Source organism: Schistocerca americana, chromosome 7 (assembly GCF_021461395.2).
Source record: "Schistocerca americana isolate TAMUIC-IGC-003095 chromosome 7, iqSchAmer2.1, whole genome shotgun sequence".
Classification (NCBI taxonomy): Eukaryota; Metazoa; Arthropoda; class Insecta; order Orthoptera; family Acrididae; genus Schistocerca; species Schistocerca americana.
Window position 1 is genome coordinate 72,365,164 of NC_060125.1, and position 72,089 is coordinate 72,437,252.

Consider the following 72,089-nt stretch of genomic DNA (forward strand, 5'->3'; position numbering starts at 1 on the left):
CAATCATTTCCCATCCAGTTTTCAACATTGTCACAACTTTCGTTTCCCCACCAGAAAACTCCATGTGTGTTTTACATATATAGATCAGCTTCTTCCTTTCTTCCTCCGCTTCTGTATATTTGGAACCAATTTCCCTCTTCCCCCAAGTTTCGCCAGATCCATCCAGCGTATTTTTCTTATTATTGGTCAATTAAGATTTTATATTGCTTATTACACAACTTCTGGGCACTTACAAAGCTCCTTTATACATTTTTTGTACACGCGCTATGAACCGCATTTAAGTATTTATGAGCTCGTATTTTCTTAATGAATTCACCATTGTACTACTAACTGAGGTTGTACCCTTTTACGACTACAACTATATGCTGCGTACATCTTACTGTTGAGACTAGGAAAAAATGCGAAAATTATAAGTATGCATCATATTTTTATCTTAATATTTCAAAAATTCATCAAACTTTTCGCCCTTACTTTTAATGCTTTATCTAACTTCAGTTTGTTTGGGGTTGTGTTTCCGCGTAAGCCAGCTGAAGAAGGGTACTAAGTGACAAACTGGTTAGGAAATTCCATTTCATTTTTGCATATGGTTGATGATTATTTCGGTACATACAACTATAGTTGCTGAGGATGGATAAAATACTAATACATTAGATTATTTGGTGGATGAGTGTGATAAAATACTAACACACAGGATTTTTCTGTTGGTGGGTATTATTCACATGACTTTGATTCTGATTTTCAAATTCCAACAGCCTTGCTAAACAGGATGATACCGATAATTTATTGTCTCCTGCTACTATAATTCACGTTCAGCGGCCAGTAATAAGAATGTCGTGTGTCATACCCAGATGGTGAAGGAGGTGACATCAAATGTGCACCATGGTTGTCATCAGGCCAAGCCAAGCTGTGGTTCGGCACACGCTGCTGATTTTATGACAGTGTGTTTCTCTAGCAGTTACTGTAATTATTATTAACCCCTACGTCTTCACGTAACCTATCTACAGAGCCAAGTACTGACATAAAATTTTCTAAGGCCTCACCCAACTCATGTACTAATTTGTCGCAAACATCTAAAGGCAGCTTTGCTTTCAGAATTCTTATCACATGTTTACGAGAAGTACGCCCATGCGAACTGCGATTATTAAATAATGTTCAAAATATCTACATTGGCTGTACTGTGTAGCATGGGAGAGCTCAGGATTGAATATCTCTTTCCTCTGTCTTTCCTGATGACATCTTGACCCGTTTTTAGGTAAAAACACTACTGTTAATCGTATGTCTGACAAATTTTGCCGTGTCTGTAGACCATAGGCTGCCATCAACAAGGACATATCCTGTTTTTCAGTGGATCTTTTGTCGACCAATCTGAGACTGAGGTAGCACACAAGTGGAAGCTCTTATGAACACAATGGGGTGTACTACAAATTTATGTGGGAAAAAGATTTGGAATTCTTTGTGTTTAATGAAACATTCTTCTGGCAGTACTGAAGACAATAGTAGGCGTTACGCTGACTTTGTAAGATACCTGGCTTGGTGATAAATTGGAATTCATCGCATTACGGTACGCCACGTAATATGCAATAGGACTGCCATCAGCAGACGGTGGGTTGCCTTTAACTATGCCCATAACTGCAAACAATTTATGTTACACTGTCGTAATTTGTGCAGTCACTTCGTCAAGTCATTCTGGCAAATCTTTGCATAAGTGACTTTTATTTTTGACAGTTCAGACTTTGTCGAATCGCTAGAATTCTCTTGCTCAGACACAGCTGCTGTGACCATTTCATTTACAAATCAACCTGATACTGAATTTAAGTTATCGCCGATTTATATATATATTTGTGCGAAAGCCCCCAGCCGCTGTGGCCGAGCTGTTCTAGGCGCTTCAGTCTGGAACCGCCCGACCGCTACGGTCGCAGGTTCGAATCCAGCCTCGGGCATGGATGTGTGTGATGCCCTTAGGTGGGTTAGGTTTAAGTAGTTCTAAGTTCTAGGAGACTGATGACCTCAGATGTTAAGTCCCATAGTGCTCAGAGCCATTTGAACCATTTTGTGCGAAAGCCATTCTGAAAATTCATCAACATTGTTCCTGAAGTGGTCAATTAACTGCTTCTGTACTTTTGCTTTCTGTTCTACAACAAAATTATCGACTTTATTTCCTAACTCACTACATACAGTCTCTTTTAATTATTTTTGCTCTTTAGACAATGTGTGACGAGGAGAGTCCTTGTTTAACTATGAATCATTATCTGCTAATGTTTTACACTCCACTGCCAGTGTGTTGTAATTGACGGTGAATTTCTCTAAATTATGGGACTGTTTCTGTAAATCATCTCCCATTCATTTATGATGTGTTGACTAACGGCTACAATTCGATTGTTATTCTAAGTCCCTATCTGCTTTTTTCCATTGCTTGAATACTTCGTAATAACAGTGTAATTGGATCAGTTGCTCTATTACTTACTTCCACGTTCAATTCACTGGAGGCGTTGTCTACTAGGACATTTACTCAACGTGAAGCGTCATCATGGTGAACAGTTACATTATGTAAAAAACTGTCTAGGTGAGCATCAACTTCACATAAAATATTATCTGTTATAACACGTGCATCGCTTTCAGAGCATGATGCTACATCATGTTCTGAACTTTGTGAATTTTCATTATACTTGTTACCGAATTTGCTTCGTTCACTGTTAAGTCCCACGCTGTGATATCCTTTCCTATCCATTATTGTCTTCTTTACCATTTTTACTGTAACAGGAAATTTCGGCTAAATCGTTTGAAACAATTTTGAATGAATTCTGAATTGGAAAAGTGTCTACCTGGTAATAGGGCTGAACTTTCACTTTTATCTAGATCAACAATGAAGAACTATGCATGTGGCAATCTGACATGACTTGGCAATTACATGAACTTTTTTACAAGGGTGGCTATCTCCCATATGGTAAAGAGTTTTTATTGCAGTGAACGTAAATCCTAGTATCAAAATTTGTATATACTTTAGGATGAGGAAATTATTTTGCTGTCCTTACCTTAAGAAATGGCATGTTACCATTCTCAGTCACGGTTCATGTTAATCTTTCTCTGAAAAACCCTTGTATTTTCGGTTCGATCGAGTGATTCCTCTTATTTCCATTGTAATAATTTTCACTTTATGTTTGGGATATGAAACATAAATGAAACAATGTCGACATTCACAACTCGTGTCACGGTCTTGTCATCATATTTCTTCCTCTCTTTCGTATGTGATAAAATGTTATTTGTTTTTATGCGATTAGCAAGATGAGAAGACAGAATTATCTTAATGAAACAATTGCGTTTTGATATCTACGCAATCACTGATTGTTGGTCCACTACAAATATAATCACGAATGACCATGGAAAGAAATGTAAGAATTTCAGCGCTAGTATTTGCGTCGATTAGCTACATTTCTTTTGGATTGGACATCGAAAACAGAAGTTCGAAAAAATACAGTTTTTATTGTTCATGCAATATGCATTAAAGACTGCAGCCATGGCGGCCTGTCAGTGGCATTAGCATGCTAGTAACACCAATGCCGTCTTCGCTCCACAATTACAATCCTGCAAAATACTTTCAAAATACAAGGTTAAGACAGGAAACATATTTACAATAAAAAACAAAATTTGGCTTTGAATTATATGCAATTAATCTAAGATTTACATTGAATAATGATCACCTGATTTCCATACAGACAGGAGAGATGGTAAGAAATGTATGTTACAGAAACAACTTAGAGAGAACTGACTGTTGTATTAAAATATAGTCACAGAGAAACATTTCACAGAGGTTATAATTTCTGCTTCATTTCAGATCTAGGCAAGCTATGGAATTTCTTTCATAACGTTCGATTAAATTACATCATCTCCTTCCTCAACACAGTTAAACCAACTTCATCTCTCATGTAACTTACAAAAACTTCACTGACAGTCTAGTAACTGAATTAGATTAGTGCTCTTTTCCTTTACAATATGTTTAATATCATAGAATATCATTGACCTATGCTAAATTCTTGTCGTCAACAGGCATTCGATTTCACCTGAAAAAACGCTGAAACAGACATTTGTGAGGATCTGTCTTTTGACTAGATTAACGATCGATTCGTTTTCTAGGAGTAAAAAATATGCAACAATGCTTTAGGTACTAAGGACATTTATTTTCACGAATCGTCTTCATCGTCGACACTTCATTGGACTCCATTATTAAGGTTAAATAGGCAATGAAAAATTACCAACAATTCTGAAACACAAGCTGTAGCAAATGACGCAGTGTAACGTTTTATGAAACGGATAGACGGAACTGGACATTTTCAGCTACGACTAAAATATAGGGCAACGAGCCATCGGATTGGCTCATTTCGCCGAGGAGTTCAACTGAGTTATTGTCTTGATGTTACTTCAATGTTTGATCAGTCAGCTATTCGTTAGCCACCGGAGCCACAATAACAGACAATGTAAATATTTGCCTCGGGCATGTCTGTGTGTGATGTCCGTAGGTTAGTTAGGTTTAATTAGTTTTAAGTTCTAGGCGACTGATGACCTCAGGAGTTAAGTCGCATAGTGCTCAGAACCATTTTTTTGTAAATATTTCGTAGATTGAATAACATTCGGAGAAAATTCAGATATAATACTCGGGACCTTTGCCTTTCGCGGGCAAGTGCTCTACCAACTGAGCTACCGAAGCACGACTCACGTCCGGTACTCACAGCTTTACTTCTGCAAGTACCTCGTCTCCTACCTTCCAAACTTTACAGAAGCTCTCCTGCGAGTTCGAGTCTCGGTCGGGCACACAGTTTTAATCTGCCAGGAAGTTTCATATCAGCGCACACTCCGCTGCAGAGTGAAAATCTCATTCTGGAAACATCCCCCAGGCTGTGGCTAAGCCATGTCTCCGCAATATCCTTTCTTTCAGGAGTGCTAGTTCTGCATGATTCGCAGGAGAGCTTCTGTAAAGTTTGGAAGGTAGGAGACGAGGTACTGGCAGAAGTAAAGCTGTGAGTACCGGACGTGAGTCGTGCTTCGGTAGCTCAGTTGGTAGAGCACTTGCCCGCGAAAGGCAAAGGTCCCGAGTTCGAGTCTCGGTCGGGCACACAGTTTTAATCTGCCAGGAAGTTTCATGATTAGACAGTCTTCCATGCTGAGCGATATATTCTGTGTGATAAAAAGTGTCCGCCCTCCAGTATGTAATGCGGAAATGACCACTAGATGTCACGAAAGCTAGAGCCGCCATAATATAAAGTGGTGGGGAATATTGTTGTCAGTAGAGAAACTGTAAGCGCTGAATGAGTCGGCCACAAGAACTCAGAGATATCAAACGTCAACTGGTCTAGCTAGTATGATGACTCTGCTTAGGGATTTAGTAAGAACAGACTACATTGATCATGCAGCTGTTTATAGTCCACACATTTATGCAGTCAACATTTTGCGAAGCTTCAGGTCATGTAAATACCTACTTCACTAGACCATAGATGACTGTAAACGAGCCATGAGTCACGCAATACTCTATGGCAATCCAATGCCAGTGTTTGATTTGTTTGAATATTTTGACAGCTTTACTTGCTACCGTGTGTAGTGCCAATAGTGAAGTACGGAAAAGACGATGTTATGATATGAGAATGTTGTGTCTAGGAATGGTGCATACTCGGTTCGCTAGACAAACAATTAAACAACTCGTATGAATGGTCTTCTTACAACAAGACAAATACTTTGATTACACATATGTGTCGGAAGCAAATGGCCCCACACAAAATCAACTAAACTGTAGCGACTGTTGATCTCTGTCTGTGCTACGTAGGGATTTCTAATGAAGAGACTACGAATCATCGCCTAACTTCTCAGAACCGTCTTTCCCCTGTCGTTGCCGAGTGGCGTACCGCCGCCGACTTTACGCCGTAAAATCCATCCCCCGAAAGCGATGAACCGTCGTCGTATATGAGGCATGACAAAGGGCGGAGCAGGGGGGGGGGGGGGGAGACAGGAGCGTGGATGCACTGATGGATCGGAAGCTGTGGCTGCAGGGGAGGTCATACTTCCGGTCGCACACCGACAGAAGGGTACGCGTCCACTTCATGAGGTCCATACCAAGATGTAGTATGTGTCGGCAGCTGCGGAGTGGGACGGTCCAGCTCCATCGGTAGCACGTGAGGAGGCGGAGGAGGCGAAGGCTCCGGCTAAATAGGGTCGTCCTGCGGTGTCGTGATGACATCTTCTTGCGGTTGCTGTGGCAACGCTGTCCTCGGGTTCCGTGAACCGGGGGGAAGAGGTACAGAAGGATCACCGTGCACGTGACAATGGCGAATTTCAGTGAGATGTCGGTGCTGCAATCCGTCTGGACCTGTAATGAGATACATGCAGGCGCCAAGTCGACGAAGGAATTCGCCTAGCGCCCACCGTCTTCTGCCGCTAGCAATCCTGAAAAACACAATATCATGCGGCCCGAAGCGATACTTCTGGCCTTCCTTCGGCGCCGGATGCTGAGGAGGGCAAAGCAGGTGGGGCAGCGCCCGTGACGGTGTCCGTTAAGCAATTCAGCCCGCGATGGTCCATGCAGTATCGGTCTATTTCGGAAACGATGATTATTTGCATCAGGGTTGTCAATGCACTCCTTCACAAAGGAGCATCTGTGAAGCAATTGTTTGTGGCGAATAACAGTCCTGAAATGGATTGGTTTCCCAGCGTCTCGACCTGAATCCAGTAGAATACTTCTGGGATGGGTGTGACTTCGACTTCGCTTCAGACTCTAGCGTTCATCTAATTTCGTAGGTTGAGGAAGAACCGGCAGCTATTCAATCACTGACATTCGGAAATGTCACTGAATGGATCCACAGCAGTAGTCAAGCTGTCATAAACGCGAAGGGTGGAGTCACATCATATTGATGGCCGCTAACAAGGGTCTGGATACTTTTGATCATGCAATGTAGAAAAAGAGTCTCTTACGGACAAAACTTGGGATTTCGACACCTCCAATTACGACTCCTGCATCACAACTCCAACTGCTACATTAAGGATATATTAGTGTTTGATGTACTGCCAAAACTTCTGCCGGTACTTCTCACCACATATATCAAGAAATAGGCAAGATTTCTTCTAAGATCAACAGATACAATCTCCACAGGAGCACGTATGTTCGCTGAAATGATCTAGAGCCAACAGGTTTTGGATAAAATTGGAGAAATTAATCAACGCCTGAGCACGCCGGTCGCTTTGAAGCGCTGTAAATATCGTAGATCCGCTACATGACGATACCGTGACCGAGGACGTAGGTCGTGCAAGTGAAGTGATGTGTGTGTACACGTCGCTATATGGATTCAAATAGTTAAGCGTCTACGGGGAAATGTCAGGTCCTCAAAAAGAAGCTGTCGCATGAGTTTTTAGTATTTAGTGTCTCAATGCAGACGTTCCAACGTGTCTACAGTGAATCGTTTACCACTCGGAGCATCGAAGCCACACGTGGTAAGTGTCACAGTCGTAAACAGATCCCAACAGACTGAAACCAGATACGAGTGCCACGGGTTCTCAATGACTAACGAAACCTAAAAAGTTCGGAGTAGGGGGCCCCACAAAAGGGAGGTATTCAGAGCTGCACATCAAGACGTATGTTCTCAGTGAGCCAGACAACAAAGAAAGAGTACAGTGGCTATCTGGAGTCATACAGTGCAGTACTACGAGTGGCGTTTTGGTCACTTTTCAACTGACGGAAGCTGTCTAGTCTCCCGACGGCCAAGAAGGCGTTTAATCCCGTGTGAGTAGATGGCGTAATTTAGACCGAGAGTGGGAAAGGGGAGGTATTTCTCCTAACGTTACTTGGACCCGCTCATCCCCATAACAGTAAACAGGAACAAGGTTGTCTACTTCAACATTATTAGCACGAAAGTATTGCTATGTATTCTACACCTTCAAGATAAGTTTTCAGTGGACATTTTCGGATTTCGAGGTGACAGCTGCATCGGTTAGAGAGTTACACGCATGATTTGCGGGTCTCACAAACACTAGGCAATCGGATGGCACCAAAATCACCCGATCTTAGTCTCACAAAAAACATCTGGGCATATTTGGAACCGCAGATGGTAGGTAAAATTCAACAAGTGACTAATTTAATAGCTACAACGAATTTAATCGTCAGTGACTGATTTCATCTCGATATGGTGAAATTTTGGACTCTCTTCCGCGTTTAGTTGAAGCTGTTATTACGGCTAGAGGCGGTACTTGCCAGTATTAGCGTGATGTCTCTTTGCATTGAATAAGTTTTTGTGCCTTGAATTTAGCTGGTCGGTTACCTGATCGGCAAGATCAATTAGTACACACCACGTGTTGTTTGTGGCCTCTTATGCATACAATGTGGTGGTAACAACCAGGGCCGTAGCAAGACCTTATTTGATCTCAAGTCACTAGTAGTGGAAACTCTGATAGAAGGTCGTGTCCATTTCTGAAACTAGTGTCCGTCATTTAAATCATTTGAGTGTCATTACGTGAGTAAACCGTGACAAAAAGTTCATTTCAATCACGTATTTTCTTGTCTGTCCGTTTGTACACACGTAAGAATATGACCATTTACGTTTACGGTCGTTAGCCATCACAGTGGGAACCCTTTGTTTTACGCCCACAAGCTACAGGGCGGACATTAGCGATACTGTGCAGCCACCATAATCACCTCATGTGATACCTAATGAGTCTCAGGAAACGGCATATCCAATCACCCAGAACGCATTTCTCAACGTCTTTACTGCTATCGAGGAAGTCGTTAGATGATACGCACTACGAAAGACTAAAATCCACTCCTGGTAACAATACAGCCAAGTCACATAGCTGCTGCTCCTAATGTGAATGGCCGACCTACACGGTACGTAAAGATGAAATTGGGAACTGTATGTACAAGGAAACGTTTTTTGAAGATTTGTTGCGTGCAAAGAAAGTGACGAGCATATGAGCGTGTAGGCTTCCGCAACCGATGTCTGTCTCATTAAGAGCGTTCTCGGTTCATTACCACGACATCTTCTAAAGTTTTAAAGTGAATCAAGGTTTAGTCGTAGTTGCAAGGGCGTGGGGAGGGGGGGGGGGGGAGTGTTCCCCTGGACAAGTGACTATGACTGTAGTGCTTTTCGTGGACAAACGGCATAGCTGCATCACTAAATATAATATGCGATTCAACGATATACTTTGACAGTGAATTTGTGGAGAAGGCGGAAGTGCTTCATTATACCAACCACAATTTAAATTAATCTCTATCTCGAAGTACGATTTCAAGAATTAGATTAGCCAAAGTGGTGTATCGAGCGATGCTAAGTCACTGCAGTACGTACAATGAAGTGTATAGTTTACTTAATTTTGTTTCTGGGCTTCAAATTAAAAATTAAATTTAGTAAGAATGAGATAAAGGGAGATCCATAGATCCTGACAGTGTCTATCTGCATCTTATCGTGCAGCTGATAATGCTGTCTGTATGAAAAAGGTGGTACCTCGAGGGACACTGAATAAATTTTGGAGGGCACTATTTGTGAGGTTCTGTATTCTCGTTTGTCTTTGAGGAACTAAAGAAATTATTCACTATATTTCTGGTTAATATAAGAAGGTTATGAGATGAAGCTGTGATGAGTCAGAGACGTGAGGGGAGAGGGAAAAGCGCAAATCTGCTGAATGTTATATCAGTCCCGATTCATTGATGGAAACAGTAACGAACTTGTGGGATATACGTGTTTAACGTTGAATCGACAACGAAATCATTGGACGTGGAGCACAAGCTCGGATTAGGGAAGGGTGGGGAAGGAAATTAGTCATGCTGTTTCGAAGGAACCATCCTGGCATTTACTTGAAGCGATTTAGGGAAATTTTGGGAAACGTAAATCAGATTGGCAGGACGCGAATTTGAACCATCGTCCTCCAGCATGCGAATCATGTGTACTATCCACTGTGCCAACTCACTCGGTAACAATGATAAAAATGTGCTTAACTGTTGTAGCGTGGTGTTGCAAAACATTTCGGGAAACTGTGAACGGACTGCACACTAATTATCGGAGTTCGTATGTGTACACAAATATTCCTAAGACTATGTTTACTTGTAAACGTGCCTGTAAGCGATATGCAGGGTGATTGAACTCTAGCAACAAACTGTCAGCAGTAGTTGAGTGCTCTTTCATAAGTATATCGTTGTAGGGGAGGCGAGGTATCCAGTAACTCCTTACAGACAAACTGCAGTTCGCCCAGTTTCTTACCTCCTCTCATCTTTGTGTCTGTGTCGTGTGGGATGTCGGTTGTGCTGTTTAACATATCACTAGAGGCAATAATTTGATCTCTGGCGACCTACGGAGGATAAAAGGATCTGATATCGTCAGGCAAATTAATTTACTTTAATGATGACGTCCACACAAAGGAAACTTTTTAGTGAATGATAAATAATCGCGGAAGTCCTATCAAGTATGAAAATATGGGTACCACACCACGCACATTGGCGTATGAATGAGAGTAGGGATCATCTCATCTGTAACACAAACAAATGGTCATTACAACAATAAGCTTAATATCGAAAAACGACACACGTGAGTTAACTACTGAGATAAACAATTGAACACTTAAAATGTGGACAAGGGGCTCTCATGGTGATCTGTGGCCTGGATACAGGTTGTGAGCACGATAAATAGAATACAGTCCCTTCATCATGCTAAAAAAGAGAGATGGAAATAAGGCAATAAACAGGAGAGCCACCAGCAGAACAGAATGTCAGTTATGCTCAGTGTAACATAAAGAGTATTTGATCAAAGTAATGACAACAAAATATTCCGAAACACTTTGCGTGACAGTTTCGGAGAAAACAGGCTATGCAATATCAAGTCTTGGTTGTGAACAAAATGGAAGTCTATGACGTTATGTTAAGAGTCACCTATAACACATGAGGAGCTACTTTTCAAAGCGCATTGTGACCCAAAAAGTTAATTTTTCAGGAAAAACGAAAACCGTACACCGCAAACAATATTCTATTAATTTTTACGAATTTTACACCACCTTCTCAGGTAAGGCTGTTAATCAAAATGTGTTTCATATAAGGAAATTGCTTTTTATACTTTCAAGCTATGAGCACTTCAGTGACAAACAAAATGCGTTTTGTTGGGTTCTGTTGGACAAGCTACATTTTAGTGTAAGCTATTTATGGCATAACGCGTTTTGATTAGTTTTCAGTGACATAGAACTGGTAAAAATACATTTTATTGTTTGAAAATACATTTTTTAGCTTTCAGTAAAACATTTTAACGACAGAAGTAGGAAGAAAAATAAAAGTGTGCTTCATTTACAATAACAAAGTTCACAATATTTTTCCCAAAACAGGTTCCTCTTGTAAACAGTCACAAATAGTATCTTGGGCAATGAGTTCATTACATGTGTGGTGTCACCGCCAGACACCACACTTTCTAGGTGGTAGCTTAAATCGGCCGCGGTCCATTTAGTACATGTCGGACCCTCGTGTCGCCACTGTGTGATCGCAGACCGAGCGCCACCACAAAGCAGGTCTCGAGATACGGGATAGCTCTCGCCCAGTTGTACGACGACTTTGCTAGCGACTACACTGACGAAGCTTTCTCTCATTTGCTGAGAGACAGTTAGAATAGCCTTCAGCTAAGTCCCTGGCTACGACCTAGCAAGGCGCCATTAGCCTTACATAGTTTGATAGTTATCGTATGAAATGTCTCATCCAGAATGCTGTATTCACAACAAGGATAAATAAAAGATAAGTATTCGAGGAGCTGCATACTTTCTTATGAGAATTCACTACTTATCCTGTTCCAGAATTCACGCCCGTCTGCGTTAGATTTCGGCGTCCTCTATCTACAAGGTGTTGGCACATTTACCAACACATCAACATGGAAGGATGATTCAGTGAAAAAGTCAAGTATTTCATTTTCTATCCAGCTGTTTCCATATCTGAGCCTTGGTAGCTTTTTCACATCGTCCTTCTATTCTCGTTTCCATCTCATCAGTGATGAGATGGTAATATTTGATACTTTTTCAAGCTGTGTTTACGTTTACCTAATGGAAAAAAGCGCTGGGAAGGATCATCAGAATAGTAGGTGATGTGCGTTTTGATTTTCACATCAACCACGTATTTCATCAAATTAATTTTCAGATCACGGATCCCATCTACAGGCCTCAAAATGGTACTTAGTTCCTTGAAATTAAATATTTCCCAGTCTTTCCCTAAAATCCTTGTTTCGCCCACTTCTGCATAAACCTCCTGGTACGTGTTTGACTTCAATACTTCCGAAATTTTGCGAAATTTCTTTTCTATTCGTCAGGAGGTGAAAAGGAATATCCTCGAACTGGAAAGAAGAGAAGTACATTAGTCAAATGCAGTGGAGATTCTTTGAATAACCAGAAATCAATTGCATAAATAACTTGGTGATTTATGTTTTGGCCAGTACATCCATCCGTGAACAATCTGAGAAATGTGACAGTTGTGTCAAGGGTCAATTATTTAAAGAAATAGGTGAAGACCTAGGAAATTTCTTGTGACCCTCTACCTGCCTGCGTTTCATTCCAAATGCAAAAATGTAGGTTCTGTACCTCCCAAATTAGTTACACAAAAGGAGGACAGGGATATATGTTTTGCATAGTATGCCCCAGCGATAGATAATTTTGGGAGAGATTGTACCTGCTGTAGATCAAAGACAAATGTCAGGCTACAGTCATATGTATGCTTAATTAATTTGCGGAAAGCTCTAGCTCTTTACTTATGTAACCCTATTTCAATCATTAGCTTATTCTTCGTGTTGATGTCTGTAGAAGTTTTCATTTGGTAATACATTTTATGGCAGAAGGTACAGTATCACTTGCTGGAGTTCCAAAAACTACACTCCTGGAAATTGAAATAAGAACACCGTGAATTCATTGTCCCAGGAAGGTGAAACTTTATTGACACATTCCTGGGGTCAGATACATCACATGATCACACTGACAGAACCACAGGCACATAGACACAGGCAACAGAGCATGCACAATGTCGGCACTAGTACAGTGTATATCCACCTTTCGCAGCAATGCAGGCTGCTATTCTCCCATGGAGACGATCGTAGAGATGCTGGATGTAGTCCTGTGGAACGGCTTGCCATGCCATTTCCACCTGGCGCCTCAGTTAGACCAGCGTTCGTGCTGGACGTGCAGACCGCGTGAGACGACGCTTCATCCAGTCCCAAACATGCTCAATGGGGGACAGATCCGGAGATCTTGCTGGCCAGGGTAGTTGACTTACACCTTCTAGAGCACGTTGGGTGGCACGGGATACATGCGGACGTGCATTGTCCTGTTGGAACAGCAAGTTCCCTTGCCGGTCTAGGAATGGTAGAACGATGGGTTCGATGACGGTTTGGATGTACCGTGCACTATTCAGTGTCCCCTCGACGATCACCAGTGGTGTACGGCCAGTGTAGGAGATCGCTCCCCACACCATGATGCCGGGTGTTGACCCTGTGTGCCTCGGTCGTATGCAGTCCTGATTGTGGCGCTCACCTGCACGGCGCCAAACACGCATACGACCATCATTGGCACCAAGGCAGAAGCGACTCTCATCGCTGAAGACGACACGTCTCCATTCGTCCCTCCATTCACGCCTGTAGCGACACCACTGGAGGCGGGCTGCACGATGTTGGGGCGTGAGCGGAAGACGGCCTAACGGTGTGCGGGACCGTAGCCCAGCTTCATGGAGACGGTTGCGAATGGTCCTCGCCGATACCCCAGGAGCAACAGTGTCCCTAATTTGCTGGGAAGTGGCGGTGCGGTCCCCTACGGCACTGCGTAGGATCCTACGGTCTTGGCGTGCATCCTTGCGTCGCTGCGGTCCGGTCCCAGGTCGACGGGCACGTGCACCTTCCGCCGACCACTGGCGACAACATCGATGTACTGTGGAGACCTCACGCCCCACGTGTTGAGCAATTCGGTGGTACGTCCACCCGGCCTCCCGCATGCCCACTATACGCCCTCGCTCAAAGTCCGTCAACTGCACATACGGTTCACGTCCACGCTGTCGCGGCATGCTACCAGTGTTAAAGACTGCGATGGAGCTCCGTATGCCACGGCAAACTGGCTGACACTGACGGCGGCGGTGCACAAATGCTGCGCAGCTAGCGCCATTCGACGGCCAACACCGCGGTTCCTGGTGTGTCCACTGTGCCGTGCGTGTGATCATTGCTTGTACAGCCCTCTCGCAGTGTCCGGAGCAAGTATGGTGTGTCTGACACACCGGTGTCAATGTGTTCTTTTTTCCATTTCCAGGAGTGTATATTAAATTTTGTAGTAAATATTTTCGTATAAAATGTTTTCTTTACTTTCAGATCAGATGTCACTGAATTGTTATACATGAGGAAAATTTTGTTATACTCAGGTCACATGGCAGATAAAGGCGCTGGCTATTACTTCTGGAGTAGTGTCTCTCCATTGCTTGTAGTTGTGCAATGAATTCAGTTACCTTCTTCGTTCTTGCACTATGATTTCCAGCTTATGAACTCCTCCTATCTTGTGAAGCACTCCTTCACCTGCTTTAAGACCATAAGCGATGGTATGCACTCTTCTTTGGCCAATGCCAAAAAGCTTCCCGAAGAAAGCAGCACAGACAGGAACCCTACCACCGTTTGAATAAACCTGAAAAGCATTAAAGGTACTAATTACAATATTATTTCTCTGACAAGTTTTATCAGAGTAATAAATCACAAATTTGACGATTTATTACTTCGATGATACTGCGTTGTGAGAGAAGTTGGTTTTATTTCTCGGATCATTCCGTACTCTCCTGCGCTTAGGTCTTCTCACATTGAGAAGGATGGAAAGCGTTTTGTCTTGTTCCTTTTTGTCATGTTTAGCAAATACTAACCTGTTAATAGGAATCAACCAACAGCAAAAGTGTCCTACTTTATGCGGCAAGGAGAGGTTAGAGGCTCATGAGATGAGGATCCTTATCCTGATATCTGACAGTAAAAAATTACAAGAGACATAATTATACAGGTAAGAACAAATAGATTAATTTGTACAGTTTTGCAATAACAGTAACATTATTACTCTTTACTCTTACCTGTTTTCATACCCGAGTCCCCTTCTTTATTCGCTCTTTATTCGTTTTCTCGATCCACGATTCATTTCCTCTTCGATAGTCACATATTCACTCGTTATAATGCTCTCCATCTTAGCACAAATACTTTTTCACGTCTGACTTCTATAAGTCTAACATCCAGAATGATAAACGTTCATACAGAACAACGCTGTAATACTGCAAATAAATAGTAACTGGTCATTGTTGGTCGGTTAAAGGGTTTCGCTTTTTTCCACCACTCATACATTGTAGCCAACATAGCTTAATAAAATAAAATAAAATAAACTTAATGCTGTTTGATTCAATCATAATAGAGGACAAAATGCTATTTGTTGCATCTGCTACTTTTCAGCGCTTTTTTTCTGGGTGTTAAAATGCGTTTGGACACAATCTGATGGCAGGAGTGTGCAGAGCGAGTAATAAAATACCGGATTTCGTATCAAACTCAACTTTGTCCAGCAGTGGACATAATGCGTTTTAAAAAGTTGCTGCTCATATGTCTATCGAAGTCATTTTTTTGGATAAGGATGTTTTAGTACCTTTTTTCTTCACACGTTCATTGTCCGCTGAGTATAGTGCCACGGCTGACAGTGTTCGACCTAGCTCCATGGTAAACTTCCTCAAAACACACAGGCACATTTTATAAAAGCCACCTCACTTTTACACATAAATACCGGTACTTCTGCAACGGGAGCTTTATTTATGAAATCGTATATTAATTGTGAGGAACACAGAATGTTACAGTGCTACACAGTCCTACCAAATACTAACCTGTTCTTGTATTGGGGCAGCGCCATTATAGACTCACACACAATTAGGTAGCTTGTTGTTAAGCTTCAGATACACTCAATTCAATTTACAATAAATTACTCTATCCATATTAATAACATTACTGCGCATAATCAGTCACTCAGTCTGAAACATAGCCACATAATATAGGATGCTGCACGAAAGAATAACTTATACTGAAAATCTTGTGCAATAAGTCACATCTAACAGAAAGCTCACAGTGTTTCACACTGAATAATTCGCGACGTATTCAAAAACAGAAATGTAGCAACTTAAACCGAGCAGTAAAAGAATAACAATTACAGAAATACATATGTGAAACAAACTAGCCAAAAGAAAATCAACTCCTATCTCATTTCTGTTATTGTATCAGTAAAATTTTTTTAATTCTAAGAAGCAAAGTTACAGCTAATGAAAATTAGAAAAACGGCTACTAATGCCCCCGATGACTGCTCACATTTGTGCTACTCTATGGATAATATGATGTGCATATCCGTAATTGAGTAACGTACTAGCAAAATTAGTTAAGACAGCATCAAGCGTAAGTGACACAAACGTAACATATCTCCAAAAATGGCGTATTTATAAATGCTGACAAACTGTAGCACCTGTGATGGGATGCATTAAAAGTACCATCTTATCAGTTGCAAATAATATACACCACCAACGATGGCGTGCCGTAAAAATCTTGCAGTAATGCACATGAAGACTAATGGCTCGTCTTTAAAGTAGATATTGGTCGGAAATAATGACAATTTTCTGGCCCTGAAAATTACAGTAAAAGAATTACAAAACACAACAGTCACTTCAGTGTTCTTTTTGTCACACATGAGGAACACGGAAACGATACACATAGTGTCTACAGTCTGAGCAGATCACCTCGTGCTGGTATGACACATTTCAGTAGTCAAAAATCAATGGTTCATGCAAATGATACACCTTGACTGTATACAGTGTACGGACTAGCATAGAATTTATGACCATAGTTTGCTCCCCACAGGTAATAGTTCTTCTCTTCTACAGTAACAGTGTCCACTTCCATGTAGTCCGACAACTCCCTGCTCTAACATTTGACCGGTCATCAGTAAATCTATGAGCAATCGTGGAAATGTTCATGATTCACAAGAAATGAATTGACGCTATGGCAAGTGTCGTTAAAATGCTCATTCACCATATACACACAAAGGAGAAAGACGACGTCATTAATAGCAGTATTATGCATGTTTCTGCATAGCATGAGTTACGATTGAAGCGCATAACAATATTTCATGTTCGTTGACATATGTGCAACATCTAAATGTGTAGTATAATTCAGTGGTGCCTAAAGGTTCATGGAAAGTTCCTTGTTTACACACACAAGTGTGCGTATGTTTCAGGTCGACTAAAAGCCTGCCCCATATTTACTTACCAACCATCTGCTCAATGACTCCATAGTGTCATCTCATACTCTGAGGTAGAAATGGGTCCCTGCCTGCAGTAAACAGGTTGGGCGAAGAAACCGGTCGTCCAGGGATTGTGTCTCTACCTACAGTCGGCATGCACTTTTAGCAGGTAGGTTCCCTCTATCTTCCAGCAGAGTTAGGGAGCGGCAAGCAGTGTTCTCTTCACTAAGGTACTCAAGAAACCTCACAGAGTGAGAAAAAAAAAGGCAGGTGAAATATTAGCGTTTGTACAAGATGAACCTGTGGAATGTGTGGTGACGTGTACGCTCCAGTGTACGGACAGTGTACATGAGGAATACAATGATGACAACACGCGCTTAACAAGTGAAAGTATACTGAAACAAGTGTAGAGGGATGTAGTTCGACGCCCTTGTCGGACAGAGAGCAACAAGTCCCGTGTCCAGTGAAACGAAGTAAATGACAATCGCTGTCCATGAAGTGGGTACTAACATAATCACGTATATGTAAGATGATCCGCAGTACAGTAAAAAAAAAAAAAATATGAACAGAATTCGAATAAGTTCACAGTAATATGATCGTGTAGTGCATAAGTAAAACTAGGGATATTCAGGGCAGAACAGGGTGCACTTTTTACAAATACTGGTGTTTGCAAATTTCAGTGATGCTCAATAGAATTTATAGGATGAGCTTCATAATGACCTACTACGTTACACACAAAAATTTGTTCGCGACACTGATTACAGTGACGTCAAGGAAAGCAGTAGATGGTGGCATAAGTGGAGTCAGTGCTACAGAATTGGAAGATGTAAGATGAAGAAATTTGAAACAAAGCGTCAAAAAAAAAAAAAAATGCGGTATCACACCTTAAATTTTGTAGATGAGACAAAAAAAAAATTATCCCATCGTTCAAAAACTAATCTGTTTTCAACTCCAACCAATCGGGAATAAAAGAGAAAATGTCTGTGAATGGAACCCTGGAAAATGGAGGTACTAAGAGAGTTGCATTAGGATCTACTAACATCAGTGCATTATCGGATTTGTATACAATTATGCCGACGGGATGGTTGGTTGGCTCTGAGCACCATGGGACTTAACATCTATGGTCATCAGTCCCATAGAACTTAGAACCACTTAAACCTAACTAGCCTAAGGGCATCACACCACACCCAGTCATCACGAGGCAGAGAAAATCCCTGACCCCGCCGGGAATCGAACCAACTGGATGGAAAACTGGCTAGAAAAAGTTATTTATTGTACTGTGAGAAGTTGGACGTGTTCTGACCCCTACAATTCTTGCTTGTGTGCATCATTTGCAAGGGCAACACCAAGCAAAAGTGGAGAAATGTGCATAAGAGAACTACAGCTATGTTATGAGCCCTCCTTTGGGCCAATAGCTGATCAAAATAGCTTACTTTTGCTTCATTTCTGGTCCACGTGGAAAAACCATAGCCATTAAGTGCAAACTATCCCTCCTGAAAATGCGTATGACATTACAAATTCATATTATCTGGCAGCGCTGGAAAAATTCAGCCTCTCGATGAGCTTATAAAACAGACTGTTTAACATTCGGCTGCATGCCATCACATTCCACCAATTCTCATCAGACTGTTGAAACATCCCTTTAGAACAATTATACATGACTGTGCTTAAACTGACACACAACATTTTTTAGCGGAACGCAATCTGACTTTCAATAATTCCTACAAAAGAATTGCCCTGACTAACAGTAACCTATACCTTTCACAAATCACTTACCTCACAAAAATCTTCGTTACTCGAACTACTGCAATACAGCGACCGCCACTACTGCCAGCTAAATAAAAGATTCAAACTACGGAAGGCACTAACTACTGATAGGCATCGTTAGCAAATGAAAGATTTTAATAGAGAACAAACAATGTATTTACCTTAATAGTCATAATATATATAGCAGTTCATGACATCCAGTCTTACAAATTTCAAAACTCCGCCATCTCTCTCCCCACATCCACCACTGCTGGTGGCTCACCTCCAACTGCTCAGCGCTACGTGCTGTTAACAGCCAACAGCCCAACACTACAATGGCGAATATTACAACAATGCCACCCAGCCACAGACTGCACACAGCACAGCCAGTGATTTTCATATAGAGCGCTACACGGCGTTACCAATATAAAAACCTACACAGCCTACTTACATAGCCCTCATTCTCCCCACAAAAAATTTTACAAATTGTTTTGGGCAGTGGCCAATACAGATTTGAAATAATTTTTCATAATTACAATAACAAAGATATCAAATGCACATACTTATTGATACAATGTTGGTCAAAAGCTAAAATTTTCTCACAGTCCATAAAGACAGTGCTGATTGTTCATCACAGTAAAATGGCAGTGTTTTTCTCAAAGTCTGAGCAGTAAAAGAAAATGCACACGGAAGTAGTGGATTTCCATGCAGTCTTGAAGATGTAGTGTTGTCCTTCTAACAGAAAGACAGTGCTGACTCTTGACATGCAGGCAGGTAATGGGCCACAACAGAGCAAACCCACAGCGGAGTCAGTCGAAGTTTTGAAGAATATTGGTAGGTAGGTCATCACAGAGCAGACCCACTGCAGTCCTGGTATAGATTATGGTATTGGTGGGCCATCAGAGGTGCAGACCCACTGCGGTCCTTGAAGAAATAATGGTATTGGTGGGCCATCAAAGATGCAGACCCACTGTAGTCCTTGCAGAGACGGCCAGCAACCATCTGTTGCGACTGTGCAAGTGCACAATCACCATCGAAGAGTCTTGCAGACAATATAGCTGTGGTGTCACCACCAGACACCACACTTGCTAGGTGGTAGCCTTTAAATCGGACGCGCTCCGCTAGTATACGTCGGACCCGCGTGTCGCCACTGTCAGTGATTGCAGACCGAGCGCCGCCACACGGCAGGTCTAGAGAGACTTCCTAGCACTCGCCCCAGTTGTACAGCCGACTTTGCTAGCGATACTACACTGACAAACTACGCACTCATCTGCCGAGACGATAGTTAGCATAGCCTTCAGCTACGTCTTTGCTAAGACCTAGCAAGGCGCCATTATCATTTGCTATTGATCTTGTAATTCATGTATCATCAAGAGCGATGTTCACCAATTATGGATTAAAGTTAAGTATTCCAGAAGCTACGTACTTTATTTGCTAGTATTCATTACTTGACCTGTTCCAGACCTCACGACAGCCTGCGTGAGCTTAAACGCGTGCCTTTCGGCTACCTCACAGTGGCTTGGCTGTCTGGCCAAGTCACAACAATTTGGCGACTAGGATTTTGCGTTCGTATTGATACAGACTAATTTACTTGTGTCATAGCTTCGCCACAATCTCCAGATGTACTGTCCGAATTTTATCGCTTGCAGAATCAGCAGACACAGGCCTTATTGGATGCCCTTGGACAGATCGTCCAGGGTCAACGTGCAATGCAAAACGATGCGGCAGCCGCCGCTCCACCGCTACCCCAGCCACAACATGCTGTTGCACCACCTTTTCGTCCTTTTGATGCTGCACTGGAAAGCTGGACGGAGTGGTCACGCCAATTTGGATTCCATCTCGCCGCCTACAGAATTCAAGGTACCGAGCGGCAGCCTTTTCTCCTTTCTTGCGTCAGCATGGCCACGTACCATGTGATAGTGAAATTATTTCCCTGACGCGACGTAGCAACTCTGTCCTATGACGAAATTTTGTCTGCATTAGATGCATATTTCAAAGAATCAGTTAATGTAGTTGCAAAAAGGTATATCTTCTTTCGTACAAAACGTACGGCAGGTCAGACTAATAGAGAGTGGGTTGCAACCTTGCAAGGCCTTACTAGGGATTGTGCTTTTGAGTGTGAATGCGGACTTCCTTATTCAGATACTATGGTGCGTGATGCAATTGTACAGAACATTTCTGACGTTCATGTACGGGAACAGATTTTGAAACTAGTCAATCCCTCCCTTCAACAAGTGATGGACATATTGGATCGGCAGGACACACTTGACTTTGCTCAGGAATCATTTCAAACTACACCAGCTGTGTGTCACATAAACTGGCCCGCCGGGCAAGCTACATGGAACAGTAAACAGCCCTCGCACCCGTCCTCGCAGCTGCCACCAAGCTCTCCGCCACGTGTCCCGCGCCGGCAAGCAAATGCAGTGAAATCATGCCCGCAGTGTGCTACTAGACATTCGTGTGAGAATTGCCCGTCACGCCAGGCTATTTGCTTTTTCTGTAATAAAAACGGACATGTTCAAAGTGTTTGCCAGAAATAGCTCAGAACAGACACTCACAACTATTCCAGGCCCTTTGCTTCGCGCCGGAATCGGAAACGAACCAAGGATATTCAGGCTCGCGACACTTCACCCATGGAAATTCATGTACTTCATTCCACTCAACCCAGTTCTACTCTCTCTCACAGCGACTGTGTTCGTCCCACAAATAGTGTGCTTCGGCATTGCCGGAAAGCCCGTCAAGTCGCAAGTGATTCTGCACCAGTGTCAGTTCATGTTGCTCGAGACAGTCGCTCTTGTCGTCAGCAGGACAATAAACTTTTTGTAGATTTGAACATTAATGGCAACGTGATACCATTCCAGCTCGATACCGGAGCTGCAGTTTCACTGATCAATCACGACACGTACAAACAGCTGGGCACCCCTCCGTTGTGTGCCGCAAATGTTCAGTTACGTAGTTATTCAGGACAAGCAATCCCTGTGTTAGGACAGTGCAGCCTTCTTGCAACATACAAGGGTCAAACAAAACTTGTGTCATTTTACGTCTTTCGTTTTTCTTCTGCTGTGAACTTGTTTGGTTTAGATTTATTTCAGTTGCTTAACTGGTCTATAGTCAATCAGGTGCTATCAGTGAACCAGACTGTGCCTTCAGCCAGTGTTTCTCGTCTATGTGAAGAATTTGCAGACATTTTTGCACCGGGCCTAGGTTGCGCTAAGAACTATAAAGCACATTTGGAACTGAAAGTCAACGCACAACCAAAATTTTTCAGAGCGCGCAATGTTCCCCACGCATTGTGTGATGAGGTCGCAAGAACATTACACGATTTGTGAATCACAAGGTGTGATTCAACGTGTGCAGGCTTCTCTCTGGGCCTCACCCTTAGTGATTTTGCCAAAACCTTCCGGAAAATTGAGACTTTGTGTGGACTTCAAGGCAACAGTGAATCCACAACTAGTGATTGCAACTTTACCTTTACCCCACCCGGAAGATCTTTTTGACAAACTGTGCCTGGGAAATATTTTTCGAAGTTGGGCCTCGCAGATGCGTACTTGCAAATACCGGTGGACGAATAATCCCAGCGCGTCTTGGTGGTTAACACGCATCTTGGTTTGTATCGCTTCAAAAGACTGCCATTCGGGTGTGCATCCGCCCCTCCATTGTTTCAGCAATATCTGCAAACTGTTTGTGCGTCGGTCCCTACTGCAGCAAACTATATGGACGATATTGTGATCTACGGAAAGAGGGAAGAAGAACATTTAGCCAATCTCAGAACATTATTTCAGGTTTTGCGACAAAATGGTCTTTGCTTGCGGAAGGACAAATGTGTGTTTTTTGCTCGTGACTTGCCCTATATGGGACATGTAATCAATGCCCAAGGCATACATCCCAGTCCCGAGCACCTCCGTGCCATACAAGACTTGCCTTCGCCGCAGAATTTGATGCAGCTACAGAGTGTGCTGGGAAAAATCAATTATTATCATCGCTATGTGCGCCACGCCTCTTCCATTTCAGCTCTGCTTCATCGCTTACGCCGCAAAGGTGTTCCGTTCGTGTGGACGGCGGAATGCGAACGCGCCTTTCGCCAGTTGAAATCGGCGTTGCTTTCCAATACTTGCCTTACGCCATTCGATCCCCAGAAACCCCTTTTGTTGATGGTAGATGCATCGGATTTCGGGATCGGTGCTGTGCTTGTGCACAAAGATGGATCGCACGATCGCCCTATTGCCTCTGCGTCCAAATTGCTCTCGTCTGCGCAAAGACATTATTCACAGATCGAGAAAGAAGCTTTGGTTCTCGTCTTTGGTGTTTCTAAGTTTCATGATTTCTTGTATGGTCGTCACTTTACCATCATCACAGACCACAAACCTTTGACGTCGCTTTTTCATCCGAACAAGCCTGTACCTCCACGTACAGCGTAGAAATTCATTCGCTGGTCTACTTTCCTCTCGCAGTACCGCTACGATATCTTGTATCGGTCCACTGCTAAGCACGGAAACGCCGATGCGTTGTCCCGTTTGCCTGTTGCTGAGGATAGAGCATTCGATTCTTCAGAACTTGCTTGCATGTTCATTGATGCGGAAACCGATGACGTGGTCAAATCGATTCCGATTGATTTTCGTCGTGTAGCTACAGCCACAGCTGCTGACTCTGTCCTTGCTACCGTTCTGCGTTTTGTTGCCACGCAATGGCCCTTGTCAAAGTCACGGATCGAGGATCCGTTGGTTCGCCGATTTTTTGCTCACAAGGAGAGACTTTTGTACGACGTGGTGTTTTGCTGTTGCGTTCTGATAATGATCAGTCCATGGTCGTGGTCCCACGTTCGTTACAGTCCTCTGTCCTACGGCTTCTCCACCAAGGACATTGGGGTATAGTGCGCACGAAACAACTTGCTCTTCAGCACTGTACTTGGTTCGGAATCGATGCTGCGATTACGAATATCTGCTCTTCTTGCATGGCGTGTGCCGAACAACAATCCGCACCACCGCGGAAATTCTTTGCATGGCCAACAGCCACTTCCCCTTGGCAACGCTTACACATCGATTTTGCTGGTCCATTCTGGAATGCTCGATGGTTGGTTCTGGTAGATTCATTCAGTAATTTTCCTTTTGTTGTCCGGATGTCTTCCACGACGTCATCTGCCACCATCCAAGCGTTATCTGCTACCTTCTGCATTGAAGGTCTTCCACAGACCATTGTTTCCGACAATGTCCCACAATCATGTCCGCAGAATTTCAGTCATTCTCCAAGGCCAATGGTATTCAACATCTGACATCCGCGCCGTTTTCGCCTCAGTCAAACGGTGCCGCTGAACGATAAGTCCGGACTTTCAAGTCACAGATGTTGAAGTTGAAAGAGTCGCATCCTCGGGAGGACACATTATTGCTCTTTTTGTCCTCATATCGCTCTCAGCCCCGAGATGGTCGCTCGCCGGCTGAGTTGCTCCACGGTCGTCCTCATCAAACCTTGATGACTTTGCTACATCCGCCGCATCAAGTCCGTGTGCAGCGTCAGCCACCTGCTTTTGCTCCAGGCGACGTTGTATACTATCGCAACTATCGAGGTTCACGGCGTTGCCTCGCAGGGCGCATTCTTCGCTGCCTCGGCCGCGCTATGTCACCGCTATGTCACCGCCAGACACCACACTTGCTAGGTGGTAGCCTTTATATCGGACGCGGCCCGCTAGTATACGTCGGACCCGCGTGTCGCCACTATCAGTGATTGCAGACCGAGCGCCGCCACACGGCAGGTCTAGAGAGACTTCCTAGCACTCGCCCCAGTTGTACAGCCGACTTTGCTAGCGATACTACACTGACAACCTACGCACTCATCTGCCGAGACGATAGTTAGCATAGTCTTCAGCTACGTCTTTGCTACGACCTAGCAAGGCGCCATTATCATTTGCTATTGATCTTGTAATTCATGTATCATCAAGAGCGATGTTCACCAATTATGTATTAAAGTTAAGTATTCCAGAAGCTACGTACTTTATTTGCTAGTATTCATTACTTGACCTGTTCCAGACCTCACGCCTGCCTGCGTGAACTTAAACGTGTGCCTTTCGGCTTCCTCACAGTGGCTTGGCTGTCTGGCCAAATCACAACAATAGCAAGTCCATAAACCACCACTTGTGTACTCACAAAACTTTTTGGAATGTCTTTAGAACCAGTAATGCTGCTATCCAGTCCCTTGCTGAATTATCAACACACGTGCAAGCACTAACAGTCCCAACTTCTCACATACTGTGCATATATTATGACCAACCGAAACGTGTGCAGGGAAATGATACTTAATTTGAAGAACTGGTAACAATTAGAATTTGATAACATAAAAATACAATAACAAAGGTACAAACTATATCATTAAAGAACATAACAATACAGATAACACAGGCTTTACAAAAGAATAGAAATAAACACGTACACCAGTGTTACAAGAATTATGACGTAAGTACCTACATAAAAGATCAGAATAACTTTTGAAACATCAACTTCACACATGAGCATTAAAACAAAACAGAATAAATAATGTCTAAACATCTTTACAAAGTAAATAACATATTATTAGAAAAATTCTACAACATAACTCTTATTAGCTAAACACATAAAGACAGGAAAAACACAAATATACAAGAGTACACAAACACATAGGGGGATAAGACGATGGGAAGGACAGGGTTCGTTTCCAGTGTAACATTTGGTACTGCAGTCCAACCCAAAACTTCATTCCATAGATCTTTCATCTCATTTCAACATTTGTTTTCACCAAAACATCCTATCCAAGCATGCTTTCTGTATTTATATATTCACATATTTCTTACCTCATTATTTATTTTCCATTATCTTACACCATTTATTTCCAAGAAAATCCTACCTAAACTTGTTGTCCCTAAACCCTACTTTTTTGTTCATATCCTCTTTCAAAATACTTTTTTGGCCAAACCATATTCTTATAGCTTCTCAATGCATTTCTTCCAATTCATCACAACTCGTTCTCTGATATAGCCTACCCCATTTTAAGCTAACTTAAATCTACTGAGCTCAGATATATGTACTAAGGGACGAGGCAATGCAGCAGCACAAAACAATTAACACAAACAGCAATGACATAAAAATGGAAATTGGCAAAGCAAGCAGCAGTAAATGTAAATTACCAAGCAAATGCAACATTTCAACTAATATGAACCAATGTGCAGCAACAAGAAAAATAAATCTGTAGTAAAACTGGCTTAACAGAGTAATACAAAGTGAAATGTAGTAGCACTATGCCAGGCAAACAGCAGCAGCAAATGCAATAACTTATATCTAAACATGAGAAAGCTCAAGCAGAAAAAATATTATAGTAAAAATGGCAATGTTTAATACCTATGTTACATTTTAACACTAGAGTGATGCATCACCTTAACTTACACTACTAAATAAGTCACCCAGTCATTGACAAAAATTATGTATGCAATTCCTGTGAAGGGAAATGTCTTTTTGTGCTCCCTCGTTTTTTTGAAGTAGATTATGAAGTTATTATTTACTGGATCTGTAGGCATAAAGTATTTATATTAGTACATCTATAAAATTTTATTTTAACCAACGCTGCAGTGCAGCTAGAAACTAGATATTAAACAAAATGAGCAATCTCTCAACTGCAGAAACAATAGTTGTAAAATGATTCTCATCATTTCATTGGGCATTTTAGTAAATATCATAAATTAAGAGCTCCACAGTGTAATCATATATTTTCAAGTTTGAGCGTGTCGTATTTGCGATGCTTTCGACAAAGAAATGTCAATAGCGAGGATAATGGTCTCTTTTTTTTTTCTCCACCTAATGGCTTTCTTTTGTCAGATGACTATTTCTCAGCTGGGCACCCAAAACGCATTACATCAAGGTCACATACCTTTCTTACTGAAATATTTACGACAGCAGTTTCCATTACAGTGACAGTCTCATATAAAAATATTTTCACAGGTTGAGAATTTGCGTTACAAACGTGTAGAAAATAAAATTCTATAAATATAACAGTGTAGATGTAGATGAAGATGAAATGGGAGATAAGATACTGCGTGAAGAGTTTGACAGAGCACTGAAAGACTTGAGTCGAAACAAGGCCCCTGGAGTAGACAACATTCCATTAGAACTACTGATGGCCTTGGGAGAGCCAGTCATGATAAAACTCTACCATCTGGTGAGCAAGATGTATGAGACAGGCGAAATACCCACAGACTTCAAGAAGGATATAATAATTCCAATCCCAAAGAAAGCAGGTGTTGACAGATGTGAAAATTACTGAACTATCAGTTTAATAAGTCACAGCTGCAAAATACTAACGCAAATTCATTACAGACGAATGGAAAAACTGGTAGAAGCATACCTCGGGGAAGATCAGTTTGGATTCCGTAGAGATGTTGGAACACTTGGGGCAATACTAACCTTACGACTTATCTTTGAAGAAAGATTAAGAAAATGCAAACCTACGTTTCTATCATTTGTAGACTTAGAGAAAGCTTTGGACAACGCTAACTGGAATACTCTCTTTCAAATTCTGAAGGTGGCAGGGGTAAAATACAGGGAGCGAAAGGCTATTTACAATTTGTACAGAAACCAGATGGCAGTTATAAGAGTCGAGGGGCATGAAAGGGAAGCAGTGGTTGGGAAAGGAGTGAGACAGGGTCGTAGCCTCTCCCCGATGTTATTCAATCTGTATATTGAGCAAGCAGTAAAGGAAACAAACGAAAAATTCGGAGTAGGTATTAAAATTCGTGGAGAAGAAGTAAAAACTTTGAGGTTCGCCGATGACATTGTAATTCTGTCAGAGACAGCAAAGGACTTGGAAGAGCAGTTGAACAGAATGGACAGTGTCTTGAAAGGAGGATATAAGATGAACATCAACAAAAGCAAAACGAGGATAATGGAATGTAGTCAAATTAAATCGGGTGATGCTGAGGGGATTAGATTAGGAAATGAGACACTTAAAGTAGTAAAGGAGTTTTGCTATTTAGGGAGTAAAATAACTGATGATGGTCGAAGTAGAGAGGATATAAAATGTAGACTGGCAATGGCAAGGAAATCGTTTCTGAAGAAGAGAAATTTGTTAACATCGAGTATAGATTTAAGTGTCAGGAAGTCGTTTCTGAAAGTATTTGTATGGAGTGTAGCCATGTATTGAAGTGAAACATGGACGATAACCAATTTGGACAAGAAGAGAATAGAAGCTTTCGAAATGTGATGCTACAGAAGAATGCTGAAGATAAGGTGGGTAGATCACATAACTAATGAGCAGGTATTGAATAGGATTGGGGAGAAGAGAAGTTTGTGGCACAACTTGACTAGAAGAAGGGATCGGTTGGTAGGACATGTTTTGAGGCATCAAGGGATCACAAATTTAGCATTGGAGGGCAGCGTGGAGGGTAAAAATCGTAGAGGGAGACCAAGAGATCAATATACTAAGCAGATTCAGAAGGATGTAGGTTGCAGTAGGTACTGGGAGATGAAGAAGCTTGCACAGGATAGAGTAGCATGGAGAGCTGCATCAAACCAATCTCAGGACTGAAGACCACAACAACAACAACAACAGTGTCCAAAAAATTTTCGACAGCATTCTAATACATTCACACATGTACACACATTTCATAATTCTTAAAGTACGATTCTTGGTTTCCAACATCCTTTTGCACAAATCTGAGTCCCTAACCACTATTCATTATTCCTTACCTTATTATACATATACATATTCGTCGACACTTCTTCAATATTTCATCATAAGAAATACGTAGCATAATCAAATTCCTCATATTTGGTAGCATCATCTTATTGATCATAAACACATCCCAACAGCATAATACACATCGTTGTCATAATAATATCATAACATATCAGTCAATTCTCAAAATCGTCATAGCTTCCTCCAATAATTTCAAAACCTAAAAAAAAATTCTCTGCTCATTTCAATAGTGTCATCTACCTCAAACGTACTTTAAAAATCATGATCCCATACCAAATATATCATTCAAAGCTCTCATAATATCACAATGGTTCCGAAAAATATGAAGGGTTCACACAGTACAGACAAAATACAATTTCATAAGTGTGAAGTTATCCAGCTGTGTAATTGCGTAAATATCTGTCACTGTCATAGCAAAAAAAGTGTTTGTCTCTCAGTTAAATGATCAGATAGCTGTGTAATTTATGTGTTAGAGAAATATGGTACCGAAGTGTAAAGTTGTATAAGCAAATACCATATTAGCTAGGGCTCCATGTGCTTGCCAAACACATGGTACACAAAGTAAGCGTGTACCCCCCTGACGATTAATGTAATTATACCCTCAAGTGTTACAGATTACTGCAATGAAATGAAATGTATCGTGGAAAAATTTTGTGTCATTGTACTTCAAATATCTTTAAAAATAAATGTTTTAAGTACAAAATTAATCACTCAAATACGTGTACTGTGGCGCTAAACTGTGCGTCTTGTTGTAAGATAATCGCTGTGGAAGTGTCGTAGTTATCGTCCTCCGAAAGCTAAGTTCTGCAGAAGTCAATGTACTTACCTCATGATAAACAAAAGTGAAATGCTTTGCGCATAGATATCTTAGTTATTACGCTTAAGGCCGTGATGAAGAAAGTACTGTGCTGTAACGTATTGTTGTACTATGGAAAAGGCAGTCTCATTGTAGCTATACCACAAAAGTTACTACTAAAACATGTTCTACTTTCCAGAATAATTCAGAAAAACTGTGCAGATATAAAACAGAAACACCGCAAAAGCAACACTGTAAATTGTCACTCATTAGTAGCGTCGTGATAAAATCGTGTAGCTGTCACATAAACTAACCACTGTGTCATCTGGTATCTCACAGAAAGTACTTTAAATCCAGAATGTATTTTCAACTAAACCTAAATGTTGCATTAAAATCTCATTATCTGTACTGGTAAATGTTCTAAGTAAGTGAGCCTTATAGTCGTTACGTAATTGTGCAACTAACATGAAAGAATGTACACACACAATAACACTGTGTCGTCTGTTCGCAATAACAATGCATTCGTAATTTCTGTTTAAATAAGTTCTCTTGGTTCTTGACTGGATATTTAACTTCAAACATTGTTGCATGTTGACAGATTCTAAGTCTGACAAAGCTTACTAGTAATGTAAAGTGAAATGTTATATGGGAAAGACAAAGTTATAAAGCAGATTATCTTTCAATAAACGGTTTTACATGTGAAATGTGGTGTAAACCTTTACCCTTCCTAGTACGCAGAGTTTCAGTTTCAATGGAATTATCAAGTGGTATATGGTACATCGCTAAAGAATGCTAAAAATTTTCTCAAGGTTAGCGTCTATGTAATTTTCCCTGAGCCAGCCGGCGCACGTGGCTGCCTGCGGTGCGAGTCATTGTCTGTCTCTTTGTTGGCATGCGTCGTTATTGGGATTAGGGGACCTAACTTCTACAAATTCACCTTGTCGAGAGGGCCCTGCTCTGTTTGAATCCCGCCAGTTCTGATGCAATTCAGGTCTGTCGTTACGATCATATCGTCTGTCGTCATGTCGGTAGATTCCATAGTTTCTTTCTTGTTGGTCACGTGGTGGAGAATTTCTCCCTGAATCGTAACTGCGCACTGGACCGTTGCATTTCAAGTTATTCTGTCTCCCTTGATAGTAATTATTTTGGTTCCCATATTGTCTGTTTCTCTTATTGTCTTTGTGATAGTAATTACCGCAGAGAGGTGATCTTTCCCTATAGTTATTACTACTGTGCTAACTGTTGTCATACGGGTGGTGTCTGTTTTGGTCACGATTTACGTTGTAAGAATAACCTTATCCTATATTATTTCTGTCATTGCGGAATTGTGACAGATGTGACCTGTAATTGTTGTGCTCCTGTTTTCGCGTTCCGCGATTGTCAGTGTCAATTTCCAGTTCTTGTAACAGTCCCTGAAAAGCTTCAATGTCGTCTTTGCAACGTCCTGCTAAAATAATATGTCGTAAATGTTCAGGCAATTTGATTAAGCAAATGCGGATGAGTTCTGAGGGACTGTATGGGTTTGAAAGATACTGATTCTTATGCAACATGTCTTCAAAATATTTCATAAGACTGGAAAATTCAGATTGTTCGAAATGTTTCATCATTATGATGCTATGTTTTACTCGGTCTTGTGTAGCTTGAGACCAATATGCTGAGAGGAAGGTATGATAAAATTCTCCTTCACTGTGACAATCGTGAATGACCAATCGCATTCTTACAGCTGGTTCATTCTCCAAGTAGCCACGCATAAATTCTAACCTGTGCTCCAATGACCAGTTGGGAGGAAAACAATGAGAGAATTGATGAAGCCATGCTTGTGGATGAATGTCGTTGTCAGAATTCTTAAATGTTTTGAATTTACGTGTAGTAATGAACAGCTTATAGTCAAAATCATCATGTCGGCGAGTCGCACATCGCTCATTGTTACTTCGTTTCGGCAGTTGCATCTCAAAATCCAATCGCCTTGCCAATTTCTTTCATAATTTCCGAAGTGTCCTGTGTTATTATTTTGTGGTTGTTCCGTATTTCTATGTCCCTCTTCCCATACTGGAGCGCGAGTGTCCTCTGAAATATGTAATTCTTGTATGCCAAATGATCTTGTACTTCCCGGATTTCTCTTTTGTACTGTGTATTTATTTGATTTTGATTTAGTTTTTAATTTTCTAATTTGTTCATACTCTCCAGCGTCCGTGAAGGCTACAGGTCTTGTGTCATTCAGATCATCATGTACCTTTGTAGATAAGTTAGTGAACTGATCTGCAAGTTCGGCTACTTTGTCCGTTAGTGAAATGATTTCCTCTGTGTGTTTTTCTGGACCAAGTTTCAGAGTGTCCATTTGTGTTGAAATCGTATCTACTGTGTCCTTCAAGTTTTCCTGAGTTTTTGCAACTTGCGTAACCGAATCGGTAGATCCCACTGAGTCAATTTTAGCTTGCAAGGTGTCGTGATTTTCATGAACAATAGTTTGCAGTTCTTTTATGGCTGCTTCGTGATTCTGTAATGCATTTTCATGACGCGAAAAAAGAGGTTGGAAATGCTCACAAATTTGTGTTTTTACGTCATTACAGACTTTTTGACATTTCGATTCAATGTTATGTAACTCAGTAGTTAAATCTTCACGTGTTTGTTCAAGTGTGGTGCCTAACTTCCGAAGATTTTGTTCCATTGTGTCTAACTTTTGATGATTCTGTTCCATTGTGTCTAACTGTTGCTGTCCAGAATGAGATTTTCACTCTGTAGCGGAGTGTGCGCTGATATGAAACTTCCTGGCAGATTAAAACTGTGCGCCCGACCGAGACTCGAACTCGGGTCCTTCGCCCTTCGCGGGCAAGTGCTCTACCAACTGAGCTACCGAAGCACGACTCACGCCCGGTACTCACAGCTTTACTTCTGCCAGTACCTCGTCTCCTACCTTCCAAACTTTACAGAAGCTCTCCGGGCGTGAGTCGTGCTTCGGTGGCTCAGTTGGTAGAGCACTTGCCCGCGAAAGGCAAAGGTCCCGAGTTCGAGTCTCGGTCGGGCGCACAGTTTTAATCTACCAGGAAGGTTCAACTGTTGCTATGTTTGTCTCTGGTGTTGTTCCATTGTGTCTAACTTTTGAAGATTTTGTTCCATTGTGTCTAACTTTTGAAGATTGTGTCCCATTTGTTTCTGATTTTGTTCAAGCGTTGTGTCTAACTTTTGTAGCCTTTGTCCCATTTGTTGCATTAACTGTAATAACAGTGCACTGGTGTCTGAAACATGTACCTCAGTGCTAATCGGCAGTGAACTTGAACCGGCAATATTAGCATTTTGAAAAGCTGAAAATGTGTCTTGATTTATTTGAGAAAACGTTGAGGACGCAAATCCTGAATCTACAGTATTTGCAAGATTGTGTCTTGTCATTTCGGAATCCTGAGGCGAGCTGTTCCCGACCGATCGATCGATAATGCTTCCCTGTTCACTAATCGTTTCACTGCCTACACCATTATTTGCAGCTCGCTTCATTTCCCTATGCACAGTTACCAAATTACCACTTTGAACATTAGTTAATTCATTACATGGTGGCGCTAACACACTGCTTTCCTCTTCACTGTCATTTCTCAGTTTACTTTGGAGCCTAGTATTACGTTTTTCACACGCCATTATTGTCACAATATTTCATACGACAACACATAAAAAACACAATTTGAAGAGAAAAAATAATAGAACACATTACCATAGCACTGAAAATAATATCTAGTTAATTGCAAGCGCAGCTGCGAAATACTTGGTGAAAATTTACATGCGTGCAACACCTGTTTTAATGTACAACAATGAAAGATTGCAACTACAAAGGAGATTCTCTCTACAATTACGCGATAGCAATAAACAAAATCTACACTAATTACACAAACTACAAGAAAAAAATCAGAAGATTCCAGTGAGTTATCCTCGGCTAACGGTCTAAGTATGAAACGTCCTCTAAGAACAATTATACATGACTGTGCTTAAACTGACACACAATATTTTTTAGCGCAACGCAATCTGACTTTCAAAAATCCCTACAAGAGAATGGCCCTGACTAACATTAACCTATACGTTTCACAAATCACTTACCTCACAAAAATTTGGTTACTCGAAATACTGCAATACAGCGAGCACCACTACTGCCAGCTAAATAAAAGATTCAAACTACGGAAGGCACTAACTACTGATAGGCATCGTTAGCAAATGATAGATTTTAATAGAGAACAAACAATGTATTTACCTTAATAGTCATAATATATATAGCAGTTCATGACATCCAGTCTTACAAATTTCAAAACTCCGCCATCTCTCTCCCCACATCCAGCACTGCTGGCGGCTCACATCCAACTGCGCAACGCTACGCGCTGTTAACAGCCAACAGCCCAACACTACAATGGTGAATATTACAACAATGCCACCCAGCCACGGACTGCACACAGCACAGCCAGTGATTTTCATACAGAGCGCTACACGACGTTACCAATATAAAAACCTAAACAGCCTACTTACACTGTTACGTCCGCCCCTCGTGGTCTCGCGGTAGCGTTCTCGCTTCCCGAGCACGGGGTCCCGGGTTCGATTCCCGGCGGGGTCAGGAATTTTTCCTGCCTCGAGATGACTGGGTGTTATTGTGTCGTCATCATCATTATCATTCATCCCCATTACGGTCGGAGGAAGGCAATGGCAAACCACCTCCACTAGGACCTTGCCTAGTAAGGCGGCGCGGTTCTCCCGAGTCGCTCCCCTACGCTCTGTAAAAGAAGTATGGGACTCATCATCATCATCATCATCATACATTATTTATATATATTTATTTATTATTTATTCTATATACATTATTTATTATTATTATATATTTCTATATACATTATTGTATACATTCGATCTCGATGGTGCGAACCTTTGTGATCATCTGGCGTGCAAGTTTATGGTTTGTTCTGAACATTTGGCGAATGTCGACGATGCCGACTCTGTGAACTGTAATTCATGCATTCGATACAAGGCAGATATCTACACCTCCCGGACACTCATTTTCCGTCGCCCTTCTGATGCACATGGTGAGTCATTAGCAGCCAATATTTTTCCTCTCATAATTGTTAACACAACATTTTCAAATGAGCCTTACTAAAGACTGAACATTCGATCTCTCACTCTAAGGCTCCCTTCTGAGTCAAGGCTGCTTCAGTTCTGCTGGCGCCGGCTGTGACCTAGAAACCCTCAAACAGTTTACATCATGACATTAGGCATACAGTGATTAATTTCCACATAAAACCTTTATCCATGACCGTCACATAAGAAAATATTATTCTAAGCACTCTCGTGAGAAAGCAGTAATAATTACGTATCTGTGACCTCAAAAAACATAGCCGTTGAGATTCTAAGCAAATACTCAGGCTCTTACCCCTTCCAACACTGTGAATTCTTTACAGATATATACAAATATGAGTTTGGCTCCGTACGCCAGAAATGGTTTACGTCAACGAGTTCAGGCTTCTTGGACACATAACAACGTTATAAAATATTTTATGATAAAAGTAACGTTACATCAATCTACTAATATTAACAAGGTTTATTCGAAAAAAGTTGTTTTTAGCAAGATTAACCACTGTTAGCGGACGTGCAGGTAGTTTACATTGTTATATTTCCAAGGCATCCGTGGATGCTAGACGGAATTTGCTCTACTTACATTGAGCAAGTACACTGCTGGACATTAAAATTGCTACACCACGAAGATTAGGTGCTACAGACGCGAAATTAAACCGACGGGAAGAAGCTGCTGTGATATGCAAATGATCAGCTTTTAAGAGCATTCACACAAGGTTGCCAACGGTGGCGACACCTACAACGTGCTGACATGAGGAAAGTTTCAAACCGATTTCTCATACACAAACAGCAGTTGATCGGTGTTGCCTCGTGAAACGTTGTTGTGATGCCTCGTGTAAGGAGGTAATGTGCGTACCATCACGTTTCCGACTTCGACAAAGGTCGGATTGTAGCCCATTGCGATTGTACTTTATCGTATCGCGACATTGCTGCTCGCGTTGGTCGAAATCCAATGACTGTTAGCAGAATATGGAATCTGTGGGTTCAGGAGGATAATATGGAACGCCGTGCTGGATCCCAACGGCCTCGTATCACTAGCAGTCGAGATTGCACGCATCTTTTCCGCATGTCTGTAACGGATCGTGCAGCCACGTCTCGATCCCTGAGCCAACAGGTGGGGACGCTTGCAAGACAACATCCATCTGCAAGAACAGTTCGACGACGTTTGCAGCAGCATGGACTATCAGCTCGGAGACTGTGACTGCGGTTACCCTTGACGCTGCATCACTGACAGGAGCGATTGCGATGGTGTACTCAACGACTATCCTGGGTGCACGAATGGCAAAAGGTCATTTTTTAAAATAAATACAGGTTTTGTTTGCAGCACTATGATGGTCGCATTCGTGTTTGGCGACATCGCGATGAACGCACATTGGAAGCGTGTATTCGTCATCGCCATACTGGCGTATCACCCGGCTTGATGGTATGGGGTGCCATTGGTTACACGTCTGGGCCACCTCTTGTTCGCACTGACGGCACTTTGAACAGTGGACGTTACATTTCAGATGTGTTACGACCCGTGGCTCTACCCTTCATTCGATCCCTGCGAAACCATACATTTCCGCAAGATAAAGCACGACCATATGTTGCAGGTCCTGTACGAGCCTTTCTGGATACAGAAAATGTTCGACTGCTGCCCAGGCAAGCACATTCTCCAGTTCACTCACCAACTGAAAACGTCTGGTCAATGGCGGCCGAGCAACTGACTCGTCACAATACGCCAGTCACTACTCTTGAAGAACTGTGGTATCGTGTTGCAGGTGCATGGTCAGCTGTACCTGTACACGCCATCCAAGCTCTGTTTGCCATAATGCCCAGGCTTATGAAGGCCGTTATTACGGCCAGAGGTGGTTGTTCTGGGTACTGATTTCTCAGAATCTATGCACTCAAATTGCGTGAAAATGTAATCACATGTCAGTCCTGGTATAATATATTTGTCCAATGAATACCCGTTTATCATCTGCATTTCCTCTTGGTGTAGCAATTTTAATGGACAGTAGTGCATACCTCGAAATTTACTGAAGCACCTTACAATCAAGTACTGTGGTTGTACTGCATGTAATCATAGTTCCTGGTTTATATTGTGGGCCTTGGTCTCTCTCTTTCTCTTTTACTGACTCCTCTCGATCAAGGTTTAGTTTAAATATGGCTTACACAATACACTTGCGTAGAACCACTTTGAAATACACAAGCATCACGAACGTAAGTTTGAAGACTACGAAACATCTCTCATTACGATTGAAAAATTCTTTACACCATCAATTATAAACACTTGTACCGGTCTTCATATATTATCTCTGTTTTTCACGTTAAAATGTTTTTTCAGCATGGGTGATATAACTGCTGTAAAATAAAATACCTTAATTAGCGTGACATGGTCTTCTTCTGGACGGTAGTCGTATCCCCTGCGAACAGTATATACAAAAGTACGCAGGTAATCTTACATTATCAGTTGGTCGATCACACATACTTTTACGTGATTTTCAGTGCTAATCGTTGCTAAACGATCGCTCAGTGCCTCTCGCTAGTGCCGCCTTTAGTCACAGATACAGCAAAAATGACCACAAACCCGGTGCTCCGTCGTGTCTCGCAAAACAACTTTACATGAGTGCTCCATAGCTGTCGGAAATCATCGCTCAATAAATCTCACTGCTGGCCTCAAATTAAAAACACACAAGTCCCAAGGCCTCCTTATCGGGAAAATTCATCCGAGCGTCTCATCCAGTGGACTCATTACTGTAATTCTTTCAATACAGCTTCATTGGCTTGAATCCCATCGGAAGTCATCCACATACTCTTCATCATTCTTCCTCAACTCCTCTTTTCTTTTCCTTTCACCATGGCTATCTAAACGGCTGTTCATTACTTGACAAAGACGTTAATGTCGGAAATGTGGTATCTATCATTCGATTTTCGACGCCTTCTGGTCTCAGTTTTTCAAATGTGATCGTGTATAATCTTCATGGCCCACAGTACACACGGAAAAGTTATGGATAGTAAACTTATCATTGCGTGACCTCCTCTTGTTTCCAGTATCACTCTACCAACCGCGTTCTTTGCTTATTTTGTGGTCTCTTATCACACCAAACCAGTATTTATTTTCTGAATACAACTACATGTCCGCATTCCAACACTTCAATGCTCACAAACTCTTCTACCGCACATACAGAACACAAAATACCTCCCAGTTACGTAATTCCTATGCTTCTTACAATGCACAAAATACTTCCGAATTATTTAATTTCTTAAGTTCCTAAACTTACACTAACTAAAACTTGTTAATACGCGGAGTGTGATATCATCCAAAGATCGTAGAATCATTCCAGAGCTGCCAAAGGACATCGATATCGCTGGCGAATGGGGAGGTTGTAGAAGAAACACCATCTCTCTCGGCACAACAGCACCATCTCAGATCTAAATGTACTCTTGCAGATGCTGAACATGATACTTCAAGAGAACAGCTTGTTAATTAGTGTATCAAGTGATGCTTTAATAGTCAGTGACAGTTTTAACTATCAGCCTCTTCTGTAACAAAACAGCCGGCCGCTGGTGGTCGAGCGGTTCTGGCGCTACAGTCTGGAACCGCGCGACCGCTACGGTCGCAGGTTCGAATCCTGCCTCGGGCATGGATGTGTGTGTTGTCCTTAGGTTAGTTAGGTTTATGTAGTTTTAAGTTCTAGGGGACTTATGACCTCAGCAGTTGAGTCCCATAGTGCTCAGAGCCATTTGAACCATTTGTAACAAAAGATCATATCACCTCAGGTAAACAGTGTCATCATTCATGTAATAAAGTGAATCAATGTTTCGACTGTTTTAGTTCCCATGAGTCGTCTCTCGCCGCAAATGAGGAACCGCCAGTTATTTCGAGATGGTTGTAATTTCATCTGGTCATAAGAAAACGAATGTTCCAGCAGATTCATTTCGTCTAACGGCAAAGTGTGACACTCAGCTATCGACTGTCTCGATTCCACTTCATTTTCTGATCGGTTTCTTCGTGGATTTTGGCTCCGTACATCAAAAGCTTCTGCGGTCTCTCTTTTCTGGCCATCATGTCCTCTCTGATTCCACCTATCATCTGTTCTATATGGCTGAATCCACGAATCCAGTATTTTTGTTCCGCTGATTACCCATTTTTCGAGCTGGATGTCTCCCTCGCCACTTCGGAATCGGTGGCCCATATCGTGGTAAGTCTGTACCAAATGCACTGTTTCTCCGATCTCGGTTTCCCGATCGTAGCGAAGTTCTCTAAGCAGAAACAAGAATGTGTCTGCAACGTCAATATAACGACCAATTAATGCAGTGGCTTTTGAATACGGTTCGGGAGTTTGGTTTGTCATATCCGCATCAGCTCCTTTGCCTCTAACGGTGTGTCCAAAACCTGGTTTCTCCCGACCATTTCTCTGAATTACTGAGTCGGATTTCGAAACTTCGAACTTGCGTAAGGCTCCATCACTAAAATGTATGGTCTGATATTTTCCTGTGTTTTTTTCCCCAGAATTCTTCCTGAAAAGCGTATTTAAACTAGTCATAAGTATTGGACTTTCATGGATCACGCGCATTGTTGCGGCTGCCTCTCCACAAAGATGTGTGCAAATATAAAGTTGGTTTTATAATCTGCGCACCAAGATCTAGGAAGACAGTCCTGAAACTACTCAATCCCAATTTAGGGGTGTAGACTGTTGATCTGTCCATAAAGAGAGCGTACTTTCGATCAGGAAAAAAATTGTTTACTATCGTCGCCCTCGTCCACGCCCTGAGAATTTGTTTACACTGATGCAGCTGATTGCACGTTCACAATAGGTGATGGACAATCACCATGTGCTGGACAGTCTGTCTGTCAATTTTATCAATTCGTCCTCCTCTTTGCGCCTATCTTCTCATCTCATCAAAAATTCACCGATTCGCGTACTGTTTGTCGAACCACTGTGTCGTTAGCTCTGTTTAATAACTACACCAACGCCTCACAATTGGCACACCGGATATAGGCTTCAATTGCTTTAAATTGAAACAGAATTTTTATTTCTTCATTATCTTTTAAATTAACAGGGATGATCCTATCCAAATTCGGGTCATTATTTGATGACTATTCCTACACTGGCTTCTTATCTTGATAAACGTTATGCGTGACTACGTGCTTCCATTACTTATTTTTTTGTAAGTCCTTTTGTAGCTCAACAGTCGCGTCTTTCCCAGCGTCACTCATCGTGTCCAGCTTATTTTCGGGGTTGTTTGTCGCATCCTAGATGATCTCTTACGTCCTCTCTTCAGATCTCTTAACATCTCCCCCAATTTTTTGTCTAATTACTCCCTTCGTGCGTCACACTCTTGTGCGTAACCTGTTAACTGTTGTTCTAGACTTAAAACGATCATTATGTTTCTGGAATAGCTCTTGAACTCTTAAAACTTTCATAATTTTTATCGTCTTGTTTCTTGAAATTTTTGTCTGTACTTGTGAAATTTTCGTCTATCTTTTTGGCCCTTTATCAGAAACATTCTCCTGCTGTTTTGAAATTGTCAAGAATGATTTGCATCATGTTAGGAGTTGCCGGTGAAGAAAAATATGGAGCGCGCTTGGCAAAACCGTTTGTCATGATTTTGTGGGCACAGGTTACGGAATCTTCCATTGGTTGCTTCCTTTAACACCTCTGCTTTTGATTCTTCTACACACCATGCACGCAATTTCACTACGAGCAGCTTGTGTGGTACAGTGCCAAAAGCCTTCCGGAAATCCAGAAATACGGAATGATGAACTTAATTTTGGTGGCAAACCAATGTGTTTGAGATGTTGCACTACACTCACACATTGTGGGAATCTGAACCATAAATAATTCTAGCGCTGTCATGAAACGCAATTGACATATAATGAAATTAAATCTGTTCCGTAGGATCTCCTCATTTGAAGTAGCTCACTTTACAGAATAAAGGATTACACGGCCGGTGCTCTTAATTCCCTCGGCCGTGAAGACCAATTACCAAACAGTGCTATAATGCGTAGTAGTAGCTGTAAGGGAGTAAATATTCCCCCTTTTATAAAATCTGTTGTATTCTGTTAGAATATAACCTTACATCTGCATCCAGATCCGGCAAACTATCGATACTCTGTGGCGGAATTATCATGTTTTACACTTTCTACTACGTTTTCTACTCGTATAACCGAGAAAGAACATATGCTTAACTCCACGTTCATTTGTTTTATTCTTATTTTAACTTCACTGGCATTTCACCACAAACGTGAGGGACGAAGTAATAGTGCTTATATAATTCGGGCATTTTAAAAGTAATATTCTCTAAGATACACGGCACTTACAGCGTTTGGCATTGGAATTGGATGGGCACCCTTTTGACCTTCTCTACTTCCTCTATGAATTCTATCAAAGCTACAGAATGGCGATCAATACCCAGTAATCGGCTCACCGGTATGTTTAGAAGTTAACCCTTTACACTCCAGTAGTAAGATTTCAATGAATCGCAATGGGCCATCGGGTACACACAAAACTCTTTATTCTTGTGATATGCCGTTTCACGTCAAATCGTTGTGGATGTATATTCCTAATTTACAACATATTTTTTGAAAATGTTTTGTATTCTAGCTGCGGAATCATGGGAAGCTCTTATGTATTTTATACACGGGGGTGTGTTGAGAAGTAATACCCCCATATTTTTTATGTAAAAACTCTTAAGACCTTTCAAATAAAACAAACGTTATTAACATTCTACATCATTATTCTTCATATCTACGTATTTGTTTCTCAGCATAGTCACCCTGGTGACGAACACAGTTCTCCCAACGAGAGACGTGTTTGTTTATTCCGTCACTGTAGGGAATTTGTGGTAAGATCTTATGGGACCAAACTGCTGAGATCATCGCTCCTTAAGCTTAGACACTACTTAATCTAACTTAAATTAGCTTACGCTAAGGACAACACACTCACCCATGCCCGAGAGAGGAGTCGAACCTCTGATGGGAGGGAGCCGCGCCGAACTTTACCAGACGCCCAGACCGCGCGGCTACCCCGCGCGGCCCGCCACTGTAGAATATTTGTTGACAGACCACAACCTCATATGTGGCTGCACTGCTTCTTGACTATCAAAGTGAAGTCATCGAAGGTGGTCTTTAAGTTCTGGAAACAGATGAAAATCGTATGCAGTCAAGTCCTGACTTGGTCGAGGACGATCGATGACAGTGAAACCAAGGCGTCGGAGTGTTGCGCATGTCGCAGGGCAGGGGTGTGCTAATGCTGAAGGAGAGAGTGCTCTTTTGTGGACGAACTCTGCGAATTCGAACTCTAACACAGCACGCCGTTTCACACGCAGCGACAGTAGTACGGTGCGCACCGCCACGTTACGCGCTAAAATTCCGAGCCCCCTAGTGGCAGATGGCTGCAAATACGTAGGAATGGAGAATAATGTTTTGTTTAACAAGTTTTAAGAGTTTTTACATAATCATTCGGCAAATTCATTCGTTTTCGGCACTCTATTGTACAAACTAAGAGGGTAAGTCAAATTAAAACCTTAAATATTCTTTTAAATATTATTTATTGTGCAGAAGTAGTACAAAGCTGTATTACTTTCCAGCATAATTTCCGCCACGCTCAATGGAAGTCCACCAGCGCTCACATAGTGCATAAATTCCTTAAGAAAAAAATTCTTTTGGTAGTCCGCGCAGCCCCTCATGCACCGCGTGGCGTACCTCTTCATCACAACGGAACTTCTTTCCTCCCATTGCGTTTTTGAGTGGTCCAAACATGTCACTTTGTGATGAGGAATGGCCCCATTCCTTGCTCGCTCTCTTCGTTTCCGGTTGATGGAAGTGGACCCAGGTTTCGTCCCCAGTAACGATTCCTGCAAGGGAGCCATCACCTTCTCGTTCAAAGCACCGAAGAAGTCCTTCACAAGCATCAACAAGTGTACGGACCAAGGACTGATCTGTACACATGCTGCTATGTCATTCAGTGTTACTCGGCGGTTTTCCTTCACTGTGGCTACAACTGCTACAAAGTTCTGTGGAGTCACAACTCGTTGTGCCTGACCTGGACGAGGAGCATCTTCCACTAAAGACACACCATTTGCGAACTTCCTACTCCAATCGTAGACTTGCTGCTGTGACAAACATGCACCACCATACTGACATTTCATTCGTCAATGAATTTCAATAGGTTTCACACCTCCACTACGCAAAAACCGAATAACAGAGCGCTGTACTCCTCTGGTGCAAGTCGCAAGTGGAGACGCCATTTTTATGCTGATACTGCGACGGTATGTGTGGATCTGCATTAGGCTGCCACCTACAGGCCATTCTGCACGCTCTTCGTAGCACGTTTACCAACTTACAGGATATTGGCGCGAAATTTCGGTTTTTTATTACAAATTTAAGGTTTTCATTTGACTCACCCTCATAACTGAGGATCTTATGGAGAGTAGTAGTTTTATACATACCGTGTGATTCTTTTAACAGGAAGCCCGGACGCGATGTCGCAGAACGTACCCTGGTCAGGTACTGGACTGTGGATAAATGCTCGTGTTCTTGCGCTTGCTGGTATGTGGAGACCGCCATGGATCCAGCCAAAGTGGTATCTGCTGTACAGAGCATGGGTGCTCTTCACACTCTTCAGCTTCCTCGTCGCTCAGATTCAGGCCCTCTGGCACTTCTGGGGAAACATTGACAAAATCACCCACGACACATGTCTTATGATCAGCATAATTCTAAGTCTAATAAAATTCTTTAGCTTCGTTTTGAGACAAGAAGAATTTTTTCGCATGGTGCAGAGAATAGACGATATCAGCGCGGAACAAAAGAAGACTGGCGATTCAGAAACAATCTCTATCCTCGACGCATCGTACAGATCTGCGAGAGCTGTCACGCTGTACATGACTTTTCTGGGAGGGTCTATGCCTGGCGTGTGGGCTACAATTCCCAGTATCATGCGGAAGCTCGGCGTATTTCCACCGGAGAGGGAACTTCCTGCCACGGCCTGGTACTCCAGCAGGGACACCCAGACACCGTACTACCAAATACTCAGCACGCTGCAGTACTTCAGTATGCAATACAGTTTCTTCACTGCGGTGGGTCCAGACTTGCTTTTTGTATCCATGATAATCCACGCAGCTGGTCAACTGGAGGTTCTCAATGCTAGACTGAGACGTGTTGGGAAAATGAGTGGAAACCTCAGCACTACCAGTACTAAACAGCAGAAGACAGAGGAGGAACTTTCGGTCGAAGTTTCCAGTGGCGAGGTGATGTGGAAAGATCTCTGCAGCTGCATCGAGCACCATCAGGACGTCATAGAGTGAGTATGCATTGCAAGGTACATGTTAAATGGCCCCTTTTGATAAAAAATATAGTCGCAAAATGTCTAAGCATTTAAACCCGCATTCATTGTGACGATAAGTCAATTTAAAAATCAAGTATTGTCCTACATCCTGCGTACGAATGCCTTTTCGATTTACAGGCTGATTAAGGAAGTTGAAAGGCTTGTGAGCAAAACAGTTCTCCTTCAGTTCATGGGAGCTACTGTCATTATTTGCGTCACACTCTACCAAAGTTCTACGGTATGTTCTATGTCCATCAACCGCTTAAATGAGTTTTATTTTTCTCTTCCATACGCACATCACTGCAACTGGCACACATTTGTATATGTAGTAATGAATTTCCTGTTGTAATTTATGTATATCGTTCCATTTCTAGAATACCGAGAACATTGCAGCGCTCTTGATGCTGCAAGGATACTTGGGACTCATCATGTACGAAGTATTTATGTATTGCTGGTACGCTGAAGATATATTATATCAGGTAAGTCACTACAACAGTTTTATAGATACGGTTCTTTCTGTCTAGCATACGATTTTCATTCTTTGTACAATTTCTGTCATCTTACATGACAAAAAGAAAGGTACCACTGTTAGACGTATTTGGAGTAAATAAGTAAGTTCATTTCCGAGGATACAGATAAAAGTTTTTAACGTTATTTTTATTCATGTGGACATGAAGTGTGACGTAAAATTGTTTCTTGCCTGAGAGGTTTCCTAGCAGTAATTCCTATTCTATTACTTTGCTCTTGATTCGAGCTGATCGTTTGAAGCAAAATAAAACGTAGGGGGCGTCAGGATCCGACGTTCCCGCTTCAACATTTCCTTAAAGAAGTTTGCTGTGATGGAGAACGTACTGATGAGCTAAAAAATTACACCCCTTGCTCAATACCGTGTTGATTCTCCTTTGACGGCAATACAGCAGAGGTTGTAAGTAGCATGGATTCAAAAACTCCGTCGTACGTTTCAAGACACATTAGACACGGTATATCCATCACAGGTCACGCAATTTTCCTAAAGTATGTGGCAGTGATCTATGGCGACGTGCTCGCGCCCAGTATTATCAAACATGTGTTGCATCGGATTCAGGTCAGAAGAATTTCGTGGCCAAGAGACGAACATGACATCGCCATCTGGCTCCTCAAGCTACTGTAACACAATTCTGTAATTGTGACACGGACAGTCAGCCTTATAGACGATTCTATCGCTGTCGGGCATGAGATAAGGCATGAAGCGATGCAGCTGGTTCGCAATAATCTTCCTGTAGTCCACAACCGTCACTGTGTGTTCGATTCCTACCGCGGTTCCTGTGGGAGGCCATGTGAATGTTCGGCATAGCATGATGCTGCCACCACAAACTTCCATCCTTTGCGCGTAGAATGTTTTGATCAGTAGTTCGGCTGGTTGACAGAATATTTTGTCCTATCATCGACTTGTATCGAGATACATGATTCACCCAAACGGGGGGCACATTTCCACTGATTTCTGTTCTAAGCCCACTGACATCGTAACTGACGTTGTCGTACAACCAACATGTAATCACGTAGAGGTCTTTTGCTGCGGATCCCCATGTTTGTTTAACAATGTCCACTGAACGATATGCTCCGAAACACTTCTTCCAGAAAGCTGGTAGTCTGCGTACCGACTCGACACACTGCTCAGAGTGTAGGGTGCACACATAGAACGCAGGTTAGCTTGCTAGCCAAGGTCCAGCAGTCCCATTACGAGTACAAGGTCGTGTGTGCTCCATTAGATGTGCAGATATTCTCACATGTTCTTGCAAAATCTATGCATTAAAAATATTGAGTTGTAAGTTGTTTATAGCTATATGGCAGATTCATAGTGAAGTGTCTATCATTTCCTTGGTGGTCATAGTTATTGTAATATTTCACATTTCCGTAAGACACTGCACAAAATTCGAAATAGTTGCAATGCAAAAAAAGGGTCGCCATAAATTTGCGTTTGGGTCATATTGGACTATATATTTATGTGTATGATATGTATCAACCATTTTGAATTTTTCTTTTAACTTCGTAGAGGCTCAAAATCTGCTTCCAGTGTCGAGAAAATGGATTTTATCTATCACATTCACTTCCCATATCACCTGCTGAGGATGGAATATTCGTAACATTTCTTACACCTCCTAAACAGCTCGAGGTACTCAAATGAGATTTTGGCAAATGATAGCACGCAAAGAGGAGAGTAAGTAGCCAAATGGTTAACTTATAGAACTTTCTTAACCAAGGTGAGATAGCAGAAGCTATTTTCTTCATTTTTTTGGAACCTATACTGCAATTTTGTTTAAGTTATCGACACCTAGTGAAAAGGAGATTTGCTAGTAAGAAAATAAATTTAAAATTTCTTGTCCTATTTTACTGAAAACTAATACAATCAGCTTTTCTGTTAGCTATTAACCACTCTTGTAGCCAGCTGCTTGTTTGATATGAACTTCTGTTTCATTATTCTGTCACAATAGCTACTGCTAGTTGAGTTTGTGCAAATTATACTGTGTTTTGAAAAAAGAAACAACATGAACCCTTTCAATATGAGAAATGTAGCCACTGCTCACAAACAATGATGCCTCTTCGAAAGAGAAGAGGCATACAGGTCAGACAAAATAAATCACTAGTTCTGTTGTAATTTTGACTGATTTTTTTCCTGTTCTTCATGTGAGAAAGATGAAGTACTTCGTAATCAGTGGTGTACCATACTTTTGTTCCTATGCCTGTTCATAGTGAAGTGATGAAGTTCTTCACCTGGAGTATCGCTTCCAGAATGAAATTTTTTGCTCTACAGATGCGTGTGCGCTGATGTTAAATTTCGTGGCAGATTAAAACTGTGCAGGATCGTGACTCGAACTTGGGACCTTTACATTTCGCGGGCAAGTTCTTAGCCGACATTCCTGCAAGTTTCGCAGAACTTCTGTGACGTTTGGAAGGTAGGAGATGAGGTAGTGACGGAGATATGGTTATGAGGAGATGCTGTGAGCTCTACTTGGGTAGCTCACTCGGTCGAGCACTTGCCTACGAAAACCAAGGGGTCGAGTTCGAGTCTTGGCTTAGAACAGAACTCTCGACTTCTCATTAGAAGAAACATCATCATTTACTAGTGGTGGACCGTGGTCGCAGCATTTTGGTTCATCAGTGGAAGTGATCCCAAGTCACTAATTACTAAACACACAGGAACCCACAGTTCCTGTATGAGATATATTTCTGAAATATGTTGTACGATTACTAAATTACATAGTTTTTAAGCTCCGATAACAAGTTATGTACTATCTCGACAAAAGTTTTTCCTGTGTGATATCATACAAGTATTCAACTGTTTTTTGAGAGTCATCAGTTCTCCGAGTAATGTAAAACCAGAAACAACTCTGCATATTCAAACAACGTCATTATTACTAGATGCGACGTTTGAAGTTCACTTTATAAGTAAACTTGACTTACAGATCTTTATCTGATATGCCAGCAATTGCGTTTTACATATCTATACTGCCTTAGTCACCTCTTGTATTAACATCTATTTAATTCAGTCGAACGTAGTGATTACTGATACAATTACACTCTTATTAACATGAACACGCAATTTACAACTTACACGCTTGATGTCTCGGAATGAATAGTGTCCAATAAATATCTAGCTGTCAGATGATACGTTACTCTTGTCCCGTCCGCTCCCTTATTGTCTTCCTTCGAATATCTTCATACACTCGCAGGAATAAATATGAAAACTTGTAGATACATCCAAACGTAATACTGATTAAGAAAATTTTATATACACATATTCCTGCGAATCACGTAATAATGTGAGGGAAAGCGCGCGAGCAAGCCCCTGTACGAAACATGTATCTTTACTTCTTTGCAGAACTCTCGACTTGCTGAGTCCGCCTACTCATGCGGGTGGCCCGGCGCACCTCTGAAGCTGCAGCGCGCGTTGGTGGTCGTCATCTGCAGGACGCAGAAGCCACTCGGATTGACGGCCGGCAAATTCTACTACGTATCGAGAGAAACGTTTGTCCGGGTAAGTGCAGCAGGGTAACCGAGCTGTAAACGTGGTTATATTAACGTAAGAGGGCAAAACACACTTAAAATACACTACTGGCCATTAAAATTGCTACACCAAGAAGAAATGCATATGATAAACGGGTATTCATTGGACAGATATATTTTAATAGAACTGACATGTGATTACATTTTCACGCAATACGGGTGCATAGATCCTGAGAAATCTGTACCCAGGACAACCACCTCTGGCCGTAATGATGGCATTGATACGCCTGGGCATTGAGTCAAACAGAGCTTGGATAGCGTGTACAGGTACAGCTGCCCATGCAGCTTCCACACGGCAACACAGTTCATCAAGAGTAGTGACTGGCGTATTGTGACGAGCAAGTTGCTCGGCCACTATTGACCAGACGTTTACAGATGGTAAGAGGTCTTGAGAATGTGCTGGCCAGTCGAACATTTTCTGTATCCAGAAAGGCCTGTACGGGACCTGCAGCATGCGGTCGTCCATGATCCTTCTGAAATGTAGGGATTCTTAGGGATCGAATGACGGGTAGAGCCACGGGTCGTAACACATCTGAAATGTAACGTCCACTGTTAAAAGTGCCGCCAATGCGAACAAGAGGTGACCGAGACGTGTAACCAGTGGCACCCCATACCATCACACCACACCGGGTGACACGCCAGGATGTCGATGACGAATACACGCTTCCAAAGTGTGTTCTCCGCGATGTCGCCAAACACGGATGCGACCATCATGATACTGTAAACATAACCTAGATTCAATCGAAAAATGACGTTTTGCATTCGTACACCCAGGTTCGTCGTTGAGTACACCATCGCAGGCGCTCCTGTCTGTGATCCAGCGTCAAGGGTAACCCCGGGCATGGTCTCCGAACTGATAGTCCATGCTGCTGCAAACGTCGTCGAACTGTTCGTGTAGATGGTTGTTGTCTTGCAAACGTCCCCATCTGTTGACTCAGGGATCGAGACGTGGCTGCACGATCCGTTAAAGCTATGCGGATAAGATGCCTGTCAAGTTGACTGCTAGTGATACTAGGCCGTTGGGATCCAGCACGGCGTTCCGTATTACCCTCCTGAGCCCACCGATTCCATATTTTGCTAATAGTCGTTGGATCTCGACCAACGCGAGCAACAATGTCGCCATACGATAAACCGCAATCCGCAATAGGCTACAATCCGACCTTTATCAAAGTCGGAAACGTGGTAGTACGCATTTCTCCTCCTTACACGAAGCATCACAACAACGTTTCACCAGGCAACGCTGTTTGTGTATGAGAAGTCAGTTGGAAACTTCTCTCATGTCAGCACGTTGTAGTTGTCGTCACCGGCGCCAGCCTTGTTTAAATGCTCTGAAAAGCTAATCATTTACATATCACAGCATCTTCTACCTGTCGGTTAAATTTCACGTCTGTTGCACGTCAGCTTCGTGGTGTAGCAATTTCAATGGCTAGTATGTTAAGATGGAATTGTCGTTCGTAGACAACATGGTAACTGTGCACAAACTCCAATTTTGCTTCACCTCGTTTCCTTTAGGGACAGTGCTTCGATGTAGCAACACTGCTGCAATAATTAGAGGTAAAGTACATCGTAGGTGACTTTAAAACTGTGTAATGGACGAGCATTTGAACCTGTCTCTCTGTCTTTGTCAGAAAGTGTAATACTTCAGAGAGAAACTTACTGACCAGCTCAAGATTTCATGTTTGCCGTGTTGATTGTATAGGACTCCCGCGAGCTAGATAATCCTTAATGCTGAAGGTGTCACTTAATGGCCAAGCGAATACTGCTTGATATCTAAAACTGTTTCAATATTATCAGCATTTTCAGCAGGCCAGATTACTTCGTTCTAGAGGAATATAGTAGGATGGTTTAAGAGATGTTCACTCTTACTTCATTCCGTAGCAGCCATCGGATAGTTTCCTTTTATTTTTTTAGGTCCTTATACCTCTGACACGGTGCCCCTTGAATTCCTCTCTTGTGCCAACCTCTTCAGATAATAGTAGCACTTGCCGCCTGGGTCTTCAGTCACTTGTTGGGTGTATTCCAGTGTTTTCTCTTATTATTTTTACACTCTCGTGCCCCCTCTAGTGCCATGGACGTTATTTACTCATGTTTTAACACATGTCCTATCATTATGCCCCTTTTACTTGTCATTGATCTTTAATATTCACTTTTTCGCCCATTCTACCACAATCCTCTGCATGGAAAATATTGAAATAAGCGATATCGGAATTGAAAAACAACTGCTATCACTTAGTAGCGGAAAAGCATCCGGACCAGACGAGATACCCTTAAGATTCTACAGTGATTATGCTAAAGAACTTGCCCCCTTTCTATCAGCAATTTATCGTAGATCGCTGGAAGAACGTAAAGTACCTAGCGACTGGAAGAAAGCGCAGGTCGTTCCCATTTTCAAGAAGGGTCATAAATCAGATGCGAATAATTATAGGCCTATTTCGCTTACGTCAATCTGTTGTAGAATAATGGAACATGTTTTGTGTTCTCGTATTATGACGTTCTTAGATAATACAAATCTCCTTTATCATAGCCAACATGGATTCCGCAAACAGAGATCATGTGAAACGCAGCTCGCCCTATTTGCCCAAGAAATTCACAGTGCCGTAGACACTGGCGAGCAGATTGATGCCGTATTCCTGGACTTCAGGAAGGCATTTGATACGGTTCCGCACTTAAGTTTAGTGAAAAAATACGAGCTTACGGAATATCGGACCAGGTTTGTGATTGGATTCAGGATTTCCTAGAAGAAAGAACACAACATGTCATTCTTAACGGTTCAAAATCTGCAGATGTAGAGGTAATTTCGGGAGTACCGCAGGGAAGCGTGATAGGACCTTTATTGTTTACAATATACATAAATGACTTAGTTGACAACATCGGTAGCTCCGTGAGGCTATTTGCAGATGACACGGTTGTCCACAAGAAAGTAGCAACATCAGAAGACTCGTACGTACTCCAGGAGGACCTGCAGAGGATTAATGCATGGTGCGACAGCTGGCAGCTTTCCCTAAACGTAGATAAATGTAATATAATGCGCATACATAGAGGCAGAAATCCATTCCAGTACGATTATGCCATAGGTGGTAAATCATTGGAAGCGGTAACGGCCGTAAAATACTTAGGAGTTACTATCCGGAGCGATCTGAAGTGGAATGATCACATAAAACAAATAGTGGGAAAAGCAGGCGCCAGGTTGAGATTCATAGGAAGAATTCTAAGAAAATGTGACTCATCGACGAAAGAAGTAGCTTACAAAACGCTTGTTCGTCCGATTCTTGAGTATTGCTCATCAGTATGGGACCCTTACCAGGTTGGATTAATAGAAGAGATAGACATGATCCAGCGAAAAGCAGCGCGATTCGTCATGGGGACATTTAGTCAGCGCGAGAGCGTTACGGAGATGCTGAACAAGCTCCAGTGGCGGACACTTCAAGAAAGGCGTTACGCAATACGGAGAGGTTTAGTATCGAAATTACGAGAGAGCACATTCCGGGAAGAGATGGGCAACATATTACTACCGCCCACATATATCTCGCGTAATGATCACAACGAAAAGACCCGAGAAATTAGAGCAAATACGGAGACTTACAAGCAGTCGTTCTTCCCACGCACAATTCGTGAATGGAACAGGGAAGGGGGGATCAGATAGTGGTACAATAAGTACCCTCCGCCACACACCGTAAGGTGGCTCGCGGAGTATAGATGTAGATGTAGATGTAGATTTCTCATGTTATAAGGACACCTGATCTTCAACAATCATCTCAAACGCATCGATTCTCTTCCGTCTGTCCAGCATTCAATACCATGCAATTCTCTACTCGAAACGTATATTTTCAGAAATTTCGTCCTTTTACGAAGGCCGGCATTTCATATTAGTAGGCTTGTTTCGCCCAGGAATGCCCGCTCGCTCCGTTCTAGTCTGCTTTATGTGTCCTCCTTCTTTTGTCCATAATGTGCTATTTTGTTTCCGAGGTAGCAGAATTCTGCATTTCTTCTAATTTACTATCCCCAGTTTTGATGATAAGTTTTTCACTAATCTCATCTCTTCTAGTCGCCCTCATTTCCTTCTTTCTTTGGTTTCCCCTCAGTCAATATTCTGAGGTCGTTAGGCTGTTCATTCCACTCAATAAGCTCAATAAGTCTCGAAGACTCTGTTCGCTTTCAATGAGGATATTAACGACACTAGCGAGTCTCGCCTTTGATAGCCTTTAAGGTGAATTGTAATCCGACTACGGAATCTTACTGTTATTTCGGTCCTTTGCTTCTTCGAGTCATAAACTGAACAGCTGAGGAGAAAGGTAGCACCACTGTCTTCCCTTGCTATAATGTGAGATCTTCGTTCCTCCTCTTCGGCTGTTATTGTTCCATCTTGATTTTTTTTCGTATTGTTTACTACCCGTCTATGAATATGGCTTACATCAACTTTAGAACATGCTGCGCCATGTTACATTGTTGAAACATTTCTGAAGTATGCCTTTCATTATCAAGAAAAAAGTGAGAAGTGCCACTCTGGTACATTTCGTATCCGAAAGCCAAACTGATAGTCATCTAACAGAAACTCAGCTTTTTTATCTTTTCTTCTGTATATATTTATTCTGTGTAACTAATATTCATGATGCACTGAGCTGACAGTGTGATAGTTGTCGCACGTATGTGCCATTGACGATAAAGTGTTATGTGTGTCATATTTTTTCGAATATGTTCTTGCATGTCTCCAGTATCATTCAGCTTACATACCAACTTGAATAGCTGTTTTGTGGCAACTTTATCCAATGATACTACAAATTTCTGACGAATGTTACCCATCCATTGCACCTAACTTGTTTGCAAGTCTTCCAACATTTCGTGAAACACTGACTGTAACACAAGGTTCTCTATGTCTTCCATATCGACTCTCATTTCATATTCTACATGTCATCAGAGCGGAGAACGAGAACTTACACGAGAAGAACAAGTGTCTCAGATTAGGCTCGCTTCCGTCTCAGTAGTTATATCAGCAAGCAGAAGTGCAGAATGTGGGGTACCGTAAGCCCACGAGTGACAGATTTTGGGGTAGCGTAATTCCGCGAGTGATTGTGGATGATGAGGTACATCAGTCTCCTCGAAGCCGAGTTTAGCCGATAAACAACATTTACTTGAGCAGTGACTGATAATGAACACACTTCATTGGTGAAATGTCTAGCCGACACAATAGTTAAGCACGTTCTCCTAGAGTACTGAATTTTCCTTCCTCAGAACTTTGAAAGACGTCATGCGACATCCTCACAGAACCACTGACGATAAAACGGACTTGCCACGATATTGCAGCCAGATGATAATGCGATCAGCGTTGTGAGGCTGAATTGCAATTATTTGTAAGTAGAATAATCGATCATTACATGAAGGCTGCTACAGGCGTAAAACCGTTTCAGCTATCTAAGCAGTCTACAAAGGCCAAAATGTGACGACACTAACGAGTGGTTAAGTTTCGGTGAAATCGATGAGGTTGGTTGAAGTTTCATTTTCTTGCAATAAGATTGTTATTGAAATGAAAAGAGACGATATTTGTCTACTTATTTTACTGGCAAGTGTAGTCAGCCGATTTCCACAGGAAATCTGTAAAATTTCTATCGCAGATATTGTTTTAGGACAATGTACTGTAAAGATGCATAAATTTCCCTCAAAGACACCTAACGATAAAATTCAGGGGAGCTAGTCGATTATTCTAAAATCATCATATACAGCAGGAGTGTTGGCACAAAACCTCGTTTTAACCCTCCACTCTGCTATCAGATGTGTCGAAACACGTCTCCTCGCACGTAAACCTTCAAGAATTTCGGCATCTGACGAGGCTCATCGGTTGGCTCCGTATTTGTGTGGTTTGCGGTGGCCAGATGCTGAGATTCTGCAATAAGCGTTGTCCAAGGTTGCGCTCGTGGAGAAAATAAATTTAGTTGCAAAGAACTGTTGCAACACATTTCTATACATTAGTTCTCTTTCCTAGAAGTACTCCTTCATTTTTTTTCCATTCATTATTCAATTTCACTTTTAGCATTTTTCTCCACAAACTGCAGAAACACTCGCTCAATTTTCGCTCCATCTTTTTGATTGTCCTCGATTAATAGATATGTAATACGACACTCCAGGTAAGCATTTCAAGTATCTCTTTCTTCATAATATTAGAACTCTTTTGATCGTAAGTATTCTGCTTCGTACCTCCTCCATTTAGATTCCGTTTACCGTCAGCAAACTTTATAAGTAACTAGAAGAGTTTACTTGGCCCAATCTCTTTCTTCCTAAGCAAATTCTGATGGAAACCTGATGTTCGGTTAGTCTCATTCATTTTTGGTCTATTCTACATTTATACTCATGTAATACTTTTATCTCGCTCCTGTCCATCATATAGTTCTTTCTTTGATGCAGTCAACATTGCATTATCATCTATACATGTAACAGTTTTTAACATTCCTCCTCTAACTGTCGCCCATCTGGCTTTACACATTACTTTTCTCTTTACTTCTCAGTATAAATGTGGATTAGCATTAATGGCAAACACTCGCTCCTGCCCAACACTGCCCTTCCTTTCCTTGTGTATGGTTCTTCTATCAGACATCTGTCTTCCCACTGCAGATATTTTTTTTCAGTATCTCCTGAGTGGTACTTCTGCGAAAGGTTTGAAGCTCTTTTTCGCAATTACCAAAACAGATATGTATATCCCAATAAATTGTCAACACTGTTTATCTCATCTTTCTCAAATATCCAATCGCTACTCGTGTTCCTTTTACTTTCCTGAACCCAACCTGGTCTTCCATCCGGTACTCACTTTTCCTATGCAGTTTTCTTAATAAATGAAAGTACATGACCTTTGTAATCTTGTATACATCGCTAATTTTCCTGTAGTCTTTGTATTATTTCGTGGTGCCTTTCATTTGTAAAAGTATCTTGAATGTTGTAGGCTAGATCTTCAGCCCATACTCCCTCGTCTTGTATCATTGTTGACTCCCATGTTTCCAGTTTTATTTAGTGCACCCGCCTGCTAATTTTTCGTGTACGTTTGATACCTACTTAACTGTTCTGCACATTTCTTACAATTTACGTTGCTTTTCCAGTTCTTCATTGTCATCGTACAGATACTTAATCCATCCATCTATAACTTGATCAATTACTATTCGTAATTTGTCATTCAACGTTTCCCTTTCTATAAAACTGCTGTTACTGCCATTTCCAATGGCCTTCCATTTCTAACGTGCTTGATGTACATCTCTAATAGCAGTCCATTCCTCTGGTACTCCGGTATTATCAGCTGAACATTCTCGTCTTCCTCTTCTGACCTGAATGTAGTGCTTACATCTCTGAATGTTGAACTAAGCTACATATATTTATATTACCAGTCGTCAGCTTTTAATACGCTTCACCTTTCATCGTAAGTTTGCCATCATGAAAATAAGACATATGTTGGATTTTGCCATTTTGATACTGGTTATGAGTCTTTAGTTCGTTATAATACAATATATCTGGTATTTCGTACATCACTTTCTGCTTTTTATGCATACAGTCTTGGGTGGAGGTTCTTAAACTAAATGTTTGTAACCCAGACGTCAAAGCGAAGGCTATTAGTTTCTATTGCCTTTTGTATTTTTCCCCAGTCCATATTCTCCATTTACATTCTTCTGTGTAACTTTCCTTATTACAGTATTTCAGTGTAGCGTCATTTACCTGCCCGGATAACAGTGCGTGTTAAAAAGCCACTTCCGGGACAGGTAGGTATGCAAGCCCCGTATCGATTCTTCCTGGCGGATTACCGACGACGATCTGTGTACCAGACTACCTAGATGTGGTGCTAAGGCTGTTTCCCACACACCACTTTGGGAAATACGAGTCTGTTACCCAAGCACCGAAACATGCAAACGTGCGAGCATGCAAAACCTTTCCCTCACTTTTATATGAATAACACCACACACAGAAAGTTGGGGTACACATATTCCACCCCGGGGGCGGCTGAGGCAGCAGGATTGGCACCAGGCCATCCCATAAACTTATCATGCCAAATCTGTTCAGAACCCAGGGCCGATGAGACACAGAAGATAAACAAGAAGAAGGGTCCCGTTATTGCAGTTTTTACTTGTCACTTTCCATTTCCTTCTTATACTTGCGCTATTTGTTCATGTACGTCACGTATTTCAGAAGTAACAAATGTTGGTATGTAAACGTCTATGACAATATCCACAGGCCTGCGCAGTGCCTCAGCTGCTATCACTCTTCCATTCAGTGATATTTCTTAATGTTTTTATGCAGATATTAATGCGGCACGTTTAGATCTTGCCTCTTCTGCACTGAATAGCACTTTATAGTCTCTATCTTTCAGTTCTTCTTCTTTCTTCCACAACACTTCACCTAAACCTAAAATTTGTATGTCGTACTCCTTTATTTTCTTAATTACACTGTCTTCGTTACTTGGCCCCTGCATCTTTGGTTCTTCGTACATCACTGCACAGATGTTGCTCCCTCTCTACTAAAGGGAGGTGTTGTAAGGATCTTCTCTTGCTCAGTTCTACAAAGATAAAGGAATTTCATAGACTCTCTGCTATTTCCAGAGAGGTCTTTCGTACCTTTTCGCTTTAAGGTATAACGCTGATGAATTTACTGTTATAATGACGAACATTCAAGTGATGTTGAGTTACAAAGCCAAAGCGTTAAGTATAACACAGAGATTGGCTAAAAAATACAAGATATGTGAGCAGGAATTTCTTAGCAGTCTTCGTATCAAACAGGAGCAACCAATTCCATTAAGATCTGAGGGGCAAAATGGCAGTGAACGGAGTTTGTGTGCGACACAGAAGACACTTGCTACAGCAAACAAGGTATAACTGATTCGTCTGAGATTATTTTAGAACCATATACTCACCGGAATTCACTACACAGTCCAAAATTCATTGTAAACTAAATTTCGGGGATTGTCTGTAAACAGAATTCCCACAAAACCGATTCAATTAAAAGAAATATTGCTAATCTTCAAAGTGACAGGGCATTTTAAATTTCCTGGCGTGCATGGTACTCGAATATACTTCCTTAAAAGAATTTGAAATATGTTACGCTTAAAACTAAAAGGTCTACATCTTTTAAAAAAATACATGCCCACAACTATGCTGGAAGCCAAAAGTTCCTGGCAGATTAAAACTGTGTGCCGGACCGAGACTCGAACTCGGGGCCTTTGCCTTTCGCAGGCAAGTGCTCTACCATTTGAGCTACCGAAGGACGACTCGCGGCCCGTCCTCACAGCCTCACTTCTGCCAGTACCTCGTCTCCCGCCTCCCAAATTTTACAGAAGCTCTCCTGCGAACTTTGCAGAACTAGCACACCTGAAAGAAATGATATTGTGGAGTGCTGTAAAATCCTGGGCTCCATTCAAAGCAGTCTACCACCAGTGAATAAATTTTAGAGATGCTTGTACCTATAGGGATCTCATAGGTGCAACTATGTATCATTTTATTTCCTCCCCTATTATTAAATAAGTTTTGTTTAGCTTTTCTGGTGACAATGATACCGGGATTTGGCGTAATCGACGCTTTACAGGTTAATTATTCCGGAATTTTGTTTCCAGTAGGCGATTATCGGCGGTATATGTATGTTGCAGTAAACTCAACACACAAAACATCATTAGAACAAACCATTTACTACAAGTTTGTATCTACGACCATCGTGTGGTGTGATAAATTAGTCAATAAATGTCACATGCCACTCATGTAGGAACATAAAATCACAGTAACTATCGCGCTCATGAGTGACAGACTGACAGACAGCAAGTAGCGTCATACCGACAAACAAGTGACTGAACCTATGTCAAATATGTGGACAAGAGAACAGGACAAGGATAAACAACCTAGACGAGAACAAGGTGCTACGCAAAAATGCTGCCAGGACGATGACAACATGGGCAACGATAGTAGACTTACAAATCAAAGTTGTGGCCAAAGAGAGTAAGTTGGTTACAAGCAAGGTAGTTATCAATCAGTCTTAATATAGCGAAGATATGGCCACAGTATCATGCGCAAGCCCTGAGGTTATCGACTGTGCACTAGGCAGCCATTTATACAGGGTGCCTCAAACTTTTGGGTCAAATTCAAACAGGTGATAGTTTTTCCATAATCAATTATACTGAGACAACGAATGAATGGTCAGAAATTCATATTTATAGTGTTATGGTCATACACAGAGTATATCCCATAGCAATAAAGCTCATAAAAATTGTCCAAAGCGGCACCACCCGTCTCAATGGTTATACTACAACGTCACATACAGTTTGCCACTCTCTCTAAAAGATCTCATGCGTCTGATATACCCCTGAGGACCAAACAGACATATGATATACAACTTAACTCATAGCAAATGTGTTGTGTGATGAGTGCATGCATCACCCCATGCATTAATCTATGCCACATGCACACCACTGTCCCTAGCATCTGTTGTCCATTGCATCAGACAGCTTGTGATGTGTCCATGGTGATGCATGTTACTGCCTGTCTCCCAGTTCGACAGACAACAGGGATCTTTGAGAGAGTGCAGAAGAACTTTATGCAACGTTGCCATGCATGAACTGAGACTGGCAGTCACCACTTTGAACAATTACTATGAGCAAAGTTGTTGTTATGCATTGTATGCTGTCTATGTCTGTAACTAATAAACATGCATTTCCTATCATTTGTTCCCTATCTCAATATAAGTGGTTGTGGACCAATTACCACCTGTATTAATCTCACCCAAAAGGTTTGATACACCCTGTATGCCAGCTACGTGGAACACTATTGGGCACCATACTCTTGGTGAGATGGTGGCACACTGGACAGGTGAGGACAGAACTGTGATGACACGTTGCCCCTGATAGCTATCCTAGTCCATCTCCTTAGGTGTGCGTTCTACCCCTGAGGCTCCTGATACCATATTACTGTTGCCTCCCTCCCCAAAACAAGCATGTATGGGTGGAAATGCTCAGGAATGCTTTGTGTGTGTGTGGAGGGGGGGGGGGGGGGAGGGTTTAAAAGGTGTGGGTGAAGGCCCAGTGACCCAGTCCCTTCGACAGCCTGTTGACGAGTGTTCATCTAGATATCATTGGAGGTGAGAGCGCTAGAGGCTTCCCCTGATCTCCATCGGTAGAGAGGCTAGATTTGGTGTGCCTGTAGGGAGTCGCCAGCAATCGATAGTGGCGCCCGCCCTGGGACATAAGGTCACTAGAAGATGAAGAAGGAGGGACGGGGTGGTGGTTGATATGATGCTGTGCTTGAAGATTGGTTGTAGTAGCGGCGCTGAAGCCCATTCTGTGTTTCGACACACGTAACTCGTCGCCTGTAGGTCTCTACCACCATCTACAGCATCCAAATCACAGTATTGCAGTAGGAGTTGATCCACACAGCCATGGCAGGTGCATAATGCTGGGATGGCCAGGAGGGACACCATCAGAAAATGAGGCAGGATCTCCATTTCCCACCCATGGGACATCTCAATGGCATTGTGTGATAGCTGCTAAAAAACAGGGTGATAACTCATGTAGTGGCAGGAGGATTCGACACTTTTCTTCATTTGTTGTTTAAAGATCCAAAAGAGACATTCAACTTTACGGTTTGAGGAAGGATCTATGGGAGGAATGAAGATACGTTTTATACCATTAGCGGCACAGAACTCCTTGAAAGCAGACACTGTGAATTGTGATCCATTATCAGAGGCCAAAATTCAAGGTAACCATTCGATGTTCAAAACCTTGGGCAAGGCAGTGAGGACGAGTTCAGTCAAGGTGAACACAATATTTTACTGCCGCCAACTTATATTTCGCGGAAAGACAACAAAGATAAGATAAGAGAGATTAGGCCTCGTACAAAGGCATATAGGCAGTCATTTTTCCCTCGTTGTGTTTGGGAACGGAACAGGGAGAGAAGATGCTAGTTGTGGTATGATGTACCCTCCGCCACGCACCGTATGGTGGACTGCGGAGTATGTATGTATATGTAGATAGACGTATGTAACATATATCAGTGCTTTGAGTAGAAATTCACAATGAGTAACCAAATTAATCCCAGAAGTATGCTCATAAAATCGCGACTTTTGCAGCGCCAGGGACGGTAGGATGTAGGCCAAGGTAAAAAGGATTTTGGTGGTTCTCCTTGAAGCCAGGCATACACTGTGTGGGCATGTACCATTATATTGATGTTGCTGTCGATACCTGGCCAGTACACATGTTGGTGAACCAACTTATTCATGGAGGATATTCCCCAATGTCCCCAGTGTCACAAGCTCAGGACTCATAACTGCAATTTAACTGGAATGATTATCAATGCAGTTAAGTCTCAGTATCAAAGAGAATGACGTCATCGACAACTGAGGACCCTGGAGCTATGTGTTTCCAGGGGCTGAGATCAGTCACCAGCAAATGGAGAGGAAGGCTAGTCAGCTATGGCTATTGGCGGACTTGCTGCAAGGTGGGGTGATGGCGTGTGGTTGCGGTTACATGTGTGGTCATGAAGGAGAAACTGCTTGTTGTATTTTGTAGTGAACTGTCAGTCTAGAAGCATAGGACCTCCTGTTGGTCGAAATTATCTTAGCTAGATGCTGGATGCATCAAGGTATAAGTGTTGGAAAGTTGTGCCATGGGCTTAAACTGGGTGGTACGTCTAGCATTCGAGGCATTGATCTGTTTGCTCAGGGAGGTTGTATAGGGGCCATAACAATGTGTCCAAGGTTTATGATCTGTAATTAGAGAGCACTTTGCCCCAGAAACATAGTCAAGAATTTTTAACACAAACACTAACGCAAATGCCTTTCTTACAATCTCTGAGTAGTTGTCCTGTCAAGGTCTTGGAAGTGCATACAACTGACTGTTTGGTGGCATCCTTATTTCTTGTGCTGGAACCATCCCAGTGCCATAATCGAATGCTTTGGCCACCACAAACAATGGACGTTTGGGAGAGAAAGTCGAGAGACAAGGGACGGAGTTCAGCATGGTTTTTAATTAGTTAGAATCCTAGTCCCCTGAGAGGTGTCCAGTTGTGGAACACTCCCCTTTCACGCAAGTGACTGAGGTGTTACAGAATGGGACTAGCATGTAGTAGGAACTTGGAGTAATAGTTGAATTCGACCAAAAACACGCGCAGTTTGGTTAAATTCCTTAGACGGAGAAGAGCAGAGGGTCCATGGAAAGTGCAGAAAGGGCTTTAGCTTCTAAGGGTGCAGGATGAACACAGGAAGAGGGTAGACACAGCTACAATTAATATTTTAGTTGTAAACTATCATAGCTATGTTTCAAAAGAACCAGGGCTCAAAGTGCGTCCAGAAATCAATGGAGCTCAAGTTGTTACAGCTACTGCTGGTGGTTACTTTAGTTTATCCTCGATTTGTTGGAGAAAATACGTATTCAGAGCTGGTGGTAGGTGTAGAATTTCGTCAGAAAGTGTAGTAAATGCTTTGTACGAAAATTATTTTGAGCAATGAGTTTAGCAGCACATTCCATGTGTACGTGATTGTGGTAATGTACTTGACCTCTGAGCAATAAATAATCCTGAGCAAATAAGGAGAATCATGATGGATGCAGGGATTAGTAACCACAAGATACCTGCTGCGAGACTGACCACCGCAGCACCCAAACCGACCAAGAGTGAACGGAAAATGTAATTAAAAAAATATTCCAGAATTCGAAACACCAATAACGGCCAACATGAGGAAGTTAGGCCGAGATGTCCTCGGAGTAGCGAGGTTTTCAAGACCATATAGCATATCACTACGCTCCCTTTCAGAGTACACTAATCCAATAGCCCCATGCATAACAATCATACAAGAACGCTCGCTCGATGAAAGATCCGTACCAAAAACCTAGAGGTTATACATGTCACACCGATACTCAAGAAAGGAGATGGGAGCAATCCGCTGAATTCAATTTGCAGCAAGATTTCGATACTGTGCTCGAACATTATGAACGATCTCGAAAGTAATGGTCTATAGACGCACAGTCAGCAATAATTCAGAAAATGTAGTTCTTGTGACATACTACCAGCTCATTCGTACAAAGAAATGAGTGTTATCTTCAGGGGATGTTGAATTGATTCCATATTTGTATATTATCAAACGCCTTACGACAAAGTTTCTCACAAGAAACTTCCAATCAAATTGCGTGGCTATGGAGCGTCGCTTCAGTTGTGTGACTGTATCCGAAATTTCCTCACAGCAATGTCACGGCACGTAGTAATCGACGGAAAATCTTTGACAAAAACAGAAGTGTCCTCTGGCGTTTTCCAAAGAAGCGCTATAAGCCTTCTGCTGTTCGTAACCTACATAAAAGGTTCAAGAGATTATGTGAGCAGTGCTCTTAGATTGTTCGCAGACGATGCTTTTATTTACCGTGTAATAAAGTCAAGTCATCAGAAGATCAAAACCAATTGCAAAATGGGATTGATAGTATTGCTGCTTACCATTCGAGTAGTCGTACCATTGTACCAATTATGATGACCAAATGCTGTCCCAGCTCTCTACTGTAATCAGCGTAGTTATGCCAGGTGTGGCTTGGCTGACCAGCATATCAACCCATAAAATTTATGGATACGTCTGGTGGACTGCTTGCTGTTCTATGGAACTATAACATGGTGGAGCAATTTTAAAATAACATCAAGCTAATTTCATCCAAACTTAATTGCACCCAGCAAGGATTAACTCATGTGCATTTAGACCAATAGCGCTGCCACTTCTTTGATCACAAATCATATTCAGATTTGCTACAATCAATGGCATTTGACAGGTCAGTCTGAATCCTAAGGACACCTGTTTACAACGGCGGTATACATGTTGACGATTCTTTGAAGTCTCATTATCAATCAGTCCAATCTTTTCGTCAGCTGCTGCCACACATCTCCATGAATTGATTCAGTACCTTCTCATTAGTAGGCCAACCTAACCATTAAATTTTCAGCATTCTTCTGTAAAATCAGATTTCAATTTTTTCTGTGCTGTCCTAATCTCACATGTACATATATCACTTTTTACTTCCATATAAGGCTGCACTTTCAGTAAATACGTTATATCAATTTAGTTTACATTCGTTGTAGGCGACTTCTCTCTTCTCTCTCCTTTTTTCTGCTATTTACAATCTGCTCTCGATTTAGTAGCCCGTTGCGAACAATCATTACATCAGGAAGAATACAGTAAATATTTCCACTACGTGTGTTTGCTTTAAATCTACTAAATATAGTGAAAGCTGGCCTTGTTACAAACCTACAAGTATTTCTAAAAGTAAGACTAGTTTTCTTACCTGTACGTTCGTTCGGTAGCCCATCTATCGAACTTACGAAGGAAATGTTATCGTTGGCAACTATTTAGTCACTCCTCTGGAGGGATTTTAACCCAGTAAAGAAACCTGATATACTTCGGCTACAATCTCACTACGTTTAAAAGCATTGTTTCCTGTATTGTCGGGGTCACGCCCAACTGGATTCACGAAGTTAATCATCGCATATAGTTCTAGACATATAACAATTTATGTAATGCTATTTCTCTAATCTATGGTATTGAGCTCGTTCCGTACAAATCTAAGGGGTGTACAAAAATCTGCAAGTTTGTAACTGTCATGTAAATTTTATTTCCCAACCCCAAGTTTAAGTTTGCAGAAGAAAAACGATGTTAAGTTTCATCCATAAATGACTGTAGAACCGTCGTTGTAGCCTTATGAAACTAAGTCAATGGCAAGAGTAGTTTTCGAAGTTTGAAGAACGAATGCAGGCTACCAAGTATGCTTGGTATCTATGTGGGTATGGATGTAGATGTAGATGTAAGTGTGGAAGTGGCAGTGGAAGACTGCGTAATATCCGACATCTTGGAAAAAAGGGCTTTCTGAATAAGTGCCTAAAGTAGTCTTGTTTTCTTTTTCATGTCGTCGGTCTTATGAATGGTTCTGTGCTGCTCACCACGAATTTTCGTGTGTCAACCTCTTCATCAAAGAGTACCACGTGCACCCTAGCTTCTCAGTAATTTTTTGTATATGTTCCAATATCTGCCTTGCGGTACCCCTTTTATCTCCTACAGCTCCCTCTACTACTATGGGAGTTATCTCCTGATGTCTTCAGCACATTCCTATAATCTTGTGCCTTCTCCTCGGCAGTAATTTTCATATGTTCTTTTTAAAGCCAAGCCCGCCTCGGTGGCCGAGAGGTTCTAGGCGCTACAGTCTAGAACCGCGCGACCGCTACGGTAGCAGGTTCGAATCCTTCCTCGAGCATGGATGTGTTTGATCTCCTCAGGTTAGTTAGGTTTAAGTAGTTCTAGGGGACTGATGACCTCAGAAGTTAAGTCCCATAGTCCTCAGAGCCTTTTGAACCATTTTAAGGCCAAAGTTTAATATTAGTAGACTTCCTTAGGCCCGTTATGCCCTCTTTGCCAGTACTAATCTGTTTCTCATGTGTTTCTTGCTTCAACCATCGTGTGTTATTTCGGTATCAACATAGAAGCACTGCTTAACTGCGTCTACTTCGAGGCACCCAATTCTGATGTCAAGTTTATCCGTAATCATATCTCTGCTGCTCCTCATTACTTCCACCTATTTCCAATCTCCTCTCAATATATATTCTGTTCTAAATAGACTTGCATTCGTATAGTTCTTCTACGCTATCACCGAGGATAGGAAGGTCTTCACCGATTCATATCATCAATACCCCTTCATACTTATTTTTGATCCGTTCGTTTGAAGATTGAACAGTAAGGGCGAAACATTTCTAATGCGAGCAATTTGTTCTTGGTATTCCATTCTTACAGGTCGCACGTTCTAAAAAGAAGACATAGTTATAATGGAAGAACTGCTTCTGTGGTGCACTTACCTTTCCGATAGCCAAACTGATCGTCGTCTAATAGATCCTCATTTGTCGTTTCCAGCTACGATGTTATCAGTTACAAATCTTCAAGCTGAATTCAAGTTCCATGGAATTGTGGCTATATATTCAGAATACAATGAGACCAACCTCACACAGATACAAGTGATGAATCCTGGAATGTGTATTGCAACTGCTTCAACCTACATTTCAGAACCTGGAAGTCAAATTCATGTTAGAGTGATGTAAGTGTTAGTAGCTTGCGATGCATTATGAAGAGAAACATGCTGCATCAACTAGTTCCTAGGATGGAACAGCAATACAAACGACGAGCCAGTTCGCAGGGAACAGTTTAGTGAATGAGTTCAAGGCATCAATATACTTATACTAGGATTTACGGCCAGCACTGTTTGCTCGGATAAGGCACAACCCAAATTAAACAGAACAGTGAATTGGTAGAATTGTTTTTACTGGGTTGCAAATAATCCTCACACTAAAATTGAAATGCTGTGTTTTTCATCACGTGCTCCGGCTTGTCTTCCAGAGGTTTCATGGGACCTTTCCATCCTGAATCAGCTGAAACTGGAGAGAATGGACGTATCACTGCTTCAGTGCTTGCTGATGTCTCCTTCCTGTTTTACTAAGTACGATAGTGACAGGTTTCCTTATAACAAATTGGCACCCCACAGCAGTGTCATAGGAATGCACTAACGCATCGCGGTGGTAATGCTCCAGAAGACAATATTGGACATTGTGGACCAACAGAGTTTTCTGCACGTTCACCAGTGCATACGCTGCTCGATTTTTCCAGTCAAATATTTTTCCAATAAGTACAAGTCTTTTATTATATGATGAAGTGAACAATCATAGATCATTCAGAGAGGACACACAGCTAGTTGAGATACAAGCGGTGGGTGTAATAAACCTGCTGGATAATTTGTTGCACTTTACGGAATCTTTCGTGGTTCGCACTTAGAAATGAATCGGTGCAGATATCCAACTGAACCTATCCTTTCTTCTCCATTCTGAACAACGAGTTTAACCAGACTTACGTTTGTAGGAGTGAGTTTAAAGTGTGTGTAAATTTTTTGATGCACTCTGTATAGTATTAGAGACGTAGTTGTCACAAAAATTTCTTTATTTTCATGCGAGTATTCTCTGTTACAGCCGCAACCATGGGTGACCTTTCTTTAGTAGAATTGTTGTTGTATTAACTGTGTTACATTAAAGAACGACTGCAACCAAAAATTTTTTGTTTGGAAATACAGAGAGAATTTTGGAGCGAAGAACATACATTCCCATACATGCTTGTCTTGATCTTATTTTACTACTTGTTTTAACCAAAGAAAATAGTGCTAGTTCAGCTCAACAAGAACGTATAGATTTCTCTATATTCGGCTTCTTTAGCTGCGAGTGTTAATGGATTTGTTGTTTCGTGTGCCATGTTTCAGTTGATGAGTGCTTCGTATTCTTACTACGCTCTCCTCCGCCAGGTGAACGACAAATGAATGGAAAATACGTATCATGACACTTAACAAGGTGGTCAGAACAGCGGTAAAACCATCTCATTTATGAGCAGTGTACTTCAACTCAACATTGACTGTACATCGGTATGGGAACGATAAACATACATGGAAATACTCGTCGATTAGCGTAACTGATTGGAACAACTTTCCACTTCATTTCTATGTGTGTTCGACCACAGTACTTTCCGTTTTGTTATCGAAAGGATGCAATGAAGCCACTGTAAATTCAGAAATATATTCAGCACTGTGTAAGTACTTTTGGTTTACATACGCTTTGATGTAATTTTTGGTGATGTTGCACACAATAGAAATAAAATTATAGGATCTTAGTCATAGAGTAAAGAAATGCCCTTACAATCAACAATAACGAGTATTTTCATTCAATATCTTATTACTGATTCTTGTCTCTTTTGCATGACGGAGCCAGTTATGAATAAAACGAAAATCACTTCCAGAGCTAGTACCTCATTTCTGCAGCTGTATCTGGTAATGAGGATAGCACATTAGCGTATTTTTACTGAGAGGTGTAGAGGTGAATGTACTATTATACTAAGAGCAAATGATAGAACGGAATAATGTATGAAATTATTTAGAGAATGGAGACTATTCCAGTCGTGAAAGAAAAAAGTAACCGAAAGTGGAATTCAAAGAGTTTTTATGTTGGCTGCTGTCTTCTCACTTTCACACAGAGCTACATTTGCAAGTAAGGTTTATCACGCTCTCGGCAATAGAGTAACCACATCTCTACTACACATTGTCACGCAGTTGTGCGTACCCCACGAGTCTTGCACTGGTACACACCATCGACGAAACAGAATGGAAGCTTTAGATAGGTAAAATGACACTGAAATCAGACACTTACCGATTTAGCTATGATTTGATGAGAAACTGCACTACTATTAATTTATAGTTTCTTATTATGACACAATGCATTGTACATATGCTGAGGACCTTTTAAGAAACTCGTAAGAACCAACGGACAATTACTGTTTAGCTTGGTATCAACATGAAGCGAATATTACAGTAAAAATCCTTAGCGCTTCGACACAGTGATTACCGAATACTGAGAAAAAAACTGACAATTAGAAACGAAACAAAAATGTTGCTGAGGACCATATAATTAGTCCATCTGACAGAATGTTTAGAAACATTTGTAGATTTCATTATAATGTTTCTACCTAGTAAGCCGTTCTTGTTCTAAAGTTAATAATTAAAAACCAAATCAAACGATCGAGTAAAATCTGTTTGAGTGTCTTCTTATGTCGTTCCCAGCATTTAATTACATTCTAAAGTATCATGGACTATTTAGAACAAAAAAAAGCCTCGAGGACATTGTCAGGGTCATTCTACTACCGTACATCTATAACACTGGCGCGGCTACGATCAAAAAGTCGGTCCACTCCTGGAAGTCCAGTAGCTTGTAGCCGATGCACCGCTGCTCGTTTACTGAAACCCTCGCACCTTCACACTGACGATGCGACACAGAAATTGCTTTTCCATTGCGTACTATAGGCTTCCTGCCGACTTCTCTCCAAGAGACTAATAACGAACTCAGGAGATGTCTCAACATTAGGCGGGTGCTGGGCTACTGCATAAGCCTCGAGGACATTGCCGGAATCATTCTGCTAGTGTATATCTACGATACTGACTCGGATACGGTCACCGCATGGAACCTCTCCTGGGAGTCTAGTACCTAGTAACCGATGCACCACTGTCCGTTTACTGTAACCGTCACAACCTTGCATTGACGATGTGACACAGACATTGCTTCGCGATAGCATACTGCAGGCTCATGCCAAGGTCTCTCCAAGAGACTAGAACCGCCCACAGGATTATCTCCTCATTAGGTGGGTGGTGAACTACCATATAAGCCTCGATTATATTGTCGGAGTCATTCTGTTAGTCTGTATCTGTAGTACTGGCGCGGTTACGGTCACCCCATGTAAGCTCTCCAGGGAGTACAGTAGCTTGTAACCGATGCACTGCTGCCTGTTTACTGTAAAGCTCGCATCACAATGACGATGTAGAACATAAATTGCTCCGCGATTGCATACTACAAGCTCCCTGCCGACATCTCTCCAAATAACTAACGCCGGCCTCAGGAGATGTCTCGCCAGTAGGTGGGTTCCGGGCTACTGCATTAGCCACAAGAACATTGTCAGAGTCATTCTGCTAATGTACAGTCGTGGACAAAACGAACGAGACCCCTCGCCTTTTCGTTATACTGATCCGCACAGCTTTAAAGTCTGGTTCACAGCATAACAGGCAAGGTGACGAAGTGCTACCAACATATTATGCACAGGCGTGAAATTGAAAAACTGTCTGAACTTTGTTAGACAGTTTTCAGTCATGTGTAACACTACATTAATGCTGATTAGTGTGTTAAACACAACACATAAATATAAGATGTAAACGAAAGAAGAAACGCTAATTAGTATGAACTGTACTATTAAAAATCAATTTCAGCTTATCGAGATAACATAAATGTTTTAGCAAAATATTATGCGCATTCGGCCGCGAAACGGTCTGAATCAACGCTCAGATCAGTCATACTGGATTACCGTTGCTGACCTACCATGACAGTGTGCAAACTGAACAATGCTTGAAGATTCATAACGAAATTCAGTGAAAAATCATTCAGTGCCACACTTAAGTCAGTTCAATTATTGACAGACGCGGAAAAAGGAAGCAGTAACAAGTATGAAATTCTACAAGTATTTCATATTGACATCCACAGGGCGCCGGTACAGAATAAAGGTAGCAATAAAACGTACTGGGGACGCGAAAATTTCTTAAAATTGCTTTACTGATAATCTATCTACCTCCATCCAGATTAGAACCGAAAACAAACCAGACCTCCCTTGCAGCAGCAAAACACCTTTCACTACGCTAGTAGACATTCCAGGCAAAAAGACCTCTATTATTACCCCAGACATGAATAAGCCGGCATTTTCACAATGTAAATGACAAAATGATCTGCAATTTCAGTTGCCTAGAGCTTTCTGGAATCAAAAACATGAATTTTCTACCTTTATGTCACCGCTTATGTGACAATCATTCGGCATGTTTATCGAAACAACAAAACACTGTTATTAGCGAGTAAATTTAGTAGGATAATTCTGCACCACACATTTTTTCACCTTTCGCGTAGATTTTCTTTATATATACGGCCGTATCCTTAGATTCCGTTGACATAAAAGCTCACTTTTCTACACCACCAAGGGACTGTAAACCGCAGGAAATGCCATACATTTCCGCTAATTATTTCTACCCGTAATCGAGGTAAAAGGGTTTTAAGGGTTGGGTAGACAGATAGATGGTCAAGAAAGTGAGACTAGTAGGGTTCCATTTTTACCGATTTAGGTGACGAAATCCTAACAACGAACACAGCTACGACATTTACTGAAGATGAGGGCTGCATAAATAATTCCCCCTACTCATCGTTCGAAGTGTTCTAGTTGCAGTCGATACACCAGCATTTTAATCGTAGCTACGCTTTCGATCCAAATCATTTTTACAGGAATACAAATAAAATCCATTTGCCTATACAAGTGGTAATTTAGATCCCAGTATTAAGGCGACCGCGTTTTAGAAGTGCGAGCATTCCCATTGGTAGCTAGCTTGAGAAACACTTCGGCTATTTTTGAACGTTTTATGGCTGTGGTGAGTCTAATGGAGAGTTCGAAACATTGTAGAATACGTTTGGCAGCTACTGTCGCCGTTTATTTCCTGTGGTGGTGCAGAATTATCCTACTAAATTTACTCACTAATAACAGTATTTTGTTATTTCGATAAACATTCCTAATTATTGTCACATAAGCGGTGACATAAAGGTAGAAAATTCATGTTTTTGAGTCCAGAAAGCTCTATGTAACAGAAACTGAAGGTCAGTTTGCAATTTCCATTGCCGGCTTATTCGCGTCTGGGGCTGTCTGCTAGCATAGTGAAAGGTGTTTTTACTCCTGCAAGGGAGGTCTGGTTTGTTTTCGGTTCTAATCTTGATGGCGGTAGATAGACTATCGGTACAGCAATTTTAAGAAATTCTAGCGTCCCCAATACGTTTAATTGCTATCTTTATTCTGTACCGGTGCCCTGTGGATGTCAATATGAAACTCTTTTAGAATTTCATACTTGTTACTGCCTACTTTTTCCGCTTCTGTCAATAACTAAATTGGCTTAAGTGTGGCACTGAATGATTTTTTTCACTGAATTTCGCTATGAACCTTCACGCATTGCTAAATTTCCACACTTTCATGGTAGATCAGCGACGGTAATCCAGTATGACTGATCTGAACGTTGATACAGACCGTTTCGCGGCCAAATGCGCGTAATATTTTGCTAATTCCTAACGATCTGGATTACTTTGTCTTACTAAAACAGTTATGTTATCTCGATAAGCTGAAATTCATTTTTATTAATACAGTTCATACTAATTAGCGTTTCTTCTTTCATTTATATCTTATATTTACGTGTTGTGTTTAACACACTAATCAGCGTTAATGTAGTCTTAAACATGATTGAAAATAGTCTGATAAAATTCGGATAGTTTTTCAATTTCACGCCTGTGCATAGTATGTTGGTAGCACTTCGTCGCCTTGCCTGTTATGCTGTGTAGCAGACTTTAAAGCTGTGCAGATCAGCATAACGAAAAGGCGAGGGGTCTCGCTCGTTTTGTCCACGACTGTACATCTGTGATACTGGGCTTAATACTGTCACCTCATATAACCATTCCTGGGAGTCCAGTAGCTTGTAGCCGAAGCTCCGCTGCACGTTTACTGTAACCCTTGCACGCTCTCATTGACGATGCGACACGGAACTTGCTTTGCGAGTGCATACTATAGGCTTTCTGCCGACGTCTCTCCAAGAGACTTTTGCCACCCTCAGGAGTAGTCTCACCATTAGGCGGGTTCTGGGATATTCCATAAGCCTCCAGGACTTTGACGGAGTCTTTCTCTAGTATACATCTATGACACTGGCACAGCTACGGTCACCGCATGGAACGTCTCCTGTTAGTCCAATAGCATCTTACCAACGCACAGCTGCATGTGTACTGTAACTCTCGCACCCTGACATTGACGATGGGACACAGAAATTTGTTTGAGATTGCATAGGATAGGCACACTGTCGATTGCTCTACAAGAGACTAATGCCGCCCTCAGGAATTGTCTTGCCATTAGGCGGGCGTTGCACTATAGTCTTGAGGTCCTTGTCGGAATCATTCTGCTAGCGTGTATCTAAGATACTGGCGCCGCTACGGTCACCCTATGGAATATCTCCTGGGAGTCCAGTAGAATGAAACCGATTCACCGCTGCTCGTTTGCTGTAACCGTAGGATTCTCATACTCACTATTTGATACAGAAATTGCTACGTGATTGTGTACGAAAGACTCCCTGAAGACTTGTCTCCAGCTGCCTAGAGTCGTTCTCACGAGTTTTCTCGAGGACATTGTCTTAGTCATTCTGCTGGTGTACATGTATGTTACTGGCGCGAGAACTGTCATCGAATGAAATCTCTCGCAGAATGCCAGCAGCATGTAACCAATGCACCACTGCATGTTTACTGTAGGGCCTAACCCTCGCACCGGCTTATTGACATTGCGTTACAGAAATTGCCTCGGAATTGCATAATGGACGCCCATTGGCGACTTGTCCAGGAGGTGTCTCGCCAGTAGGCGGGTGCTGGGCAACTGCATTATCCTCGAGAACATAATCGGAGTCTTTCTGCTAGTGTGCATCTATGACACTGCCACGGCTACGGTCGCCCTGTGGATCATCTCCTGGGAGTCCAGTAGCTTGTAACCGA

At 41.8% G+C, this 72,089-nt stretch overlaps 1 protein-coding gene and 1 non-coding gene across 2 annotated transcripts; both read left to right on the plus strand.

Moving 5' to 3' along the window:
• Positions 1–32,458: 32,458 nt before the first annotated feature.
• Trnas-cga lies at positions 32,459–32,533 on the plus strand. The gene has a single exon. It is a non-coding gene; the product is annotated as a tRNA-Ser (tRNA).
• Positions 32,534–43,069: 10,536 nt separating this feature from the next.
• Positions 43,070–43,891, plus strand: LOC124622717. Its single transcript, XM_047148508.1, has one exon. The coding sequence runs from the start codon at positions 43,070–43,072 to the stop codon at positions 43,889–43,891; it is 822 nt and encodes a 273-aa protein (XP_047004464.1).
• Positions 43,892–72,089: the final 28,198 nt, after the last annotated feature.

Excerpts from the sequence above, each read along its gene's own strand:
- LOC124622717 (XM_047148508.1), top strand. The coding sequence starts at position 43,070 with ATGTCGCAGAACGTACCCTGGTCAGGTACTGGACTGTGGATAAATGCT.